The sequence below is a fragment of the Oscarella lobularis genome, chromosome 6, assembly GCF_947507565.1.
Source record: "Oscarella lobularis chromosome 6, ooOscLobu1.1, whole genome shotgun sequence".
Lineage (NCBI taxonomy): Eukaryota > Metazoa > Porifera > Homoscleromorpha > Homosclerophorida > Oscarellidae > Oscarella > Oscarella lobularis.
In genome coordinates, this window is record NC_089180.1 from 2932091 (window position 1) to 3002771 (window position 70681).

General features: G+C 45.3%; 4 protein-coding genes, 2 long non-coding RNA genes and 2 pseudogenes across 9 annotated transcripts; 5 read left to right on the forward strand and 3 right to left on the reverse strand.

Moving 5' to 3' along the window:
* Nucleotides 1-5239: 5239 nt before the first annotated feature.
* On the forward strand, nt 5240-6841 carry LOC136188192 (uncharacterized). The gene is given in 3 exon segments (XM_065975920.1): nt 5240-5675; nt 6151-6540; nt 6543-6841. Coding segments are annotated over 3 exon segments (1125 nt in total).
* Nucleotides 6842-12696: 5855 nt separating this feature from the next.
* On the reverse strand, nt 12697-13332 carry LOC136188194 (major centromere autoantigen B-like; annotated as a pseudogene).
* A 28792-nt stretch (nt 13333-42124) lies between these two features.
* LOC136188195 (piggyBac transposable element-derived protein 4-like) lies at nt 42125-43018 on the forward strand (annotated as a pseudogene).
* A 639-nt stretch (nt 43019-43657) lies between these two features.
* On the reverse strand, nt 43658-44938 carry LOC136188196 (piggyBac transposable element-derived protein 4-like). Its single transcript, XM_065975921.1, has 2 exons — nt 44813-44938; nt 43658-44761 (listed from the first exon to the last, which is right to left on the reverse strand). The coding sequence occupies exons 1-2, from the start codon at nt 44936-44938 to the stop codon at nt 43658-43660; spliced, it is 1230 nt and encodes a 409-aa protein (XP_065831993.1).
* A 10648-nt stretch (nt 44939-55586) lies between these two features.
* LOC136188156 (uncharacterized) lies at nt 55587-56302 on the forward strand. 3 transcript variants are annotated; one of them, XR_010670151.1, is made up of 3 exons: nt 55587-55830; nt 56057-56126; nt 56188-56302. It is a non-coding gene; the product is annotated as an uncharacterized lncRNA (long non-coding RNA). The 3 variants fall into 3 exon arrangements; XR_010670152.1 differs by having other exon boundaries at nt 55587-55825; XR_010670153.1 differs by lacking the exon at nt 55587-55830 and adding an exon at nt 55838-55959.
* Nucleotides 56303-57783: 1481 nt separating this feature from the next.
* Nucleotides 57784-60054, forward strand: LOC136188197 (zinc finger protein 862-like). Its single transcript, XM_065975923.1, has one exon. It carries the CDS (start codon nt 57784-57786, stop codon nt 60052-60054), a length of 2271 nt encoding a protein of 756 aa, XP_065831995.1.
* An 832-nt stretch (nt 60055-60886) lies between these two features.
* On the reverse strand, nt 60887-61378 carry LOC136188273 (uncharacterized). Of its 2 annotated transcripts, none has more exons than XR_010670185.1 (3): nt 61263-61378; nt 61093-61210; nt 60887-61023 (listed from the first exon to the last, which is right to left on the reverse strand). It is a non-coding gene; the product is annotated as an uncharacterized lncRNA (long non-coding RNA). The 2 variants fall into 2 exon arrangements; XR_010670186.1 differs by having other exon boundaries at nt 60887-61030.
* A 1862-nt stretch (nt 61379-63240) lies between these two features.
* On the forward strand, nt 63241-64682 carry LOC136188232 (uncharacterized). The gene is made up of 4 exons (XM_065975952.1): nt 63241-63464; nt 63514-63993; nt 64048-64252; nt 64305-64682. The coding sequence occupies exons 1-4, from the start codon at nt 63243-63245 to the stop codon at nt 64604-64606; spliced, it is 1209 nt and encodes a 402-aa protein (XP_065832024.1). The 5' UTR covers nt 63241-63242; the 3' UTR covers nt 64607-64682.
* The last annotated feature ends 5999 nt before the right edge of the window (nt 64683-70681 follow it).

Here is a 70681-nt window from a genome sequence, read left to right on the forward strand (position 1 = left end):
TGGATGATAAGGTGGTGACGTGTGCTTTTAGAAATGTGTCTTATCTCAGATTGTTACATACGTACCCCATGACACAGCCAAAGTTGTTCGTGAGCACCGTCCAGCTACGCCCTCATTGTCGTCTCCTTTACTGAAACGGCGTAAAGTACGAATGGAGGACAAGCCGAAGACGGAGAAGACTCCAGAGAACGTGACTTCATCTTACAAGTAAAAAGAGCTTTGCAGTTTCTGACGTCGTTTATAACATATGAACCAGATTGTACACATCGTGCGCTGTTATTTCTATTTCTTCGTCTGATTCTGAGGGCGAGGGCGGAACAATGGGGAAAAGATCGCTGATGCTATTGATAAAAGCCCGGCAGCGGCTGACATCGAGTATGATGGACTAGTAAGGTCCACGCAAGCGAACGTTGTTGTAATTGCGTGTGTAGAATCAATGAGGAGCTGAACATATTTCGCAAGTTTGGGGCTATGTAATAATTCGATCACAAGGACTTCGAAAGGTTTGATGTACGCCGCCAACACTTAGTTTCCGACTCAATGCGAGCCTTCAAACAACATAGAATTACCTGGAAATCTCTTTTTAAAGTTCGATTCGTGGGTCAGTGTGGTGTCGATGACGGGGGGCCACGACGCGACTTCCTAACAAGAGTTCTTCAGAAACTCCTTGACGGTCCATTGGTTTGTGGCAAAGCCGGTCATCTACTTCCCGCGAAAAGTCCCAAAGATCTCATTGAAGAAAAATAGTATTTCCTTAGAATGATGGTGGAATTGTCCATTTTGCAGGAAGTTCCATGCCCCTCTGTGTTTGCCACGTATGTGTCCTAGACATACGGTACTACATTGTTCCATTTCCCAACTAGGTCTTTCGTGTGTTACATTATCTACGGCCTTTGCAGCCCTTCCGTAGAAGAAGTCTGCGATTCTACGATGTTCGATTGCCTGACGGCGGTACGTACAAGATCTGATAATAATTGTATTTTTTTCATTTCGTTTACGACAGTTGAACAATGGAAAAATGTGACGACAACGTGAGATGTGTTGTTGGTGACGAACAATTCGACTTTCGTTTCGAATTGGGCTTTGAGAAGCCAGCCCAGACATTTACGCTCAGAGACAGAGATGCCCCCGTTTCAGCTGCTGCCAAGAACAACGTCAGTTATACGTCTCTAATACGTTACATCATAGAAAATAGAGAGGAATTGGAAACTTGCCTAGTCACACGTAGTTACAGTGTATTCTTGAGGGTCCTATGTGTGTCTCGCAAATGGCTTTCAAATCCCCGGATAACGCTCGCTGCTCCCAACAATTTCTCCCAGACACCGTTCGAAGTCTTAGTCCATATAGCTTTTCACGCTTCTTCCAAAGGTAGGTGTATTGGCAGGTACGTATAGTTTGTTTAACCAAGGCCGGAATCACGTTCCATTCGCGGTCACTCCTACATGGGAAACGGGGGGCCGTCCCACATCTGAACAATAAAAGCCAGACGTATCAAAATCGGATAGATGTAGTCAACGCGCTGTCTCTGGATTAGCCGCAGGGCCGGCGCGACGGGTCTGGCAGGTACGGCAGCTGCCGGACCAACATTTTGTAAAGCCAAAAAAATATATTGACGTTAGGCAGTCTGGCCGTAGCTATATCACGTGTAGCGGATTAGTGTACATATACAGGCCGATCTTCACAAAGAAGAGCTTTCAGCACAGCTAGAAATACTACAATGTGACTTTGCAGTTGAGGGCAAATCCTTTGATGAAGTTAAGATTAACAATATATTGACATGTCTACGCAATCTTTCGCCAAACTAGAAGAGCTTTTTATGCCAAATGGGCACTGTATCTTCTTTACCTTTTGTTCTACCTGCCACAAATGCTACAAGCGAAAGATCCTTCTCTACTCTGAGAAGAATTAAATCCTATCTTCGGAATTGAACGGGGCAGGAGCGACTAAATCCGTTAATGACTCTGAGCTCATACAAAGAAGAACTAGACAAACTAAATCTTTTAGAAGTATCAAACAAATTTGTTACGGATAATGAAAGTAGGCTAAGATTTTTCGGAAAATTTAAACTCTGAGTGAGTTAATTAAAAACCTTGTCTTGAATGGGCGTGTTCAAAAAAATTTCGAAGCGCGCAAAAAGTGCCTGGTCAACTTCAAAAACGCTCCGCCGGCTCTGTAGCCTATCGCATTTGTTTAGCCAAAAACGCCCCATTTAGGCCAGGAACGGGCGTTCCCTACATGCCAAACGGGGAATCGGCTTGAGATCAACGTAGGCGTTTTCCGCATGGCCACCGTTACAAACGAAATTGCTAATTCTCTTTGAATCTAACTGTCGCATCCGCTCTGGCGATAGGATACTCTAAACCCTGATTTTGACAAGTTTTTCAAACAGTTTTTGAAAATTGTTTTCCGGACATTATGGGCCGATTTCGATTTACGCGAATAAAAAGAAAAAAAAATAGCAAAGGAAAGTGCTGCAAAAACCGCAGAAGTCGTTACAAAAAGGTACATTTTAAAAAGCTGTGAATCTTTTTGGAATATGACAAACTTCCATCTCTATTTCATTAGCTATTGGCATTGTGTGGCAACAGATGATATTGTGCTTCTAAGCAGAATAGAAGTGCTCCCTGCCTGTGACCGTCCTTCGACAACCTTGTCTCACAGCGTGCGACTAAAGTTTGAGAAAGCAGATGTGTTCATTTTTGGAAACCCAGTTCCACGCAACATATGCGCCATGCTGCCCACAAAATATAAAGAGGAGAAACTTATTTAAACTATCGATTCTCTGCTTGTTTGTCCGAGTATTGTTTTTTTGGCCGTGCAACGTAAAATCAATTCATTAATTACGTCATAGATAGATGGATAGGCAACTGCGCATCACGTGACCGTTTGCAGTGAAGCTAGAGTTGTTATAGCTTTCGTGAGGCAGTCGACTCGGCCGTGCACGAGAAGATCACGACGGTGGATAACGACCGCACAAGACGCATAGCCGAAAAAGTAAGAGTCGTTCTCGCCGCCTCCGACGACATTCTCCGAGAAACGGCTGTGCGAATCGTTTCTGCCATCAACGAATGCATCGACAAGACGTCGTCCGTCCGTTCTCATCTCAGACGACGCGAACATGCAATGCAGGCCTTCCGGAGCATCCGCTGCGCATCTCTAATGACGGCTTGGGAGCGATTGTACAAGGTCATCTAGAGAAAGCTTTGTTGAAACAATGCCTCGGTTATTCAGGGATCATTTTCGCAATTGCGTCGCCATCATTGATTGCTTTGAAGTATTTTGCGAGCGATCAAGCGATATGAAAGCAAAAGTGCAATCTTTTTCTAATTACAAACATCATAATACGTCGAAGTTCCTGATTGCTGCATCTCCTCAAGGTGTCATATCGTTCATTTCCAAGGGGTGGGGTGGGCGCGTCTCGGATAAATATCTAACGGAAATTTGCGGGATTCTACAACATCTTCTACCTGGCGATCTTGTCTTAGCGAATCGAGGCTTCACATTGCAGAAGCTGTTGGTTTGCAAGGAGCAACTTTAAAGCTACCTCCTTTCACTAGGGGAAAAAGCAGCTCTCGCGAAAAAAGGTCGATGACGCGCGCCAAATGTCCAACGTTCGCATACATGTGGAGAGAATCGTCGGGCAGCTAAGGCAAAAATATACATTACTTGCATCCACTGTTCCAGTCAATTTAATGCGTTGCCAAGACGAATCTGGATTCACTATGCTTGATAAAATTGCTGTTATTTGCTGAGCTTTGTGCAACTGCTGTGACTCGGTCATACCATTTTGCTAAAATAAACATGTAGCAGCAGTTGACGATAGTCACTCACTATTTTTTACATGCAGGGCAAATCCAATTTTCAACTGGAACTTTCCTTAGCTTAAGACACGAAATGTGATACCACTGTATCAAACACGAGGTATTGTTGCAGCCAATCATTTCTCCGTCTTTATCTTCCTTGCAGATGCATAGTGCGGAGTTTTCCGAGGTCTCATTCTCACTTGGAAGGGCATCGTCAGCACTTGCTGGATGGGAACCGCGACACGCCCAGGGGCCGGATCGTCACCTAGAATCGACGATCGCTAGCCTACACAAACCGCACTGCTTGCGAGAAACACCGACCTGATCAAAGTCGTCTAATTGCTCTAATAGTAGCGACGGCGGGGCTTTTCGATAGCGCAGGCAAGAGCAAGAAGATCGCGGGATTGGCCACCGAATATACTCATCCGCCTCTTGCAGCGCGTGCAAACGCTTTTGACATCATTGGGTATGTCAGGACAGGTTCGATAAAGGGAAAAACACTCGCGTCGAATTCGAATGCGTCTGAGCGATAGTGATTTACAGCATTTCTCGTTTTCTTTAGAAGGTATAAGGAACGTCGCAAACAAAGTACGAAAAGACAAATTTTGCTGTAAGGATTGTTGGTTTATAGACAGATTTGGACTGTGTTTTCCCTTGTAGCCGAAAACTCGGAGCTCTACCTGCGGAAGAATTTTCGATTTGCAGAAGGTCTTTGCACGAGAGTAACGGGACTATATTAGCAAGGCAACGCCCAATGATGTAAGGTGCTTGCGCAGTAGCAAACTAGGTTAACAATTCCTAACCACCCCTGACAACGGCCTCGTAACTTAATTAGCGTTTTTTACACCCTTTATGAATAACGTCATTGTTTCCCTCATAAATACTTTAGTACAGACTAGCTGTCTAATACCCGGCTACGCCGGGTCAGAGCCGTATATAAAGTCAGAGCCGTATATAAAGAGAGCTGCGCCAACTTAATTGGTCACGTGATTTCATGGACGCCATATTGGGTCCAGCGCGAAGTACGAATTGCTGGATGTTTTCTTGCTTTTCTCAACCGCCAACCGCGACATGCCTTCTTGTGCTGCTCCAGGATTCTCAAATCGTACCGAAGAGGGGTACAAATTGTACAGGTTTCCTCGAGATCGTGAAAGGAGGCGAAAATGGCAAACGCAAGTAAAGAGAGATAAGTGGCTTCCCAACGATATAGGGTCGAAATTGTGCGGGGTGCGTTCGCGAGCAGTTTGGAACGGCAATTTGGCCACTATGCCCACTTTACTCAATTGTAGATTCACTTCAAGCAGTCGCAATTTGAAATTCGTCGCGACGGTCGAAAAAGGCTGAAATGGGATGCGATACCTACGATCTTTTCTTACCGATCCATTCGGCCAGCGAGAAAGCCTCCGAAACCGCGCTGTGATGACTCGAAAGATAGCATGTCGAGTTTCCATCTGGCTGATCACACGTACAGTCGTGTTGGTGCTGATCTTTCTGAGCTGCAATCGAGTTCCTTATCAAGCGACCCCACGGATTCAGGCAGCCCTGATAAAGGCGACCGTTATAGTACCAGCAGCGATGTCGCGCTCGCTTCGAATACTGCTGAATCAAGAATTGCCGACTTAGAGGCCAAACTGGAAGCAATGTCAAAGGAAAATGCCGTTCTTGTGTCCGAGAACAGAGAGCTTAAAGGAAATTTTGGACTATTATTTACGGAAGATCAAGTACATGCCATTCAACGAGGAGGAGAGATGATTTCCTGGTTGACCGAAACCATCAAGAAAGGTCTTCAAATTCGCTTCGCCTGTGGCACAACTGGGTACAATCTTTTACGCAGTCATCATCAGCCATTGCCGGGAATTCGCACTCTACAACGTAGGATGGCAAAATTCAATTTTGAGCCAGGTGTCCTCCATCAAATCGTCGAAGCGCTTTCAGCGAAAAATTCGCTTTGGAGCTTGAGAATCGATGTCGTGGTCATAATAACTCCTGTTTGAACAGGTTTCCAATGACCAAGTTTCCCTATCTTCATTTCAGTAAGTAATTTCACAACAAAATTCAAAAACGTTATTGCAGCAGTGTACTTCTCGGGGTTTGCTCCGCTAAGAGCCATGACCGGGTGACGGCTACACATCAGGTCAAACCATTTGTTGCATACTTCCAAAAACCAAACTGTCGCTGAATGTTACACAATTTGTTTCCACCTTGACGATATACCGGTAGCATAAAAACTAAGCCGTGAGTGGCTTGGCCGGCATGGTGAGATAAATTTACGTTGCCTATAATTTGACCGATGCTGCTGTCGTATTCGATCGCCGATGAAATAGACATTTCGTCCAATGTGATGCAGCAGAACTTTTCTTCTTCTTTCATACACGTAACTTTTGCTTGACCTCTCGTCTGACGCAGGACTGTTTAGAAAATCTGTTTAGCGTAGTACGAACAAAGAACCCAACTCCAACACCACTCGCTTTTAAGAGCGCTTTAAAAAGTATATGCGTCAGTCAATTCCTGAAAGTACCCAACCGTAATGAAAGCTACTTTAATGACGACCGCGAATTCTTGGCGGATCTTTTTCGAGACCTACCTGGAGAGGAACTAAGGCAACCTGAGCCTGACCTTGATGAAATACCTGTAACTCTTGCTGATGAAGTCAGTAAAGGTGAACAAAACGGACTGTTTTATATTTTGGGTTATTGTGTAAATAGTCTTAGAAAGAGTTCCAAGTTGTGCGACACATGCATAACTGCGATTGAGGAAAAAACGAAAGCTGTGGTGGGTCTTTGCTGACTGACTTGAAAGAGTATCGAACTGGATGTTTGACAAAAATCACAAATTCTCTATTTCAAAAGATGCTTCACGTTGAACGCATGTTTCGTGGATTAGAAGACACAGTTTTGCTGTCAATAATTAATGCCAAAGAAACACTAATTAATGAAGCAGAAATTCTGCTGAACGACGTAGCACTTCCATCGTGCCACAACGTCAAGAGGGAACTTCTCTCTAAATATTTAAATGTAAGGACTGTCTATTTTTTGTAAGGTGGCTAATGGTAAACGTTTTGTCACAACCCTTCAAGACGTTTTGAGAAGAAACGTCGAGACTTCTGATACAATCCAGAAGCAGGCTGCCGGAAACGTCGTTAAGCGAATAATGAGTTCCTCCTGCCCTGATGCAGACGATATTATGATTCTTTTGCCTACCACAGGCTATGGGGCGCAGGTGAGCAAGTAACCTTGATTTGTCTTAGTTTATTGTTAAACGGCGTGTTTGTATGTGTGTAGAATTTAAGACTTGCAAGAATACCAGACGCACGAGTTCCCTCTGATCACGCATCAACACAAACAGTTCGAGGTAGAACAGCGATTTTAGAAAAGCTTTGAGCGGTGATCAGCAGAAGTACTAATTCGAGCGACTCGAGCTCTCGTGCACAACTTCTTTATGAAGTCGGCCGAACCAGCAAGGAAGACCGGTGACTCTTGTTGAAAGACGCTGGCTTTGTCATTCCTGCAGACCACTGCATTGAACCAGGAACGGGTCTCGTCCTGAAGGCCGATCTTGGTTTGCCATGGACGAAACTAAAAATCCTCAGGCGGTAAGTTGGTTTGAATAAGACAACTAGCCCGTGTTTCTACCAAGTGACTCTCTGATTTTTATGATTTAGATGACTATCAAAATGGGGCTTAAGAATTCCAGGAGAACGGAGGAACAGGGAATTGATGTCAGAACTGGTCCCTTAAGATACCATCTTGGAAATGGCAGTCTTCACATTTAAATTGGCTTCATCACTTATGCTGAATTCGCGCCTCGTGTCTACGTCGACAACCTTTGGAATACATTATCATTCAATTTGAACATGTTGAATGCGTGAGTTCACTTGGGCTATATTTATTCGACGACTCTAAAAAGACTCTACCTGTAGTTCCGGCAGATTAACATGGCACGACGGTTGCATTCCCGAGGATGAAATATGGGTTAAACTAGGAGGGAATCATGGTGGCGGTTCCTTTATGTTCTCGCTGCAACTCGGAAATGCTCCTTGAGTTAATTCAGTTTAAAACACCTTTCCCGTCTGCTGCTTTTAGGCAGCAGACTCAAAGACAAATTGAAAGTAGCTTTAGGTCATTACAAAAATCAGATTTTGCAAATACTGTCGTCAAAGTGGAAGTAGGTGTTACAATACTTTTTGCAGTGTTTAGAAGAAGTGCAACACTACTGTTTTAGAGACAAGAGTGTCGATATATTTGTCTTTGGAGATTACGAGTTTTTGTCCGAACTATACGGCATTTTGGGGGCTTGCGGTAAGACTGCAGCTAGAAACAAGCGTTACTAAATCTGTTGTTTAAGGCTTTCGACTGTGTCTTTGGTGCCTTTGTACAAAGAAAAACGCACAAGATCTCATGAAAAAAGAAGCAGAAGCGAAGTTCGGTCCCTAGAGGCATTCTTGGAAAGTGGAGCAAATCTGAAAAGGGCAAAGCTTTTCACCAACGTAATCACCATACCCATGTTTGATATTAAAATCGACCACGTAAAGAGACGCAGATAGCTTGAAGTACAGTCAAACCTTTTTATCTTGACTCATTAAAAAGCGAACACCGCTGTTAAACCGGACAGTCTGCCTGGTCCAAAAGTTTATTAACCATTTTTTTTCTAGTTCTCTCTCTTATAGCGGACACTCTATATTGCCGAAGCGGACGCTAAGTTTAGACCCCACATACTTAATAAGTGCAAGTTTTATACAGACTTAGTCTACTTGCTCTACTCTTTTTATTCATTCTGTAGTTAGTTAAAGCCTCTTTTCATTTTATTCGTTTGCTGTCGACCTTTCTAAAAGTTCTAAGATACGATCTAAATATTGCGACGCTCCTAACAGCTTGCTTTCTGATATCACTGCAAAATTGCAAGCCTTAAATCGTTTTGTTTTTCTTCTAAAGGATAATGCTAGATGTCATCTCGCTGATTTAGCTGCAAATGTTTCAAACATCGAGGTGGTTGTTCTGCCTGCAAACACTACGTTAGGTTTGCAACTTCTAGATTTTGGAATAATTAGAAACTATAAGAATTATTATCGCAGCCTACTTTTAAAGTATGTCATTGCTAAGATTGACAAGGCAACGTGCGTATCGAATATAGCAAAATCGCTTACAATTCCATACGCTATCTAGTGGGTTGCAGCAGCAATGAAACGCGTATCTGCAGGAACAATCAAAAAGTGCTTTCAAAAGGCTAGCGTAGCAAACGTCGACTTTGAAATAGTGTCTGCTAAAAATTAAAAAGAAGATCCTTTTGCGGATTAGGAATAAGATTAATAAAAGTGATAGTGAACTGAACTTTCTGATTCGCCAACTGACAAATAAAGAGAATGTGCTTGACGCGAACAAATCAAAATTTATTTTCCAATTTGTAAAGAAATCTCAAATGTAACGTAAGAAAAAGTGTTGTTTTGCGAGGATGCAATCGGAGGATGAAATGGCTGACATCACGATGATGATGGCTTGAGCAAAGTAGTGAGAGAACCAAAACTTGAGCGTTTCAAAGTTGCTGTTAAATGCTTGCTAGTGAGCCAAGATGCTCGTAAAAAATTCTGGAATTGTCGTTACATCCGCTCCGGTGTCAATCGTGAATGACAGGGGCGTGTCACTGACACGGACTTTCTACGGCGGCGTTATGGAAGACAACCAAACTGTCGTTCTTTTGCTTTCGAGCTATTTGACGCATTTCGGTATTCAGCACTAGTAAGGTATGCAAGGAACTGGGGGTGCCGGTGGCACAAAAGAAGATTGGCGGCCCCAGTACAACGCTGACATTCTTGGGCATTGAGTTGGATACGGTGGCGGAGATCATGCGTTTGCCAGCGGCAAAGCTCCTACGCCTGCGAGAGGAGCTCCGGAGTTGGCGGTCACGATCGGCGGGAACGAAAAGCAGCCTGCTTTCTCTTATAGGTTCTCTACAACACGCAGCGTCGGTAGTACCAGCGGGAAAAGAGTTTTTGCGCCGGTCGATCGACGCATCTAAGGGCCGCCGACAGCTCTCAGAGATCGTGCGCCTCAACGCAGAGGCAAAAGCAGATTTGCGATGGTGGAATTCATTCTTAGAGGGCTGGAATGGCAAGAGTTTCTTTTCTATGGCAGCAGCGTCGCCTCGGTTTGACGTGGAGAGCGACGCGTCCGGCTCGTGGGGTTGCGGGGCAGTTTAGGAATCTCATTGGTTCCGCTGGGCCTGGTCGGCAGCATGGGCGCCACAATCGATCGCCCCGAAAGAATTGCTCCCCGTGATGCTGGCGGCAGTGCTGTGGTGCCACTGGGAAGGAACGCCCGTGTTGCTCGAACTCGACAACACTGTGGTGGCGGCGGCGGTGTGTTCGGGTTTGAGCGAAGACGTGTTAATTATGCCGCTCCTTCGCACACTCCAGTTCTTCGCGGGGCACTTCGGTTGCAACATTCCGACTCGGAGGCATTCAAAGAACCCTACGCAGTCTGCCGTCGCCAAAGACGCGCCTGTGCCTGATCTTCGTGCTCGTCCCCAACGCACCGCAAACGTTCCAACAGAGGTATCGTCGGCGGCAGCGAGAGCTCGTCTGACGCCGCACCGCGTTTGCCTGCACGCGTTCAAAGCCCTGAATCCGGCGGTCCAAGACCTGCGGCCGCGGTCAAAATGGTTGAGCGGCTCCTAACGTGTTGTGAAGACTGCGCACTTCGGAAAGATACTAACGCACGGTCTACGCCGCGCCGAGAAAGGTTACAACAGTTGGAATGAGTATACTAAAAAGTTTTTCATTTGCTGCCCTCGCACTGCCGTTTAAGTCATGACGATGCAGTTCTTACAGATCTTGAAAGGGCAGTTAAAATGTACGACTCTGAAATGCCTAGCGCGGCAATATTCCCGACTAAGTATAAAATGTGGGTCGCAAAGTGGAAAACACATGAATCGGAATGCCCAAATCGTGACATTAGAAAAAAGATTTTACGTTCAACCGACGAAATGGAAAAACTAGTTCGCATATTTGTGAAAATGCATCAAAGGAGAATGAAATTAAGGTTTTTTTTAGAGACCAATGACATTTGAATAATGAGTTTGTGTAGCTGTTATATTGAAATAAAATGCACTAGTGTGGGCGTGGTCGAGCAAAAAAATTTCGCCACTGCGTACTGGTTGCATCACCAGTGCCGTGATTTAGATGAAATAAGTGAGGTGCTGCTGATCTAAGCTCGTCAACGTATCCACTAAAACTGAAGTGCGACAAAAATCGCCGGACGTTGTAAGGCATTTCAGACAATTCAGAGCCTCCGATTCGCCAACCAAGTGAGCATTGACACTCATTTAGTCAATGCATGTACAATGCATGCAAATTAGTTTAACGAATGCAATGTTGCAGCAATTTTCTGGCGGAAATTGTCCAACGTGAAATGATGATGTTTACTTGGTGATTTATTTTCATCACTTTTGACAGATTGAATAACGTCCATAAACGACGGTATAAAAACTTCAGGAAGACCTTGCACCGACTTCAGGTCAGTCACTGGCTGCGTTGCAAGCAATTCGATCCATAACTTCATTGCTTACTTGCTACATCCATTGCGCGAGTAAGAGAGTGCGTCACGCAATGTCAGTACCGATGCTATTTATTTTAGTTCCTGTCTGTGGAGACAGGATATTAGGGCGGTACCCGCCTCGACCCTTTCTCGCTTGAGAGGAGCATCCGGGAATACGAGAAAGGGTCTGAGACGAGACTATTTGTTGATCAAGGCACGGAAGAAATTCTGAAGGTTGATCTTCAGCCTGGAAATCAACCTCAGGAGCTTCCTAACTAGTCGTGTGCGTTCATATGGTAGATGCCGAAGACACAATCTAAAAAGAACGAAAGATAAGACGTTGACGCTGAGAAAGCAGCACTGTCGTGTTAGCGTGAGAGCAAGCGTGAGAAGTAAGTACGAAGGAAATGCGTCTAAGGTCGTACATACGGCTGTAACAGCAAAACGAAATGTTTACCTAAACTTATCTTTCGGAATAGAAACCAGAAGCAATACGTATTACCTCACTTTTTGCTGCAATATGGTAAAAGTGAAGCTTTCTGCTCCCAAAGTTTTCACTGGTTGACTACTAAAACGGCATGCCGGTCTAATGCGGGGAACGCCGTTATCGTTAGAGGTGGTGTTGAATGCGAATCGCGCGATCCAACAGGTTTAGCTGACGAAGGAACAGATGACCCTCTTACAAACGAGGAATAAGCTAGCAGATTAGACGTTGCTATTTCAGTTGTAGTGTTTTCAGCTCGTTTGCCTTGTAACCTATGTTCATGCTTTACGTATGTTTTCCCACTGATACAAGTTTGCCAAAAACAAACAAGAGCACCTCGCTTTATCCGGCATGCCGATGTCCCTGGGGTACACCCTGGTAATCCTAACTTTAAACCGGCATGCAGCAAAAATTGAGGTAATACGGAATTTATTTCTTGACTCCGACGTTGTACAATTTTCCACTCTAGATATAGCTCTATTATAGTTGTGATGCCTTGAAAGCTTTGCTTATATCTTCGCAAGTAGCAGAGACATATTGATGATAAAAAATAAACGAAAAGCGAAGATCGATGGGATCATAAGGTGAATCTCTGCATATAACGGGCGCGCCTTCCGTGGTTTTATGCATCGTTACACGTAGGGCTGAATAGGGTTTCTCTACCGACGCTGGTGTCTAGGCTTTTGAAGTCCGTAGCTCTCAGAGAAACAGTACAAATAGCAGCCTTTGTTACGAGCACATCCGGGGAAAAACGGTAAAAGCAGCCACAGAAGCAAGATGCAAATCGCGCGTTTTTCATTGATCAAGAGCTTATTTTAGTTATCCGGAACATCCGATCGTTTTGTTGGCCTTCTGATGCTTTGTACAACTCGCGAGCAATCTACGTTTCATTTAAGGGTTCCAGGTACTGTTTGATGCATTGCTGCTTTTGGGTTTTGAAGTATTGGTCTGCCATGTAGTCACCGATTTTCGCCAATTTCAGGCACTCTGCCTCAGACCCTTGAAATGTTCGAAGATAGTCCAATGCAGATCCAATGCTTGCCATAGCCTCCTTGAACGATGGAGGAGGAGTAGTATCAATTATTTCGTCATCATCGTCGTCAGAGCTAGAGCTTTTATCGACTGATTGTCTTGTTTCTGGTAGAACTGTGTCCAAAATATCATCAATGGAGTGTCCCTCACTGCTAGGCCCCACAGCAACGCATTCGTCGACATCAACAAATTCAGCCTAGTCAATCCCTTGTGTGAGACCAGCTTCCTCCGCGTTTCTCCAAAGAGGAAAGAAATCTGGAAGACGTGGTTCTTCGGCTTCTTCACCCACGCTGCGAAATCCTGCGTGACAATAGCAATTGCGTATGACTTGCGCATCAACCGATTCCAACGCTATTTTTAGCCACTGTAAAACGTGAATAACGTTAACCGCGAACGGCGTTTCCATTTCGTAGCAGAGCAATCGCTTCTTAACCAACAATTGTCTATAGTGAAACTTCAAGTTCTTTATAATGCCTGCATCCATTGGCTGAATTATAGACGTTGTGTTTGGAGGGAGGAAGAATAATTTGACCTCTGACAAGGCTACCTATAGATGGCCGGAAAAATTGTCGAGGATCAACGCAATTTTTCTACTTAGGCCAAGCATTTTAGCGTTTAACTTTCTCAGCCACCGCTCAAATAACTGCTTCGTCATCCAAGCAATCTGGTTAGCATCGTAAGCTACGGGAATGTTGGCCACACCACGAAAGCAGTGCGGCTTCTTGCTTTTGCCAATAACAAATAAAGGCAATTTTTCACCCGTAGCGCTGGCGGCGACAAGAGCAGTTAGGCGTTCCTTCAAATGCTTTCCACCTCGGCACTTCTCACCTTTGAATGCGAGGGTTCTATCAGGCAAGAGTTTCCAAAATATTCCAGTTTCATTTGCATTGAAGATGTTCTCATCCGAGAATTTTTGTCGAATCAACTCCAGTTGATTTTGAACCCAGTCATCTGCAGGTTGTTGATCAGCTGATTGACTTTCGCCATGCATTTTCTTCGATACTATTTCATTCATCTTCTTCCAGCGATCCACCCAATTGAGATCAAGACAATTTTCGTCAAACGACTCATAAGCAGCAACATCTATCTTTTTCAGCTCTTCACCTATTGCGGTTGCCTTAGCTAGAATCTCCATGCCAATTATCGGATTTTCTGGATAACTGGTACTAATTCGACGAAACCACTCGAGCAGAGCAGCGTTGATCAGAGAATATTTCGATAACTGGAACTTTTAGCACCTAAGCCCGTTCCGCTGGCGACCGCTTCTTCTATTCGACGCCTATCTTTGATTATGCCCGCTAACGTACCGTGAGGTACGTCGAACTTCCTTTCCAACGCATTCCGTGTCACACCGGAATCGAGCTCGTTCAAAATTGCGTATTTTGCGGTAAATGACAGCCGTTTTCGTTTTCTGGAAGCCATGCTCGAGGCACGTGATTGGCGCATGCGTGACAAAATTGACGCTTGTCGGTAAAAACGAGGGAATAAGTACTCACTAGACACTTTAGACACGTCGGTATATGCGATTTGTCGCTAAATCCGCCGTCGCCAAATCCGAGGTAGTTTTAATTTTCTGGGAGGAAAAACGTTTCGGTCGTTATTACCGATGTGTCGCTAAATCCAATGTCGCTAAATGTGAGGTTGACTGTATTGCTAAATATTCCTCCATCGCTTTGGCGTTCGTAATTTCCAATCTCCACCTATATAAATCTATAGTCAACATCCACGACGGCCTTTAATACGATAGAATGAGTTCCTTTATAGTTGTAATACGAAGAACCAGCATGGGACGGGGCCTGTATTATGACGTGCTTTCCGTCGATGGCTCCCAGACAGCGTGGAAAATTCCAACGACTTTCAAATCGTCTGGCGATTCCTCTCCATTCCTCCTCGTTAGCTGGGAATTTTACGAACTCTGACTTGAGAGTCTCCCATAGCGCTGCGCACGTCTCCCCGACAATTCCGTTTACGGTAGATTTGCCCATATGGAGTTCAAATGCTAACGAGGTTTGCGAGTTGCTTGTAACCAAATAGCGCAATGTCAGGGCAAGACGTTCTTGAGGAGAATTTCAGGCCGACGTGCTGAAGACGTGCGGTAGGCTCTCGGATGGGCGATACGCGGCCCCACAATTTGGAGAAGACTTCCAAACGTTTTCGGAGTCATTCGTAAGTAAGAAAAAAGCCTTGCTTGTCAGACACGCAAAGCTGACGAACGAGGCAGTGATACGCACCGTGCGCACGTCAGCATTGATTTCGTGCTCGGACCCAGCATCGACGCCTATTTTTCAACTGGAGGAAATTATACCGTAAGTTTGTCGTCTTCGGCAGTTGTGTAAGCACGACGATTGGCTTTTTTCCCCACAATGTGCGAACGTTCAGCAAATCGAAAGCTTTGTCGAATATGCGAAAAAATTTGATTGTTTCCTCCGTGCCACTGAATCTGTAGTGTTCCAGGGCGTTTGCAACAGACTCGCTGAGCACCTGTACGAGGTATTGTCAGCGGTCAATGACAGAAAAATCATAGGGACTCCAGTTCCTTGTCTGAGCCGCGAGATCAACTCGCATACGTGAATAGGTAGTAAGTTGCACGTGTTCCATAGACAGAAGGCTTCGGAAGGAGTGTCAACCCATCTGAGACAAACGTCTTTTGGCACTCCTAGTACAGATCAGTTATATGCTTCCATGTTATCGATTGTCCGTTAAGCTACTGGAACCAGTGAGACATGATTGGCTGCAGTTCTGCATGCAGTGACTTACCGTCATGTGCCTGACTTTGCCATATGGGTATGAGTGGGATAGGCAATTTCTCGTCGTTTTCACGGAGTGTGGAACGTTGGAAAAAATATATGTAGCTGCCCTTGAAGCTGTACGGATAGCGCCTTGTAGCCGTCAAAAAAATTTCAAAATTTTTTTTGTTTGGTGACGCGCCGTCTGCTGTCATTCCAATGACATGCAGACCTACCATCTCGATCTGGCGAACCGCTTCCCAAATCAGTGACGAAAGTATTTCGGCAGTCACTCCGGAAGTGGCGAAGTGAGCGTACGGAAAGCAAAGAGATGTCGTAAGTCCGCGAACCATAACGACCAAGATGTAGGTGGCAACTTCTTGTACGCCTTTTCCGCCAGCCGCCAGCTTCTCCAAGGCCTGGAAACGGTCGTCAAATACTAGGACAACATGCTTCCGGACGTCGTCTAGGCCGCTCAGTTGCGCCTCTGCCGCAAGCAAGTCGTTTACCTCAAAATGGAAGCCCACTTTATTTTCAAAAAAGTGCGTGTAGTCCCTCAGTGTCCGCTCCGATGGGAGTGTAATGAAACCGGCCGTTCTCATAGCATGATACGCTCCTTAAGATCTCATCCGCAAATTCAGCGCCCACCGTATAAGCAGAGGGTGCCAGGGAATTCCTTCCCTTCAGTTTGGCCGATTTGAGCTGCTGGTCCCAGAAAACGGGTCGGAATGACCCTTCAGGAAAGCTTTCATCGACTGATGCGCCATTACTCTTGAAAATGTCAACAAAATCTTTGTGCTGGTCCGGAGGCACGTCCACCCCGTTCGTGTCGGTGAAGTGGACTATTTTTTGAGCCATACGTCGAATGCGCTGTAATGACACTTTCCTCTCGTTGGCTAGACGACGCAATTTCTGGCGCATTTATGGCGTGCGCTGAAGAAAATTGCCAACTAATTTACTTGACGATTGGTCAGCCCTCCTTGGACGCCACCCCATGAGCCTTAGAGCCGACCTGAAACACGTGCAAGATCTGCACCGTCCTTCGGCGTCGTTGACAAGTAGGGAGCAGGACGTACTTCTCACTGTTTGGCGGACATACCTCCCTTTATAAAGGAATGCACTGTGCGTTTCGAGAAACGCGATGACTGCCACGTTTGTTGCCAAACTTTGATTTCCTTGACAGGCATATCAGAACAAACTCGATATCATGATCGCCGGGACAAATGTGCCGCCTCTAGGCCTGCTATCATTTCATCAGCACTGGCGATTGTAACGTTAGCGAAAGGACCGACAGAACGATGATTGGGCACTTTGATCCCACAAACAAAAAGACTGTAGAGACCATTGTCGTCATTTGCTGAGCTTTGTGCAACTGCTGTGACTCGGTCATACCATTTTGCTAAAATAAACATGCAGCAGCAGTTGACGATAGTCACTCACTATTTTTTACATGCAGGGCAAATCCATTTTCCGACTGGAACTTTCCTTAGCTTAAGACACGAAATGTGATACCACTGTATCAAGCACGAGGTATTGTCGCAGCCAATCATTTCTCCGCCTTTATCTTCCTTGCAGATGCATAGTGCGGAGTTTTCCGAGGTCTCATTCTCACTTGGAAGGGCATCATCAGCACTTGCTGAAATTGACTGACTTTCTCTGGTAAACCATTTGGCCAACAGCTCTGGCAAAACAGCTATTTTAAATAATTTTGTAGATTTGTTAATGATATCTTCGATCAGACACGGATCACGGTCAATTCCGACGCTGACATACAGCAGAGGATTCCACACCCCTGTCCATCAGCATTTGCGTCTGTATCTGGTAATTGTACTCGTGCGTTGGCCTCAAAGAGAAGGCGTCGTTTTCGTCGATGGCTAAAAATTTTTGTTTTGGTGTGCTACTGCATTGAGCGAAATGTCTCTAGCCGAATAGGGACACTTGATCTCAACAACGCCTCTGCCGCAGCAGTCGCACTTAATCATTGCGTCAGGAAAAGAACCGAGGTGAGGATAATTTTCATTCAGTATCAATCCGCAATTGCTGACATTATCGTGATGTCGTTCTGCCCAAGATTTTCGACCAAGATGGCGCGTATGCTTTTAGTGGTAGATGGTTACCCGGTTTCGCCCGGGTGCTTTCTCCAAGTTTTTTTTCAAAACTGCTATCGTTTGTACACACGCAGGGGCGCAACTGTAGGCTCTAAATTAAAGACAACAATTTCGCTGATTCCAAACGATATCCCGAAAGTTGCATGTCCTCAGTACCTTGAACAATCAGCGCTGCAACTTGAAGAAGCTTTGAAGCGTCTTAGGAGTTTTACGGTAGGCGTTTTGACTCGGCGAATAACCCTTTTGTGAAATTGGACCACGTCTTCCGCTAGAGCGGTTTTAACTTAATCTTCCACTTAATTTTGAAGATACGAAATGTCTGTGCTGGCTTGCGGGACTGAAAAACTGTAACAAACCGGGTGAACAAGTGTCTGACCGGACTGTTGTTTTGGGAAAAGGGTTAGTGGGAAGGGTTAGCGGGTAGGGTTATGGTTAGCATATAAACCTCATTACTTTCTTATGTTCCTCAATTGACAAATATAATCTCAGTCATCCGCTCAGTGCTTGCATTAATCATTTCTGGATCCATCGCAAACGATATCGCGTCGACTTCCGCGTCTGATTTTCTTGAGCGGCACGACGATTGAGAAATCCGTCGTGGCCACCTATTACGCTCGATATAATTGGTCAAGGCCCTTTTGTGCTCAAAGCTCGACTTTACTGCTCGTCTGCAGTTTGCGTTTTTTCTCTCCCCGTCGTCAACTTTTCCGCATCTTTTTAACTTTTGTCAGGCAGTTTTTAATGTTGTAAACCGATCTTCAAAAATCCGGTTGTTCTCGTAACATACTGTACCGGTACCTTTCATTTCAAGCAGAAGTTTTTGTGCTGGTCCCTTTATGTTAATGAAAGGTAGAACAACTAGCAGAAGTGCCATCGTAACTTTACTCCCTCCTTCTGTATCTGTTTATGACAAATCTTGGCGAATTTTTGGTTTAGTCGTTTCTCATTGAAGATGACGTGAAAGCGGAAACGTATTTGGTGAAATTTAAAGTTATATCTGATCACGACACCCCTGATAACGACGTTATGGAATGATACTTTAATTAATATAGCAATAAATGCCTTTCGGCTTGAAATTAATGTATGCGACTTGGAGAGAGAACACCAATTTGACAACAGTAATAGGCGGCCGGACAGTGGTGTCTTCAATTTTAACGACGTTAAGAAGCTGCTTCTTGACGTAAGCATCGCGCACCCTCAAGCGTCAACCGTCTTGCCGCAGAGTGCAAAGAATGCCGGCCAAGCAGCATCCCAGCGAGATAACTATAAGATCAAGAAGTTTCGGGAAGAGGCAAACAAGTTAGGCTACCTCTTTGAGCCGCTCGTGATGGAAGTCTTTGTTCGCTGGAGTCCGAATGCGCTACGCATCCTCCAGCAAGTAGCAGAACGCCCATCGATCGACTTTTTTAATGACAAAAATAGTTTTCTCGCGTACTGGCGACGTTATATGGCGGTTTGTCTCCAGCGCGAGAATGCTCGTATTCTTCTTCGTAAAGTTAAGTGTATTGTTCTCCATTCCTCTGTTTGTGTATCTGTTAGCTCTGTTGACACCTCAGTCAGGTGCTAAATTAAACAGGGATTGACCTGTTTTTTTTGTCTGTTTGTGTGTGTTTCTTTTTGTTTCCTTTTTTTCTTGTGTTTAGTGTTTCTTGGATATTAAAGCGCGGAGTTTTATACGCTTCGTAGCCCAAGGCAGCCACCGCAAAAGCAATGGCCACTCGTTCCAAAAAGTGTCGGGCGAGCCACGACGTCATCAGCCACCCCACCGGTACCCTCCTGGAAGAGAGACGGCCTCTAATACCGTAGTCTCCCGGCGCGGTGGTACCAAAAGATTGATCGATCCGTACTCGGGGAGGGCCTGTTCAAACTAGCATTGAGCCACTCTTGCTTGGCTCAATGTCTGTTTATCAAAAGCACGGGGTGCTTGATGTCATTTTGAGGAAGGGCGGGACGCAGACCCAAACGCCCTCATGCTCTAATTAAATACCCATTAAGTCTGCTAATCACAAACTCGCTCATAATTGAACGCCCTTTTGACAACACGCGAACGAGACTCATAGAAATGTCTCTGCGATCAATTGCTCGGAACAATAAATTGTCCGCAATGATATTTTTGGCGGCTCGACGGTATCTCCACCGTTGCTGACATCAATACAGCGATGCCAGTTAGCGTCAGATTTTGTAAATAACAAATCCGTGCTTCGTATTTCATTTCCGTTGTGTCTCTTACAAAATTTTTCACGATACCAGGCAGCATTATGACGACGTCTAGAATTGATATTTCCTGATGTCTTTAGCAAATTCTTTAATATTTCCAGCTTAGGAGAAAACTGGTAAACCAGAAAAAGAGCAAGCTCTAAACCATGCAGAAAATACAGTATAAGTTTATATAATGGCAACCTTTATAAGTTATATTTATATATATGATTTGTTTAAAAAGTGCCCGTTTTAATTCAAGTTTTCTCTCTAAGCTGCACCTATAGTACGTATAAGCTTTTGCGTCTAAAATCCATGCTCGTGAATACGAACTTGTCATTTTAAAAAAAGAATATACTGGGCAGCCTAACAGCAGTAATCTTTTCGATTTTAGCGCGCGCAAGAGAGTGAGAATCTCTTGAAATCGTCTGCTTGGACATAGCCCGTATAATCAAACACAGGAATACACGTCTAACCAGCTATGATAGCGACGTCTGTGCTGTTTAAACTGCTAGTGTTGCTCACTTTGATGCCGTTTTGCGCTAGTTCCTAAGAGCGATTGCGTAATGAGACCCTTTTATTGAGAGGCCATCATGCCCTTACGGAGCGTCGTTGTGCTTCAGACCAAGTTATTGAATTCTTTGGCTATTTTCTGTGCCCCAAGACTAGAACGCACAGAATGAAGCGTTTGTATGTCGTTGGGAAAGTGCCAGGAAGCCAAAACTTGGTTTCTTGACAGCGGGGCCCCTTTTTATGCTCCCTTATTGACATATGCACTCGAACATTTTGTTATATGGACTGTCTAGTGTATGACAACCATTATGCAATTAAAAGGTACATTTTGCCGTTGCTTTGGTAAAGCACCAGTCAAAACCGATTTTTTTACGCGTTCTTTACTAAAGTAAACCAATACTTTACTAGTAAATTACGATAGTGCTGCCATAAGTGAGTCTAATTTTTGTTGATCTAGGCACTGGGGAAATTCTGAAGGTATTACTGCAGCCTGGAAATCGAACTGAGCGTCCCTATCAGGAAGGAGACATTCTTAAATTCACAGTCGACCTCAGCAGTTTCACAACTGCTAAAGATGACAAAAGCTTAGAAGTGGCTAAGCCTGCCCAAAGTCCGGATCTCAATCCAATTGAACATCTGTGGTACATCATGAAGCAACGGAAAAGTGTGGTTACTGTTGAAGAATTGACCTATTTAGAAATCTTCACACATCGTTCAAGTGTGTTATTAAAGTTTGGAGAGTATATCGAACGGGAGTTTGAAATCTCTACCAGGTAAAGGCAGTATCTTTCGACTTCGAAACAAAAAGGCTATCTAGACATTAGACAAATTCCGACAAGACATTCAAACCAATTAATTAACGACGCGCACTCGTGGGAGGTTTGCCTCTAATACTCACGAGAGGCGTTAGACAATGGCTACCAAAAGAAACCAATACCAACGAGGTGGCCAAAGGGAGTGCGAGTATATTAAGCAGGCGGCCAAAAGTTCGAATTTTACGTTTCACAGCAAACATGAGAATGCTTCGTTACGTAGACCGCGAGTCCGGTTCATGCGCGAGTTACTGCGTATGTTGCACATGCGCCAGTAAACTAAGCAAATTAATTTAGGATCTAAAGTCTATATATAGTCGGTCTATTATCATATTATACAAGATAATGATGGCTTGGATAGCCATCATGAGGAGCCTCCTACCGCTGTTACCGTTTTAAATCAATAAATAAAACACGTGCCTAAACTTTTTATTGATACGTCACGTATAGATGTCTATTGTCATAGCGCGCAAAAATGTCCTCACCTGCAAAAGCGACCGAAGGAACGGGCGGCGCTGGGCGCGGCCGCGGGGGCGGCGAAGACGACAACGTCAACCGCGGTCGCGGCCGTGATCCCGTGATTTAGTGATCCCGCCATGGCGATTCCTTCGCCCAAGCGGCGGAGCTGTAGAAATTCTGGCCTCCGTCATCGACGACATTCAGGGCGGTGGCCAGCGTCGCCAGCAAAAGCTAATGATGCAAAAGGAGTAAGAGAAGGAAGAGAAGACTAAGGAGGAAAAGAAGCATAAGGAGGAAAAGAAGCATAAGGAGGAAGAGGAAGACGTACAAAAGTAGGAAAAGGAAAAGAAAAAAAAGAGGAAGGAAGAGAAAAAAAGAGAAAGAAGAGAAGATAGTGGAGGTACGCGTGAAACGGAAGAAGGAAGAGGAAAAGAAAGGAAATGAAGAAGAAACGGGTGGAAGAAAAGATAGAAGAAGGAGAGAAGGAGGAGGAGGAGAAGATGGACGAAGTGGGACTTTTACATGGGAAGGACTAATTATGTGTATGTTATTAGCAAGTATATCTATATATATGTTGCTCATTTGTATTTTAATTTTTATGTCTGTAATAATATATCTTGAATAATATGCTGTAATCGGCTCACGTGGCTCACTTTGCTAATCTTTTCCCGTAGAAGGTAGCTTGCTGTTAACATGTCTTAAGCATTTATTAATTGATTTTTAGACTGATTGATTGATTGATTGATTTTTTGACTGAATGATTAATTGTTTTATTTTTTGACTGTAAAAAGCATGTCTCATATTACTACCTATTTTATATATTTTCCTAACCTTGATTTGCACTTCTAAAAAAGCTTTCGATCATCTTTTTGTCTGACTTTCTTCCTCCGCGAAGGTTATTTGATCGCTTTTGTATGCTTCGCAAACGAAAACTGACTTTATGATGGCTCCAAATCAATAAAACGGAGGTGTCAGCGTGAGAATTTGCCATTCATTAGGAGGCGGAACAAATTTTCTTCCGTCCTTTTTTGTTTTCAGCCGACTGTGCGTTTCCATCTGTCTCTTCAAATGCGCCGGAGTTCCTGCATACCGCTGCTTTTTTGTTTCCACGATTGTAAAAAGAGCAGCGTCAAACACAACCACCTGAATCATTTGTCCGGGCCAAAGTTGCAAAACCATTTGAGAAACTTAAGGAAAAGAGTTGCTTTTTCTTCTAGAAGCTTCGTTTTACTGCTCTTTTTGTGAAAGTACGACATGCACTTTCATAAAATTAAAGTAAAAAGGCGAGTAAAAATTCCAAACCTAACGTGGAGAGCAGGAATAGCAACCTGCACATAAAAGTAAATTCTAGTTAACTTCTTTTCCGCGCCATTTTACGTGATCCACATCTATGTTGAGAAAAGGAGGTGATATAACGTTGTTGAACCTTTTAGCGTCTTTGATTTTAGGTCCGGCGGCACAAAACCGTGTGTCGTCTTCGCGCAACGGTCTGAGAGACCAACTGTCGCTCCTTAGAGCGCTGCATTCCTTCCTTAGGGCTGTAATACCATGCAAAGACATGGCCGACGTCCTTAATTTACATTCTTTGCTAAATTGCCAAGTAAAAGTTTTACTAAGTTGTTTCTAGCCGACGCTTTAAATAATCCGTACAAGAGAGAAAGAAATTCATATTCTCCGAAACCCGACCCGACCAACCCTTTGCTGACTCAGCTCTCAGAGCCCGATTCTTTTTGCGCAGGTCATCAATTTGCTTCTGGGCAGCGGCTAGCTGTGACTTCGTTGCTGTCAGCTCGTCGACTGCTGCAAAAATTGAAAAGAGATCTTCAATTTTTGCAGCAGTCGAAGAGCCACTTGCCAGATGACCAGTTACAGTGTAACGTTCTACCGTCGCGACGAGATTGAACCAGTGCAGAGTCTTATCTGCTCTTCCAATTGTGACGTACTTTCTTTTGATCGTAAAATCGAGATTGTCACCGGTAATCTGATACGTGTATTTCCCTGAATCATATTCTCTTGTGCACGCAGAAGTCGCGTCGATCTCGTCCATGCTGGTTATGTCGTTACCGCCGCTGCCGTCACGTGAATTGTCGCTTTCGCCAACGCCGCTGTCATCTTCGTCGTCGTGGTCGTCGTCAGCAAATAAATCGCTGGCTTGAAGACAATCCGAAAACCGGCTCTTCGCATGATATGCTTTTGATAGCCGGAGAGGCCAGTCCAAGTTTGCAGTCATCTGTAGGAGCTTTCGCCGTACGCTATTTGGCGACATTGACACTCTTAGTCGGTTTAGGCGAATTGTCGTAGGTTTTTTTATTCCAGATTTCCACAACAGGATACCGATTACGTATTGGACGGCAGACATTCGATTGTGGCAAAATAGCAGCAGCCATGCAGAGAGGCTCTTTGGAGTAGGCCACGTCGTCATGGCCTTCAGCCGCAACGAGAAGTCGATGGAACATTAGCGTCTTTTCAGCTCGTTCGTCGTTAATTTCGTTAAAGAAAAACGTCTTTAAGTCGTTGCATGACGTAAGCTTCAAATTGAATTTTTTGTCACACTGTTTCTTAATTGATTTTGATAAGGAAATGGCAAATTCTTGTGTGAGCTGGACCGATTGCTGCAGCCAACAAACGCACACAAGTGCACCATTTCGGCGAGAAAGTAACAAAGAGTTTTCCGGATGTCCACTGGCACTTGAACTAATTATCTAGGCTTCGCCTACTGAAAACCCTCTCTATGTAACTCCGTTATTTGGCTTTGGGCACCTGATGCAACTTCTCATGCCTTTGTAGAGTTATCAGTGTAAAATTGTTTGCAAATGTGCTCAGGCTCTTTTTCGCCGACAGCCGCCTGTCCTACTTCATTAGCAAGGTGCAAGGAATAACGTCACACTCCGAGCATCGTGTGGCTAATATTAGAACGACATCTGACCGGCTATAAAACTGATCGTGGCCGTTGGCAAGACGTCGTTTACATTGAAAGGAAAAAAAGCATTGTCAAATTCGATATTTCCACCTGTTGTCGATATCGTTTTAGCGCATATTTGTCGTAAAAGGCCGTCAAAATTGCAAGGGTAGAGACAAAGTCAATCCACGAAAATGATAAGCGGTACGTAATTTTCTGACGTTACTCTCCTCGCATAGCTTTGCATCTGTCTAAGAGAGAAGTTGATTGAAGTCGCTCAAAGAAAGGGGAAAGAAAAAATTGTTGGAGAGAAATTCGAACCGTTTGCACCTGCAAGCTAGCTATCGCACTTGCCAATAGAATAAAACAATTTCATACTTTTCTGTCTAAGGAGAATACAATGTGGCAGCTGTAGTCAGCCATCATGATCGGATCCTCTATAGGCATCTTAATTCGAGTGAGAAGAGCTAAACATAGAAAGATCAAACATTTTCACAATGAATGCTACATTATAAAAGACCTCAATGATGGAAAATCAAAACTGCTTTGCTGGCATATCTGGACAGTAGGAATGGGCATGTGAAAAGTCGCTCCGTTCGTGAAAAGGGCGAACAATGATATGACGCGAATTCTGATTGCGAGTACTGTACGGGAGCAGCACTAGCAAATTTACGAGGCCGTGCTTTCTACCGTTCGTGCAAAAATGCTAAAATGCGGACAGTCCACCATCTATCTGAGGTCTTTAAGTTTTGCCTAATTGCAAATAATTATACGATAAGTATTATTACACGGTTATTTACAGTGCCAATCGCCAATAACTTTCAAAGTCTACAAGAAGCTATATCGTTTTAAATTTCGCGAGAAAGCCTCTCGAATGCATCGCCAGATTCAGGAAAGCTTAAACTATCTTTGGGGTCGGTCCAAGAATCATAAAACGTTGTTAGTTCTTATGCCAATAAAAAGGAGCTTTTTGATCACGTGCATTGACGCCAAAAAAGGAAAAGTCATGGCAACGCCAAAACGCGGTATCCGTTAAAAAAATAGTTAGAAGCGGTTTTTTTGATCTCGACAATTCTTTGATTTTGTCCTGTTTCTTTCACTAGGCCAGTACGTTCTGACATACAGAAACTTAGGCGCAGTTGAAGCTTAAAAACTCAGATACGCAGATTTTGAAGATGTTTCTTTGTCGCTAACGCGCGCGCATCTTCTCCTCGCATTCTCTTGCCTTTTCTCGCTTTATTTGTCGTTATTGCTGTAAAATGGGCAGAAAATCTAAATCCAAACGTGCTGGCTTCCGTGAAACTCAGTTCCAGACGATCGTCGCGTCTCGAAGTACAACGAGGGAAGAACCGGAAGCGTCTACATCATCCGGAATAGCGTTGACAAAGTTTCGGAGCATTCCGCGGAGGGACAGTCGGGGAAAAAGCTCAGCAACGCGGATGGTTTCGGTGTACAATCTGACTAAGATTAACCATTACGTCGGTCCCGCCCGGCGTACACACTCCAAACTGATATGGTGACATTCCGAAGGAATCTTGTTCTCCAGAACCGACACTGCTGCTTTAGCGACGAGACGCCAAAAAATATTTCCAACTGCTATCGGCCCGACATCCGAAATACTCTTCTTGAGTGCGATCAGCCTTGTACCAGCCAAAAGCGGGGCGACGGCAGCAGGGACTTCTCACTCTTGAAAAGGCCGTAATCAATATAGAGCAGCGAGATTTTGCACCGGGAATTACGTACGTTGCGTTATCTCGAGTGCGTAATTTAGATGACTGCCTAATTCAAAGCTTTGACTTTGAGCGTATTGCTCATTTAAACAAGTCAAAAGTTATAAACTACGTTCAAGAGAAAATCGACGCTTGGCGAAACTAGCCAAACAGTCTATATCTTTTCAGCAAACGTCACATTTGTTTACGATTTTTTCACCAAGTCAGAAGAAGAGCAGAAGCAGCTGCCAGAGCTGTTGGATAGTGATGATACCACAGACGCTTCTGACTTGGATGAAAACACTAGCCCTATTACATTCAAAGGAAACAAACGTACCGGTAGTGATAAACAAAGTAATATTGCCAACGGCAGTTTAAAACCGCCAACTAGAGTACACATGCAGGGTACTGCGTCGCCTCCTCTGCCTCCTGTTCGAAAACCTTCTCGAAAGAGCAGAAAAATATTCAAAACGCAGTACAGGAACCCACGTCTTTGATGCCTCTTTTTCACAAACAAGGCCTGGAAGAGACCGACATGGTAGAATTCAATCGGATCCCTACCCAGTTTGCTGTCTTGGAAAGTGACGCGTACAATACGTATTGCAACACAGCAATTTAGGTGTCTTGAACCACAGATGTAACTATTTGTAACGATATGCGTGGATGTATTGGTGAACCCTCCTTGAGCCACTTCGGCTGACGAAGAGGACGTCCGTACGAGCTGACTTTCACTGGAGTCGAGGCAGGTGTTGGATTGGTTGACTCACTAGACGAACGTTGAGTCGAGACTGGCGACGACGGTTGGGACGACGGTTGAGACGACGGTTGAGTTGTCGGCGGTGATTCTGATCGCTGACTTTCCGGCTGCTGCGGTTCCGGTTTCTGAGATTCCGGTTGCGTGTTCGGGTGCTGTGGCATTATCGATTTTGCTTGAGCGGCCTGTGACTGCACTACCGGCGGAGTTAGCTCGAGTTGCTTCTCCATTTCATCACTCGGGTTTTCTTCCGACGTGAGACGCAGCTGACGACGGTTTCGACGGTAGACGTAATCTCCACAGCTAACTCTGAATGAACGATTGCTGAGCTTCTTTAGGCATCGAGCTGTGGAGTTGGACTATAGTAGTAAGGACCCTACGGTAGGGATGCATGTTACGTCACACGATAGTATATAAGGAGAGGGACTTTCCTTAGAGAGGTCTTCCACCTGTAGACGAATAAAGAGGGCACACCCCCAACCGCTACAGAGCAGGCCATTACATGGTGTCAGGAGTACGATGGCGGAATTCCATCTAAAGACCCCGAACAAATTCGACTTCAAACGTACGGAATCGTGGCCGGACTGGATCGAGCGGTTTGATCGCTACCGGGAGGCGTCCGGTCTCAGCGCAAAAGGCGGTCCCCAACAAGTCGCAACGCTCGTCTACACAATGGGAGGCGACGCGGAAAAGATCCTGAAGTCGTTCTCACTCACAGCAGACGAAAAGAAGGATTACGACACCGTGAGAGAAAAATTCGACGGACATTTCGTGCTAAGAAGGAACGTCATCTACGAAACCTGCGTCTTTCGCATGCGACAGCAGCGCGCGGACGAACCAGCAGAAGAATTTTTCACGGCGCTTTACTCTCTATCGGAGTACTGCGGTTTCGGTGATCGGCGGGAAAAAGAGATCATGTATCAACTAATTATCGGTACGCGCCACGCCCGTCTATCGAAGAAAATGCAGCTCGAAGACGGAATGAAGGCCGATGCACACTAGCGACGTAACGTAACGTAACGTAACGTAATGTGACGTCACAATTACGCAACGTAACGCAACGTAACGCAACGTAAGGGGCATTCACACTTGCTAATTGAACAATTGACAATGGGGCGTGTGAATCGCAGGCGGCGTTTGCTTTTGCTTCTTCTCCTACGCCGAAGGCAGCGTCGCGAGCGTCAAAAAAGGGAGTGGGTACGAAAAATTAATCAATCAAGGGAAGAAAAGGGAGAGTATCATAGCCTTATCAGCGAAATGCGAATATCGGACAATGAAAGTTTTTACAAATATTTTCGGATGACGCCTTCTCGATTTGATCATCTTTTAAGTTTAATTGGGCCATCTATTTCAAAACCATCAACAACATTTCGAAAGTCTATCTCTGCGGGGGAAAGGCTAGCTATTACTTTACGCTATTTAGTAACAGGGGATTCTATGCAAACTATCGCCTTTAGCTATCGCGTCGGACATTCTACCGTCTGTAAAATTATTTCTATTACTTGCGCAGCTCTTTGGGATATTCTACGGCCTCTATATATTCGCACGCCAAAAAGCGCTACTGACTGGAAAGAAATTAGTTACGAATATGAATCACTATGGAACTTTCCTCGTTGTATTGGCAGCATCGACGGCAAGCATATTGTTATTCAAGCTCCCAAAGGAGGAGGGTCGATGTATTTTAACTATAAACATACTCACAGTATAGTACTCCTTGCGACTTGCGACGCCAAATATTGCTTTACCTTACTCAACATAGGCGATTATGGAAGCCACAGCGACGGTGGTGTGCTGCGCAATTCGGCTTTTGGCAAGGCATTAGAGCGCGGCCAACTTCAGCTTCCGCCTCCTGAGCCAATAGCCGGAAGCGGGTCGGAGACACCTATGCCCTACGTTTTCATTGGCGACGCCGCATTTCCCCTACGACAAAATATTCTTCGTCCTTATCCTAGCGCGCATTTAACAGAAGCGCAAAAAATATTTAACTACAGATTGTCACGCGCACGACGAGTTATCGAGAACGCATTTTGAATAATGGCTTCAAGGTTTCGCATTTTTAGAAGAGTGATTATAGTTGATCCAGAAAAAGTCACAAAAATTACTCAGGCAACATGCGTGCTTCATAATTACCTTATAATATCAGAACAGAAATCATCTCAGCAAGATCATCTTTACTGCCCATCCAATTACGTTGATCAAGAAGATGATTCAGGACATTTTATACCTGGACAGTGGCGAGAAGAAGATAGGTCCTCTGCTCTAGCAGACAATATTCGGCTTGCAGGCAATCGAGCGTCTTCTTCAGCTATAACTGTTCGTGAACAATTTTGCACCTATTTTTTTGTTTTGCTGTTGTCTGGGGCATGGCGTTTCTGCTTTTGTGGCCCTGGCTGACTTGTTCGTGTCTGCTGTTGTGTGTTACAAGTGCTGGATCGAGGGAGAAAAAGAGTACGCTATGGCGGAATTGTTCTTCGGCATCATTTCAGCGGTGTTATCATCCTTGATGCAGTCACAGTAGACCTACTAGCTGTTCGCGTACGAGAACCTTTCAACCAAGGTGCGGTTGACTTGCTATAGCTAGAGGCTGCGAGTGTTTTGCAGCTGCACCACCTCCTTCTTTCTGCCGCGGGTCTATACAGTCAGTAGTAGGAATGACTATTTTGTGTTCATGAGTGCGTACAGAAGGTTTTCCTGTTCATGCGGGAAAAGAAAATGAGATGCGTAGTTTCGCTTTCTTCGAGCGAAGGGGTTCGGCCTTTACCTATGCATGCACGTTGTGCATGCTTTCTCATCTAATTAATTAATAAAGGGACTTGGAAGCAATTAGAATATCAGACGACGTGGCAGGGAAATTTTCTTTTCCAATCCGAACTTTCCCTATAAAAGGAAGAACGTTGCTACGAGAACCAGTATCCAGAAAAACCGCGTCCCCCGTTATGAGCGCCCGCCTTGCCTTTCTTAGCGCAGTCCTCCTCGCCGTCACTGGTGTTATTGAGCACTACATCGCTGGCGACATCGATTCGAGACTGGCGCGCAAAGAGTACCTATCTGATCTGAAGTCTGTTCTCGAAGCAGGAGCTAAATGGGCCTTCGGTGGAGCGGTTGCCCACGCATGCATGTGTGCGGGAATGTGCCTTTGCTGCTGTTGTGAAAAACACGAAGATGCGAAAGCCGCTTCTGCTTTCGACTTTGGTCAACTTTGTTGTGCAAAGCATTTGGTCTGAAGGCTGAGACATACCGTTTTTAACGTTTGTCCTTGCGATTTGTTAATTGACATCGCAAACGACAGCTTTACTGCAGCCTCTTGAAGGGAATGGTGCAATCGGAGGGAATTAGAGAAATGCGAGGAATAAAAACGCTATCGCCTGCGTACTGCCCTGTGCAAATTTTGGCCTCTACAACATTGGGGCACAATCGCACGACAGTCAACTTTGTTCCGTTGCAGAGTTTCGGAGCATCGATGTTGCGCAAGAGCATTATTGGCGCGCCCATTTTGAGTGCCAAAGTGTATGAAGGAAGTCCGGAAGGATTAAGTGAATTTAGAATTACGGTTGGATAGTTCACGGCTTCGTCGGGTTCAAGAGTCGTATCAACGGAAAGATAAACTTTTGTTTTCAGGTAAGAGCTGAAGCATGGCGTCGTTTATTTGGTTGACAGGGTTCAAACCTTTTGAAGCTTGTCGTATCTAGGATGTCCGTTTGGCAGTTCGCTTGCCGGATCACAAACACGAAAAAACTTTGCCAAAATCTACGGAATATATTGTATTGAAAAATTGTCTGTTCCAAGAAAATTTACCTCGTAAGTGTCATCACATCTGACAAATTGCAACTAAGTATTGTAATAGCCCTTTGCCAATGTAGTCTTGAATGCGAAGAAATCGCATGTACCCCATTAGAATAATCAAGCCAAAAATGCCTTCATAAAATAATTGCTGATAAATAACCTTTGATATCTGACCTCATTACCTCAACGATGACTGGACTCCATGATCGACTTTGTCCTGGAACATATTTTTCCGCCGCATTGAGATTGGTATTGACAACTATCATTTGGCAAAACTCTTTAGTAATTAAAAAAAGTAACTAATAATCAATATTTCATAAAATTGTTGTCAAAAAGGATTACTTTATGGCGCCAATTTGGCCGCCTAAAATCCTTTGGACCCGATCTTGAGAAAAATTCTTCTCTTTCGACGTCTTCCAAGTCTTCTGTCCACTCGTCGCTATCGTCAAAGTCTTCCTGCTGAAATTGGCGTGTTGTCCCTCGCCCTCGACGTCTGCGTGTTTAATGCCTGGAATTAATTTTTTCGAAAGACTGTTGCTTCCTCTTGCTTTGCAACAAGCAGAAACTGTGTTGCGTGGTTTTTCAAATATAGTGCTAAGCACACGGTAGACGTTTTCAAGACGTTGCCACCACATTAGAAAAAGCGTTGTTAGGGAGTGGTCATAAACACCAATATGTCTTTGTCTTCTTGCTCGTCGAGCGTACCTTATTGAACCGCGCTGGATTTTTGTGAGTCTGTGTGTCTTTTGTGACACTCCGTATAGCGACGTCACCTGAAAACCGTTTTTGGACAGCTCATGCGGGCCGCTAGCGAAATTAGGCACCAAAATTACAAACAGATTTTCTCAGTTTGTCTCAAAAATCCTGACAATAAGTTTCCGCAGACTTCAGGTTCCACTGTAACGCGATTCGGAAGGAGAGGAAGCACCCAGCATCAGCAAACAAAAGAGAACAGCCTACCTAGCCGCCTCGAGGCAACTTCCAAAACCACCGACTGAGCGATAGTGGGACCGCGCCGGCTATCTTCTGTCTAAGTCCATCGGTTAGACCTCCGGGGTTGCATTGACTATGCACCGAACGCGGACGCGGACGCTTGCATGGAAAAGGCTGCCGATGACCCGACGTGTGACGTGAATGAAGTCGCCGCGGGAAGACTGTCGCGTGCTTGGCTGAGGGTTTGCATATACAATGACTGCTGCTGCTGAGACACGACAATAAAGCACGACTGTGCCGCTCGCAGGTCTCAGGCCGAATGACTTCTGTTCCGCAATGCGCGCGGGCGCAGCCGCGCGCGCGCGCCAAAATCTCCCACTCCGTCACGGATATCAACCGACACCATGAAGTCGTTCGTTTGGACGACTTTACTGTCATGTAACTGCTTCTTTTCTGCCTAACTGTCCTCTCACATTATTTCTTAAGCTGTTCTCTTTCTACATTCTTATCGATGCGATGGAGCGACAATCAGTCCATTTGAAAGTATAAAGGGCTTTGATGGCGAGACACACGCAGTTAATTGCAGCTTTCCAGATGCTTCCGGAGCAGCGAGTATTTGCCACAACCAACACCTAAGCGCAGCCGTTTTTGTTTCGTCTGGACGCGTCACGTCGATCTCTGTTCCTCTCTTCAAAGGAACAGCCGTAGGACTTGGGCTGTAGACCGTTCAAGGTGTTCAAATTATGTCGTTCTGATCGGCGGCGGGCGGCGGCGGCGAAAGACGGCGATTACCGTGACAGCGACAGACGGGAAACATCCGGCTAGGAAAACGACGGTGGACCTCGTAATTTCCGTCGTAGACGTCAGCGATCACAGCTGAGCGTTTGCGCGTTCAAAGTATAGCGACAGGGTGCTGGAGAACGTAACTCAAAAGCGTCGTGCACGTCTCGACGTTGGATAAAGAGTCAGGTTAAAATGGCGACTTTTTCTACACGCTGAGTCCGTCCAGACTTCAATTTGATGTTCGATCCGACGGCTAGATCGTCGCCACGTGTAAAAAAAGAGACTATCGTTTCGAGTATAGTTACGGAAGCAGAATACAGTACGAGGGTCGCCTCTTCGAATCAACATCTTACGCCATGCTATTCTGTATTGGAATGTGAGAATGTTATTACCACGAATCCAAAATCACGCGAGTGTTAGCAATGTTGAAATGCTGTTGCATGACGGCAATTGATGTCACCTGCGAGAAGTACGTTTTCAACACATGGAACCAGAGGGAAAATGAAGCGAACGCTCACAGGGTACATCACTGAGGTTGTCAAATTAGCGAGCACCTGCGACTTCAAAGAAAAGAGCGACGCACGTGTATAAGAGAAATTCGTTTAGGGAATGTTAGGGTTGTTCCTTTTAAAGCATTCGACATTTTCTGATCGCATTCATACATTTGTTTGTAGTGTATGACAAATGGCAACGACACTACTTTGAATACGTACAGCGGAATTCTCAAAAGTTTTTAAGTTTTTACCTATGTTGCGTCAACGCCTGCTTCGTTTTCGATTCTTTGAGAAAGAGGCTGCACATCTTTTGGCCATCTTCAGTAAAAAATCCCACAGTAGAACCTGCGCACTGCTATACTAAACACAATAAAAACTAAGAATTTTACTAATCGCGGAAGTAATTTATTGTATCTGCATTTGCCATCTTCAATTTAACAAAATTAGCAACCTTTATTTCTTGTTTTTTGCCTCGCACCTTGCTGAAGTCGTTAATCAAGCTTCAAACGCAGATTAGGCATTCTTTCTTTGCTGCTACGTCAGGAACGTTTCATAATGTTGTTTGAATCCAATACCGTATTACCTCGCTTAGAAGCACATGCGCTTCTACGCGAAAAACGGCCGTAACGACTTTTACTTTTTTTCTTCTACTTATAAGCGCATGTGCCTGTAAGTGAATTTTTTATTTTTGAAGATATCGTATGCTTTTACATTGATATGCATATTGTATAGTATTTTTATCGACGGTCTTTTCCAGTCTAGTGGTAATTTTCTTCATTTTCATCTGCACTGCTAACTTCGTCATCTTTTTCCTCCGTTTCTTTGTCTTCCTCATCAGTTCCTTCAACGTCCGTTCCTTCATCATCCGTTGTCGTCTCCCTCTCTTCTTCACCGGAACTTTCTTCGGCGTCAGACGTGCCGCCTAACACAAGAATTTTTCGTTTACTCATTCTTGACGAGTACCGTCCACACCAATCGAAAGAGAGCCGGCAGATCATAATCAAAGAATGCAATTTCGATGTAATCTTAATTCCAGGAGGCTGTACTTCATTTGTTCAGCCAATGGATCGTAGCCTCAATAAGCCTTTCAAAGGACATATTCGAGACTCGTGGAGCTCCTGGATGAAAAGCAGTGAAGGTGAATAGACTTCACATGGCAACTTAAAACAGCCTTCTAGGCAAAACGTCATTGATTGGGGCAAGCTTATCCTCTTCGACGTCGGCTGCATCGGCAGCATTCCTCTTTGCTTGTACGCTCGCTTTTACTCCGCGACTTTCCACGTCGTCTCTGTCTTGCTCATCTATGCTTTTTACGCTGTCAAGCTCACCCAACGACTCTTACCTACCGTATTAACTCACTTTTTGCTGCATGCCGGTAAAAGTGAAGTTTTCTGCTCCCAAAGTTTTCACTGGTTGACTACTAAAACGGCATGCCGGTATAATGCGGGGAATGCCGTTATCGGTAGAGGTGGTGTTGAATGCGAATCGCGCGATCCAACAGGTTTAGCTGACGACGAAAAAACAGATGACCTTCTTACCGACGAGGAATAAGCTAGCAGATTAGACGTTGCTATTTCAGTTGTAGTGTTTTCAGCTCGTTTGCCTTGTATACTACCGGTAACCCTAACCTATGTTCATGCTTTACGTATGTTTTCCCACTGATACAAGTTTGCCAAAAACAAACAAAAGCACATCGCTTTATCCGGCATGCCGATGTCCCCGAGGTACAACGGCACCCTGGTAATCCTCACTTTAAACCGGCATGCAGCAAAAAGTGAGGTAATACGGTACCTACGTCGACGTCGTCGGCATCCCCATCTTCCTGTTTCGCCGCTCCGAATTCGCCGCGCGTCATCGTGCAGCTGACCAGCGTCCCTCCGCCGGCGACGTTCAAAGGACGCGGGGCTGATACGATCGTGGACCCCTTGCAACCGTGGCGCAAAGCGTGAGACGCGTACACGCTCGGTACGCGTCTTTCAGACGATTTTTTCATGGAACTACAGTCCATCGTGCGTCGCTGCCTGAACGGCCCGATAAACAATTCACTACTTCGCAGCTTTTGTGTTGTCAGTGTAGTCTTCATTTATTTGTGGTTTTGTTGATGAAGGGGGGATGTGACGGTGTTGCGCGAACCCTAGCTGATTGGGTGTGAAGATCGTTTTCTTCTCACGTTACACACGGCAGTCTGTAAGACCCTACGCGGGCAAAGGTGGTTTGTCTGCCAGTGAAGAATACTGTGATATAACTTACTAATTGTAATGTTCCTCCAGTTGGTCAATTGGCTTGCCATGACCTGGCTTGCCAATAGTGTTCACAGTTCTGAAAAACGTGTGAAATTTTGCACTTTGTTTTGGCCAATCATCAGTGAGATTTATGCATAGATGGATATGAAAACGAACCTGATTACCGTATGAGAGAACTTTCGGGGTGTCTGTCATATTTCTGCAAGTTCAGCACTTTCTGAGAAAGCCTTCGGACCAATAGAAACCATTGCAGATACTCCAGTTCGTTTATTACCTTTGTATAGGGTTGTATACTCTGGTAAATGTAATAAGAGAGCAGCTACATGGTTTGGCTTGCTGTTGGCCCTTACAGCAGCGGCTTAAATAGGATATTTTTTTCTGTGAATAACCTTTAGAACATTTGAAGTAGAACGGCTGGTAGATATTTGTGTGAGTGATACAGTCGAAGCCGGTTAATGTCAACCGAAATGCATCAGCGAAATAGTTGACATTAACCGAAAGTTGACATAAGACGAATAAGACTTTTAAGCGGATTTAGCAATTTACTAGTAACTGACATCAACTTTTAATTTTTTTCCAATTCAGAAGGAAAGAAATCTGTCAAAAGAGAAAGCCAACCGTCACTTGGAGTGAAATCTTTACCCATTTTGGCCGCTAATGACAGAACAAGACCCGAGACGTTCGCTCCTTGAAGAACTTTCTGCTCTAGCCATAAGGCAAGAGCCTCTTGAACGTCGGGTTCCTTCCCATCTCGTTGTCGTTTCTGAGAGGGTCTGCAGCCTCTGCCAGTTGTGTACATTGCTAGTAGATCCTCTCTTCTTTTCATGATCTTGGACACTGTCGATTTGCTGACACTGAATTGCTGAGCAACAGCGACCTGTATTTAGAATCTTGGTAATGCTCGTCTCATTTAGCTACCCAACGCGTGATCGTAGCCAGCGAGGATCAACAGAATCCCCGAAGTGATGTGAAGAGATCGGACGCCACGAGCGCACGCAGCGGAGGCGGAGCCAGTGGTAAATCGGGGTAGCAAAGGCGTCATTGCTCCCGGATTATCGCTTGGTTTTGGAACGGGTGGATAAATTGAAGCGAGAAAACCTGAAGTTGACGACGACGCCTTCCAGCAGTAGTCCATGTCTGGATTAAACGGGCAGCGACCTGCTTTACCTATTCTTTTTCTCATTTTTTTAATTTTTAGAATATACAGTGGAACCTCGTTATTGCGGCCACCCTCGGACCAAATTTTTCTGGCCTCAATAAGGAGGTGGCCGTATAATCGAAAAGAAAATAGACTAGAATGACCTCTGCGGGGAATTTAAGTTTGGCCGTAATACATAGAGGGAACTAACGAAACGGAGGAAGGGAAGATGTCAAGATGTTGTACTCCGCCAAAGCACCGAAAGTGTTGCCGGGGTACGATGAGAAGCGGTTTGTCAAAGATCTAGCCTGCGCCAGTAGTTGACAAACGCAGCGCCGTCATTGATGAAATTGATGGAAGAGCGAGCAGCAGCTTTGCAAAAAAAGTAAGAGCGAAAGGGCTTCAACGGCCGTACTGTACACCTCCATGACCAACGGATCAAAGAGACAGCCGAGAGAACTAGCTATCGCACACTTTTGGATCTTCTTCTAATTTTTCCGGTTTGCAGCTGAATTAACCAAAGGCTTTTGCTGCTGTAGTTACAGTATTTGTCGCCGTAATACTGACGTCAAAAAGGATCATTGTTCTTTCTTTGATCGTAGTTGCAGACGCTAACCGCAATTTTTTTCCGGCAAAATTGTCAAGCGAGATTTTGCGTAGTGCAGCACGGAGAACCCCTTTTTTATTGAATAAACGGCATGAAATTTCAGCAACCTGTGACGAAATCTCATTTCTTCTTGAAGTTCTCTAGTAAACGACAAGACATTTACTGCCACAAGTACAACAATTACTTTCTCTTCCCATTTGACTGCTGAAATTGTAATTATAGCACAAACGTCAGCACATCCTCGTCTAAGGAGTAGATAAGTCTTTTTTTCGTGTCATGCGCGCAGGACTTCAACAAAAACGATTTCACAGTGACACCTAGTCATTGCCTAAAACGATATTCCATATTCGACAAAACAAAATGCAGTCGGCAGAAAAAAATTATCAATATATTCTTATGACAATGGTAACTTTTACCGTATTTCCAGAAGCACATGCGCTTCTACGTGAATTTGTTAGGCGCATGCGCTTATACCTCGAGGTAAAAGCGCATGCGCTTTTAAGCGAGGATCCACATTTCGGCGGTTGTTCTGCTCTTTCGTCGTCTCGTCGATGTCTTCTCGAAAGTCGTACACATACGAGGCGAGTTCTACTCTTCCATTTTCACGCCTACTACGTACTGTATGACTATGGGACAAAACAGGCTACCGATCTAACAGTCCACGCGATGCAAAGGACACTCGCAATGCAAACACCGCTATCATTCCGCCCGTTTTAATTTTTTCGGGATCTCTTTTGGTAAGACATCTTTTAATTATTTTATTTATTTTTACTGGAAGTTTTGACACGTAACTTTGACTTTTTTGTGCAATCCGTTAGTGATACCTGTTTCACAGGAAATGCCAAGGACGCGAGGATGATGACAATGATTAGGACGTAGTGTTTTCGCGTGATCGGCGATTGGGATCGCAGGTGCCGTGTCGACGGGTTGCTACAGTTCGACGTGGTGGAAAAGGGTTGGGCGCGCCTCGATGAAGTCGATTTGATTTGATGACGAGGAAAGCCCATCTTTCAACATAGAAAGGGGCACGGTTTCACTTCATTTTGGATCTTATGTGATAATGATTCCAGTTGTTTCTACTTTTCTTCTTCTTTTTGCAAAAAAAAGAGATAATGAAGAGCGTCAGATGAGTTCAGGTTAAAATGGTTGTTCACATACAAGCGCATGCGCCTATATCGGAATGAACACGTTAATTTCTCGTGAAAGCCTGTTGTCACATATCCGTAGTTTCACAAATTTTCGTCTTGAACTATTTAGTTTTCTAATATTTTGTACAGCTTTATTTTTGTACACTGCTTTGATACGACATATATTACTATACGATTTTAGCTTTTAGTACAGCTTTATTTTCGTACACTGCACGTTGTACGTGAAATAATCGCTTCTAGCATTGCAGTGCTTGGTGTTATTCAGAGAGAAGAACGTCGACGGTCTTTTACAATGTCTTCAAAAGCGTCTCGAAGAAACAGCTTAGGTATTTAAACGAAATTCGCAATGAAGACGATGCAATAGGGTGCATACCGAAAAGGTGTTAACTATCACGCAAAATAGGTATCAAAAACACACACGAGCATTGATACCGAAATAAACTTTCTCTCTGTGACGTCTGGAATGGCTCCGTTCAGCGAATGGTGCTAGACGATGGGCGTGCGAAAGGCCTTCGAATTGTTCTGCAGGAGAGAGGAGTCGCTGTTGATGGCAAGAACAGACCAGAACTTGAGGCAATTTTGAAGGAGCACGATGACTTTAAAAATGAAAAGTCAATGGTAGAGAGATTTATTTCAAGCAGAGGCCACGAGTGTTTGTTCTTACCCAAATATCACTGTGAACTAAACCCTATTCAGAGGGTCTGGGGCAGAGCTAAAGATCACACGAGAAAAAGCTGCAGGTAAAACAACGCCTCTCTTCGAAATCACATTGACCCTGCTCTTGCCACAGTGTCAGTTGACCTTATCCGAAAATTCTATCAAAAAACGCGGGAGCTGGTACAGGCGTACGCAGATGGACACAATTGTTATACTGTAGATGGTGCTGCTAAAGTGTATAAGTCTCATAGACGTGTATTTGGCAAACTATGACTGACATAAATATACTTGTCTCTCTTTCAGTCTCACATTACATAACATCGTAAAGACTGGTGCCACAATTCCAGCAGTAATTCATCACTTTTGGGCGCTTTGCTGCAGGTTTGCCATTTCCAGCGGCCACTGTGGAACAGTGGCAGACCATATCATCGAGCTGTGACTGGCTAGATTCTTCGCTGGCCTCTGCTTGTGAAACGGCGTTCTTAACTGAGCCAATTACAATTTGTGACTCCTCCCATGTGTTTTCAGACGCGTCATTCTTCGGCTCTACTGGAATTGGAACTGAGTCTTCCACGCCGTCTTCTACGCCGCTTGATAATGTTACTGCACACGTGGAAAGTAGCAGAATCGCCAACTGTAGGCATTCTTTTGGAGTGGTTTCATAGGGTTGGTGTAAACAGACACGACATCAAAATTAAATACGCCAAATGGTTTGGAAGTAAGATACAAGCAAAAATTAGGATGATAGCAGCAGCAACGGTAAAATGATTGCAGCACAGTTTTTTTTAGGCTAAGCCACAAAAACACGAGAAGAAAATGACCTCTGCTTACTTCTAAACCATTTGGCGTATTTATTTTTGATGTCGTGTCTGTTTACACCAACCCTCTGAAACCACTCCAAAAGACTGCCTACAGTTGGTGATTCTTCTACTTTCCACGTGTGCAGTAACATTATCATTAGCAAAAGATTGCCTTTACATTAACAACGTTTATCAAGATTTTTTGGGCTGAGAAGAAAAAAACCAATATCTTGCCATTTCGATGGTTCAACGGCAGCAACGGGATCGGCGATGACGGGGTTGACGATTAGGGCAACGATGAAGATGGGAGAGGGACGATCAGTGGGTGGGAAAATCCCAACGGTAATCGTAATTGACGATGCGAGACAAACAGATTAATGTCGTTTTGGGCGATAAAATATGCACCGAGGATCGGATTAGTAGCGATCGGCGCGACACGAAAATAGTGTTTCGTTCCCCATTCCCTGATTGTCAGTGGATCAATCAGTCAACAAGGCAAACACCGTCTTCTTTGAATTCATAACATTTGACAATTAGTACGTTGCCAACTTTTCTCTCATACCGGTACGGAAAAAGTCTTAAAGAAGCCGTTTGGCTCTTCCTGCCTCTGGCAAGTAGTATGTTGAAGCAGTTTGGACACTTAGCCTCATTACAATTCAAAGGTACCACTTGGATAAATTTGGATATCACCGACGAGTTTCTTGAAAAAGTGATTGGGCGCTCTCTACATCAGTGAAAAAACCAAGCAGAACCTTAAGAATGTCAGCCGTTATTCCTGGGAGATGTACATTCAAGCACCAGATGTGTGTTGGAATATGACATTCAAGGCAAACGTTTGAAAATTCTATGACAAATGGTTGGGTGCAGGAAAAGAAACGTACAACGCTAGCGGTAATCCACGACCGCCTGCTATTGCTGTCGTCGTCTCTTGTGCTGTTAAAGCTTGGGAGGCACTGAGCTGTGCAATGATACGAGAATCGTTTTAAGCTCGTGGAGTTACAAACGCTGCTGACGTTAGTGAAGACGACAAAATCGTTTGTATGCATCCTAGACGAGACTGCGCAGCGGGACAAACTTTTCGCAGCAGTTCTTTTAAACGACCAAAACCGATCAATTCTCTCGGACTAAACCTGGCTTATCATGAGTTTTTCAAGTGCTCTGACAATTTTGTATGCATTAAAGCTTTTTCGCGCATCATATGTAGAACTGCTTGCGGCAGTCGAGAGTGTCCGCATTGACGTTAAAGGAAAAATGCTTTGCGGTGAAAGAGAATACTCGAGATTACGCATTGACGTGTCAAGGAAAAATGCTTTGCCGTAGAAGAGATACTCGAGATTAACCCTTTAACCACCGATTGCACCTCTATGTACGGTAGCGCACGTTAGGAAATTCGTCTATCTGTGTCCTTGTACAGCAGTGTAGCTAAATAAAGAACTAAGGAATGCATACGGGGGTTCTTTGCGTATCTATTCGCGTTGAATGCACATGGATTGCGCGATCGTTACTATGGAGTAAACAAACATGAACGTGGTGACGTAATCGACATCAAAGATGGCGACCCGACGATCCTGCCGTGCCAGAACACTCGAACGAATGCGTGATTTCCTTACTTTTGATGCGTTAGACGAAGACGAAGACCTAGACAACCTGTTCGAAGAAGAAATTAGTAGGGTTCTTCATAAAACTTTCGAAGAAACGTCGATAACGGTTATCCTCCGTTTAGACTTTCCTGAAAGCGATTTCGAGAGCGCGAGCGACGGTGAAGTTTCCGAAGACAGACGAGCATCGTTCGTCGTCACCGATGGACGTAGAACGTGCGGAAGAGAGAATCGAAGCCGGAGAAGAGACAGCGACTTTTTCCGGTAACACCCCCCTTTGTTGTTTCTTTTCCGCGTTTGTTTTATCGATATTTTTCCATAGACGAAATGGATTTTGAGACTGCGTTTGATTCGGAATGGAAAAAAGAGTTCGTTCCTTATCCGATTATGCAGTATGAAGGGGAAACAGGACCTACAATCGACGTTCCGCCAAATCCAAATGCTCTAACGTTTTTTGAGTTTTTTTGGGGCGACGACATTATTGAATTGATTGTCCAGAACACCAATAAGTACGCTGTGAAAACCATTTCCGCACAGGCAAATTCAACACAAGAATGGGACCCTGTTTCCAAACCGGAAATGAAAGCTTATTTGGGACAATCGCTTTTGATGGGAATTTGCCGCTTCCCAAGGCAAGAAGATTACTGGCAGACGTCGTGCGGCTACCTCAAAACGGGTCTCGCAACAATTTTCCCCAAAACTCGTTTTGAACAAATCACCAGATTTTTGCACGTAGCTGATCCTGATGCTGAGTTGCAAAGAGGAATGGCTGGCTATGACAAACTTCAAAAGGTTGGTACAATTACGTCCTTTTCAAAAATGAAATAATTTCCATTTGTAGGTTCGTCCGCTTATTGACATCTGCAAAAAAAAATTCAAGTCCAGGTTTTGTCTTTCGAGAGATATTACAGTAGACGAAGCGATGATCCCATTCAAAGGACGTTGGGGCATCAAGCAGTACATGAAAGATAAACCACACAAATGGGGAATAAAATCGTACGTACCTGCTGATGCTCCAACGGGCTACGTCTACAACTTTTTCATCTACACGGGAAAAAGCGCCGACGACGTTCATGAGGAAGGCCTTTGCACCCGAGCAGTTCTGGATCTCGTTGCAGACTGTCACCACAAATGTCACGTTTTATACGTTGACAATTAGTACACGAGTCCTCATCTTTTTGAGACGCTATACTTCAATGATATATACGCGACTGGAACTGCCCGGGTGTCCCGCACCGGATACCCAAAAGAATTGAAAAAGAACAAGCATCCCTCTGTTCGAAGAGTTGCCAGAGGTTATTACGAGCATTTATCGAAAGGTCCTATGACAGCTGCAATATGGTTTGACAAGCGCTATGTCAACTTTTTGTCAACCGCTTCAACACCAATGCTTGACCCGTCAGAACCAACGACAGTAGAGAGAAGACATGGAGCAAGGAAAGTGCCAGTACCTTGTCCACCTTATCTACCGGACTAAATGAAATACATGCGAGGCGTTGATCGAGGCGATCAATTGGTGGCATTATACTCGTCAGGAAGAAAATCAAGAAAAGCCTGGAAAAGAATTTTTTATTACCTGCTAGAGTGTTCAATATTGAATGCATACGTGCTCGAATCGTTCTCTGATCCCCGGCACAAAGAACTAGGCCGAAAAAAGAGAGATATGAAGGAGTTCAAAACGGAACTTGCCACAAAGCTGATCGATGGTTTTTGTGCAAGAGGAAAAAGAGTTGATCCTGTAAGGCCCGAACTGAGACTCAGCAAAGCTTCGATGGTTTTTGTGCAAGAGGAAAAAGAGTTGATCCTGTAAGGCCCGAACTGAGACTCAGCAAAGCTGTCCAACATTTGCCGATTCAACATCCGGAGGGCAAACGAGGAGATTGCAAGGTGTGCGCAAGAGGCCCAGATCGACACACAAGCACCATGATTTGCGAAGCCTGCAATGTTCATCTCTGCACGTCCGGCGGCAGGAGAAGTTGCTATTATGATTACCATACAAAGGTAGATTATTAGGCAGTCGCTAGCTGTCTCGCGCTGCCGCGATAAAGTAAATGTGGTGTCGTTCTATGCATGTCCCTAATTATTCGTTGCTATGGCAACAACGGACACACATTCTTGTCATTTAGTCTATAAGGATTTCAAAAATATATGGTTGCTAAGAGGTTTGTATAGCTGGTCGCATGCAAATTCGAATTGCGCGGGCCTCGCTTCTGCGCAGAAAGTATTGATGACGGTTAACCGTTATCAATAACTTTCTGCGCAGAAGCTTAGGGCGGGGAAATTGAAATTAGGCTTTCGCAGTTGCTCAAACCCCTTAGCAACCATACATTTTTAGATTCCTAATTAAAGAAATAATTCGACACAAGCATTCTGGTTGCCATAGCGACAAAATTTTAATTAGTCATTTTTACAGAAACTTTACGACTGCCAATAATCGCTTTCTCCTTGTTCACAAATCTTCGACTGTGTAAAACAAATAGAAGCACTTCCGCTGCGCAGTTGCTGTGCAAAGATGAACTTTGCAGACATCGCAAAATACGATGCTCTCCGATCTTCCGCCTTTGATTGCGCAGACTTTGCACCTTCTTGATTTCCCGTCAGGAGATGGCACGGGAAAGTGGGGGAGAGTGCTCTTCTGCATTAGGTGGCTTGCGTCGAGATCTAGACGGCGGCCTCTTCCCACAAATCCGTCAATCAACATTGACGCCAGCTCGGTTTCGAAATCTTTTAGATCTCTTTTTCCGCGTCCGCTTGTTTCGTGATTCGGATCGCTAAACGATTCAATGATGTAGGCGTTTAGAATTGCGCATTCAAGAAGATAGTAGAAGATTCTCTTCCACGGCTTTCTAGATTTTCTTCCGACGCCGTATAGAGCAATTAGTTGATCGCCTCGATCAACACCGCGCATATAGCTTACATAGTCCGACAAATAGGGTGGACAAAGAATGTCAACTTTTCTAGCGCCATCTCTTCGTTCCGTTGTTGGCTGGGCTTCGCCAGGCTGAACGGCTGGGGTGCTTGCGGTGAAGAGAAAATTGACATATCGTCGATCGAACCAGATTCCCGCTGTCATTGGTCCTCGCGACAGATGACGGTAGTAGCCTCTTTCGGCCCTTCGAGGAACAGGATGCTTGCTTTTCTTCATTTCGACAGGATAGTTGGCTCGGTTTGCTCTTGCTGTTCCTGTAGCGTAAATGTCGTTGTAGTAGAGTATCTCAAAAAGACGCGGGCTGGTGTAATAGTTGTCGACATACAAAATTTGCCCTTTGTTGTAGCAAGAGCCAACCAGATCAAGAACGGCCTTTGTACAAAGACCTTCTGTTGCATCGCCATCTAGGCTCTTTCCGCTGTAAATGAAGAAGTTTGAAACATACCCTGTTGAGGCATCAGCAAGGACATAGGACTTTATGTCCCACTTGTGCGGTTTGTCCTTCATATACTGCTTGATTCCCCAACGGCCTTTGAAAGGAATCATAGCATCGTCCACTGTTATATATTTAGAAAGTTTGTAGCATTCTTGGAATTTTTTTGAATAATCAATAAGTGGACGAACCTGCAATATACATTAGCATGAAAAAGATAAGACGTGTGGACTATTCAGTACCTTTTGAAGCTTATCGTAGCCAGGAGTACCTCGAACAACTTCCAAAGCTGGATCGCTGACGTGCAGGAAACGACTGATTTGTTGAAACCTTGTCGACGTAAAGACGGACGCAAGGTTCGTTCTCATGTAATAGCACGACGTTTACCAGTAGTCTTTGAGTCTTGGGAAGCGTAAAATGCCCATAAAAAGCGATACTCCCAGAAATGCCTTCATTACCGGTACAGTGACAGGCTTCCTGGCTTCCAATTTCGATGACTAGAAGCGGCTAGTACGCGTTCTGCATACTTTTTGGTGTCTACAAGTAGCGAGAAAAGCTCATCGGTCCAAAAGAACTGGAAAAACACCAGAGCGTTGGTTTCGCGTGGAAGATCGACGGCCGTAATACTAAGGTGACCGCTTTAAGAAGGTGGCCGCTAACCGAGGTTCTATGGTCGACGACTTCGAACGTTACTTCCGATGAAGGAGTCTCTACTCACTCCAACGACACCACAACCGGCAGCGGTTCAAAAGAGAATAGTCGAAGCTAAAGAACAACAGAAAGAAAGATACGACAAGAAATCCAAAGATCTCCAACCACTCACTCCAGGGGAAAATGTCAGAATGAAACTGCCGGGAGAAAAGATCTGGTCACCCGCCGTGTGCACCAAGAAGCTAAGCAATCGATCATACGTCGTTCAAGCCGGAAGTCAAACGTATCGTCGCAATCGTAGACAGATTCGCCGTACAGCTGAGCCAAGCTTTCCAGAAGCTACAGCAGAAGAACCTGAAACAGAACAACCAGCACCAACAGAAGGAACACCGAAACCGACCCAGGATTTGGCTCCAACGCCCGTCGCTCCGACAACGCCGCCGGTACAGACACCGCAGCAACCTGTTCCGTCACAGTCACCTGTCAAGTCGCAAACGCCGACTAAAGCACCGTCTTCATCACCGTCGGTGGCTTTACCCCTCGCCAGTGCTCCAGAAGCAGCTCCAGAAGCAGAAACGCCAAGGTACTTATCCAGAGGACGCCGTCTGAAGACTCCAAAGCACCTGGCCGACTATCACACAAAGTTTTGATCCTCTCATCTTAAACAGGGGAAGATGTGACAAACCTATAGTTAATATCTATATGTTGGGTGTGTTTGTGTTCTGTCTACTTCCTGTTTGCTAGTTACTTAAGGCTGTAACTATGTCTAGCACAATAGATTACTCTGCACGTAACAAAAACGTACGAAAATGGACGGAAAGGGAAGGCCAGCAGCAGAAATAAGTCGATCAAGAGCCCCGACGAATCCAAGATGGCGCGGGCAAATCGAGATGACGTCAACGACAAAAACAGGGCTACGAAAGCAATTTTGGACACCAGAGAGCGAAGAAAAAGCTTCGCTGCATCGATAAATCGAGAGCGAAGAAAAAGCTTCGCTGCATCGATAAATCGCCTTCGAACGTGGGACCGACTCGCGAAAGCCAGCGCCTTCGAAGAAAAGAGACGAATTCCCGAAAAGGGACCTCGAGCGGCAATTGTAAGTGGAGGTCGTTAAGGAAGACGCGAAAAAGCGACCCTGTCGTCGAGAATGTCGTTCGAACGCCTTTCGAAATCGATCGATCGCGAGAATCGCCGAGTACGGGGCTTCGCGGGCGTTTTCGGCGCAATTCGACGATCGAAAACGCTTGGCGGCGTCGAATAGTCACCGTCGGAACTTCGCAGGAAGCGAAACGACGCCCGAATCGCTCGAAAAACGACGAATTGCGAAAGGGGCCCCGACGCGAAAGGAGCGCGGTACATCCAGGAGACCCTTTCGAAAAGTTCGCTCGCGACGTGCACGGCGCCGAGCGACGAAAATCGAAGGAGGAGTTGGGACACAACGACTCGATGACGTCATCGTCCAAGATGGCGCGTACGCTCAGAGTGGTGGAGTCTAGCTGACTACCCGGCTTCGCTCGGGTTTGTCGTTCAAATTTTCCGTTCCTGTGCGGTTATTTGCACGCGTAGGCAGGGGCGTAAGTTGGTGCTGCATTTCGGGTTTTAAATTAGTGATTTACTTACGGACGTATGTGTCAGCGTTTACCCAGGCCACACCACGGGGAGGTCCGTACGCATCGTGGCCCAAAAAATTTGGCCTCTTTCGAGGCGTACAGTGCGTCCAGCGCTGAACCGGAAATTCTTCTTACGTGCGCGATGGATGTTTTCGTATCTAAAAATGCAGTACACGCCTTCAATTAAGACTCGCTTACTTACGCACATGTGTCTCCTTGCAAGTCCGGCTGTCAGCGCAAATGGAGACTGTCTCTTCGCGTGGAGAGGTCCTATTTCTCATGTCTCGTCCGCTTGGTACGTTAGGCTATTTTCCTGCCGTTTGAAGGTTCCAGCTACCCTTTTAGCCAGCGTACTTAGCTTTTATATGTCCCAGAAGTATAATAACGCTAAATGGCGGGCTGGACAGCCTTTAGAGAGACCATACCAGCGACTATTCTAAGAGGCTGAGCGTGTTTACGTTAGGCTATTTTTGGACTTCAGTGGTGCATCCTCGGGTTGGCTTCCAGCGGAAATGTCTTCGGCGTTTACGTATCTTTGTCTTCTCTATTGGACCCAAATGCATTCGACGTCGTTTTAAGCAACATGTGCTCATCCACGTGTAGTTGTCGTAGCGCACGCAATCACGTTGCAATGGCTCCCTTCCAGGTTTTTTCCTTCTGCACGCCACTGAAGGGAATTCGCCTATCTACGCGCTACGGGCAAATGAGCGGAGGAGATTTTGTCAGTTTTCGCCGCGAGCCGGACAGTGTCCACGACCGGAATGCAATCGCGGCGACGAATCGCGGTGAAACTGTTGGCCACATTGAGCGATCCCTAGCTGCTGCTCTCGCTGATCCATTGGACGACAGACAAATTCGATTGGAAGGGTACGGCGCTTTTTTGATGACGTGCATAACGGTGCGAATTAGGGTGCTTTTGTTATCCCAAGATGAAGGAATTGTCGGACCAGATATGCGGCGAACATCATGCGATTCGTTCCGGCGAGATCCCGCATCCAATCGTCGACACGCTCGCTTACAACTTCCATTTGTTGAGCCCACTTGTGCGTACTGGGCTCTTCAGAAGGCGTGACGGGAAGGTCCGTGTCATGGGGCCGTTTTCTTCCTCTTCCACCGGCGCGGCCACCCTTTGCAGCATCTCCCCGGGGTTGGAGCTTGTGCATCCTGTTGACATTGGAGATCAACGCGAGGGCACGCCTCTGGCTGGCACGCCTTGGTCGCGTGATTGACGAAACGTCTTCAAGTGCTTCCGAAGAACCGGAAGAAGCACCGCTGGCGTTTACAAACACCGGTTGTGATGTGATGGTGTTTAGAAACATCGGTTCCGACGCAAGCGATACGCGAGAAGCCATGAAAACAGTTCGAATTACGCACAACAAAAGTTAGAAAGTCCCGGTCATACCCCGGAAGTTCGCATTCACCTCGAAAGGGGACTCTCTGTTTTGGTTGACGTTTTTATTGCGTTAAATCTTCGTTTAGAGCACACACATGCCGTACAAACAGGTTTGAAGTTCAGAAAGCAAGATTACAGTACCGTACGCACGGCGTACATTTTTCTGGTTTAGCGCTGGACGCACTGTAGGTTATGGTTCGAAAGGTAAGGGTCTTTCTGCCGCTGGCCACGGGATGGGGATAGGATATGGTGGTGGTCCAACGGGGTGCTAAAGAACTTCGCGGTAAACTACGTTTGCTGTTTTGGGGGTTTCAGTGAGAACGAAAATGTTTCTTGGAGAACTTACACGCAAGCAGGCGACGTAGAACTGTTCGTGTGCAAAACATTTGGTCTGAAGGCTGAGACCTACCGTCTTTAACGTTTGTCCTTGCGATTTGTTAATTGTCATCGCAAACGACAGCTTTACGGGAAACTGCAGTCTCTTGAAGGGAATGTTGCAATCGGAGGGAATTAGGGAAATGCGTGGAATAAAAACGATTTCACCTGCGTATTGCCCTGTGCAAATTGTGGCCTCTATAACATTGTGGCACAGTCGTACGACGGTCAACTTTGTTCCGTTGCAGAGTTTCGGAGCGTCGATGTTGCGCAAGAGCATAATTGGCGCGCCTACATTTAGAGCCAAAGTGTATGAAGGTAGTCTGGGGGGATGAAGGGAATTTAAAATTTCGGTTGGATAGTTTACGGCGTCGTCTGGTTCGTATCGACGGAAAGATAATTTTTTTCGTTTTCACGTATAAGCTGAAGCATGGCGTCGTTTATTTGGTTGACAGTGTCATTTCGTGGCGCAAGAATTGCGCGTTCGCCAAGCCACGCAATGTTTTTGTATCGTTCGTTGAGTTGAGGAAAAACGGCCTGTATGAGTTCGGCAGAGGACTGGACGACGGTGCCGTAAGGAACATTAATGAGACCGTCTTGAGGGTCGGTCGCTATCGTGCCGTTGCCGATTTCCAAGAGTAACTGTGCGTAAGAGCCCGACTCGCTGTCTTCGTACAGATGCACTCTCATGTTGGTCGTCAAACGCAAAGTTCGGACTTTGTGCCAAATGGAGCGCGAGTATTTCAAGCATGCATGCGGCGATCTCGTCGGCCTTGGTGCCCTTTGGTATCACCATAGATGCTGGAGAAAGGAAGGATTGGTAACGCACGCATCTGCTGTAGGTTTCATCCGCGACATGGTCACGTGATAGTAATGCATTCAGGACATGTCCAATCGGCTCTTCTGTCTGTTTCGCCAGCACAGGCGTTCACGTTTCGATCTCCTCGAAGTGAGAAAGCGAAGAAAGAAGTGGATCGACTTCTTGGAGTGGCGGCAGATTCGAGATTCACTCGCCATTGGGAAATTTTTTCTGAGCAGCTTGTTTCGTCCATTGCCGCTATTTGCAACCAGGATTCACAGTCGGCAGAGCCTTTGCCATTGAAAAGAGCGGCGCTGTGGAGTAAATTTCATCGACTTCGCGTTGAAATGTTGCCTCGAGTTTGGCGGGAATTCCTCTGCAACGTCGACGAGTCGTTAGACGTGTTGATACAGCAGTACGTGAATCAGAAAGTTTTTGAAGACATCATTACTGCCAGATTTGGCTGTGTTTCGTCGATCAAGTCTCGAACAGCCACCCTCACCTCTGATGAAGAGAACATAATACGTTACGCAGCTGGGTATGTGCCCTTCAGTCTACTAAAAAAGCATAAAAAATCATCTTCAGCATTATCTTCTGCATACATCGATTGCCTTATTGGCTTGTCAGTTTGCTCGGCAGACGATGATGACAGTGACGGCACTGGTGTAGTATCCCTCATGAACTACACGTTAGAATGGATGAAAAGGGTCAACAGAGGGGGACTATTTGAAGTGAGCGATAAAGCTTTTCTGCTCTTCAGAGAGATCGAGTTGACGACACGTGATGCATTGATGTCGTCTCTTCAAAGCCGTCATTCTGACGGAAAGAATGACATCAGTAGTCTTGCCTGTGCGGATGCGTACGTCGTGTCATATTGGGAGCAGATTGCCTGTGATCTCAATAATGCACAGTCTATGTCACTCTTGAAGGAAATAGTTGATCTCTGGATTACCATTCGAGGGCATTCCATAGCAGGCCAGTGGATGGAAATGTATAAAGAGATGAAAGGCAAAAGTACGTCGAAATCAAAGCCGCTGCGACGCTCTTTGATGATGGACTGCGACTGAGTTAGTGATCTCTGAACCGAATGATATAGTTTAATGTCAAGATACACGTTTACTTCTTTTAGCTCTGCGTTTAGGCAATGGTTCATCTCTAACGGAGGGATCGGCATCTCTGAATCGTTTCACATTTCCTCTTACTGGGTGTAGGGCTTCGGAGCGCTGCATTCTCAAGGACACGGTGTTGTCCATAAATTCCTTTGCCGAAGGGTTATCGCACCTTCCTCCTTTAGCCCTGAATTAATGTTGTTTAGATATCAATGTTACTAGTAATGCCACATCAAATTTACCGCTGCTGCCCGAAAAATGATTCTAAACGGTCCTGGCAAAACCTTTCGCTAAGTAGACCTTTTACTCCTTTGATTTGTAACAGCAATGGAGTCAGTTCGACAAATGAATAAACTGTCAAAAACTGAACTGACAGGGTTTATTATAAAGTGAGAGCACATTCTTACCGGTTATTCGGAGACCTTCTATAGTTTCTCTCGATAGCTGCATCATGCGTTGCTGGCTCGCACTGAAACCCTCTCTTGACTTGACGGACGCTTCCCATTCATCAAAGTACTGCAAAAAGTCGTTCTTGAGCCACTACAATAAGTCCAGTTTCATATAGACACATTGCTTTTGGTAAAGTGTTGTTATTTACTTTTAATCTATCGTCATCCGGCTGTCGATAAGGCCTCAAATTCGGCTTCAGCCGATGAATACTTTCGTTGAAAGAGCGAACATTCAGACAATCAAAAAATTTGTCTATCATTCGGATAAATAACTCCGTCTCCTTTGTTTCCTCGAGGCCAAAGTAGTCGAACGCGTCAGCTACAGACTTGCTAAGGACCTAACAGTTACGGGTTGCACTCTTTCTTCTAAAAAGGTAAGTACCAAACCTGTGCAGCTAGATTCACACGCATTCGAGCGTACGACGTCAGGTATACATGCTCCCTTTTTATTTTTGGCAGAAGGCTGAGACCACTTGCGATTCTCGTTTTCTTGTATAAGTCGGACATGTGAGTCCAACTTATGTGCTTTCCGTCCTTCTACAATTTCAGTGTAAAATTGCACTAGGACATGGTAATTTTTTCCTTACCCATAAAGCACGTGATTTGCTGTGACCGAATGAATTTGCCCAGCAGTTACGAGCCGTTTTTATTAAGTGAGGCACGTCGGAGAAGAAGTATATTGGCAGACCTTCAGCAGAGAATGGATTTTCCGTTTTGTAGATGACCTTTTCTTTGTCATCGGATGTTTTGTGCATCTTATAAAACTTGCGGTTACAAGCAGCGCCGTCGCACGTAAGAGAAATGGCTATGAGCCCGCATTCCTCTACATTACGAATGACATCCCATACAATGGGATACAGTTGCTCAGCGGTCGCGCCATTTGTTGGAAAGTGGGCGTAAGCAAATTCCAATTTGGTGAAGATTCCTCGTACCATGAACATTAACATGTGAGTAGCAACTTTTGGAGTAGACGAATTGCTATCTTCTTCGATATTTTTCTCCAGCCTTTCGAGATAGTTGTTAAATGATCCCAAATCTACAAAGCCTTTCAATTCCAAAGTTGCTTTGTCGAATACTAAGTTCTCCCTGATTTTCATTTCGTCAAAAGAAATAGCGACATACTTGTCGCTCTCGGCCGTGACGTTCGCCTCGTGAATCAACTGCAAATTGACATCTTTGTGAAATCCTGGTCCACTTTTGGTCCAATGGGAGTAATCAAAAAGAGTTCTTTCCGATGGCAGGACAAGAAGTCCGGAATTTCTAAGCGAACTGTAGGCAGCGCTAGATTTGTATTTGAGGTGAAGGCACCACAAAATAATGGCAGGATGCCAACGCATTTGTTTGGGATTAGTGTGCAAGGCACGCAACTGCTGCTCCCAAAAGATTCGCTTAAGACTGCCTTCAGGGTTGGTTTTCGTTACCTCGTCGGTCATGGAAGTCATAATATCACTTATGTCGTTTTGATCAGTCTCCTGCAAATCAATGCCTTCCTCTTCAGTGAGCCTGGCCAATGTGCGTTGAATTTTTCGTTCAGCTGCTATCATCCTTGATTTGACCGACTTGAATTTCTGGAATCTCTCTGGCGTGTCCATATATCTCAGATTCATATGACTTGTAGATGAAGCCGAAAGGGAAGCGGGCGCTTCTTTTCTCTTAGCCCAGCGCTGGGCTGATTTTCGTAAAGTATTCCTGTGCTTGATGCAGTGATAACATCGCTGTCCTACTTTAGTAACAATCTGGCATGATTTTGATCGAACAGTTTCTCGCAATTCGCCATCTGCTCCAGGCACAGTGGCATCTAATGTAGCGGTCACATCTTTGCCATTCGTCGAAAGCAGTTTTCCTTTCTTGCTTTTTACAAAAGAAACGAACTCTTCGTCAGGATTACCCGGGCAGAACTCGGTGTTCTCAGCCTCTACCAAAATGGTATTCAGCGCTCTTCCCGACATAGTTCCTGGCGAAGATGCAAGAACGTGGCACTCTTTTTGCAACAGATGCCCAAATGCAGACGCCATCCAAGACAAGTCGTCGTTAATAGTAATGCCAAATGGCACTGAATGACTTTCACCAATTTTGGTAATCATTGCTTTTTTTAATTCTGGGTCTTCCGTTTTAGCCCATTTTGCGCTGGGCAATCGAATTTGGTCGATTACGTCTCTGAAAGTCTCCTTTTCTTTCTGGGGCGGCCGTCCAACTTTTCTTCGGGAGCGCTCCTGCTCCTTTCTTTCATAATTTTTTTCTCGGCGACCGATGTATGCCTTTCGCCTACCCATAACACGAATGCACCTTCAATGCACCAAAGCATCAGGAAATATTTTCATTAGTTGACATTTTGTTGCACTTACAGCGAGAAAATCACACAAAGTTACGCCTCTTCCGGCAACGAATCCGATCCTAAACGCAGCTTATGGTGAGCAACACTCATAAAAAGCACGCTACTGCATAAGGATACATATAACAGGCTGAAAAAAAAAGAAAAACAACTGGAGGGAGCCTTACGAGCTGAGAAAAAATCACACAATCATAAAAATCGCCAAACGCCGCGAAGCAAGACATCGATGAAAGAGAGTTGGACTAAAATCCTATTTCGCGGTGTTTTCTAACCTATTGTCACTCCCACGGCGCTTTGCACACGTCGGAAAAGGTTTCTCCAGTACACGAGGTTGTGTGGGCGTAAGTGGGCGTACCCATGTCGCGGATGAGCAACGTCATGTACAGTGGAGGACGTGCGTTACCAATCCTTCCTTTCTCCAGCATCTATGGTATCACGGGTAGCGTTTCTCGGAAATCTCCTGCGAGAATCAGAGGCACACCTCCCATGTGTGCGTCGTTGTTTCGAATGTCTCGCAGGGATCTGTCTAATGCTTCGAGAGCCTATTTGTTTGCCATGGTGCATTCGTCCCACACTACGACTTTGGCGAGGGAGAGAGGTCGCGCTTGTGCAGTGTTTTTCTGAATGGTGCAAGTTGGACGCTCGTAACGACTGATGTCGAGAGGTAGCTTAAACCTAACAAAAAGACAAAAGCTTGATAAGTTTATCGACAGTCTTGAAAACAACTCTGTTGATGAACAGGTGGAAGAGAAAGGAGATAGCTCCAGGAAAAATAGTGACTAGCAGGGCCATATGAGCTGGCCCACCTACAATTTCGAACGCTGCTTCTCCAATTTATTCTCTTCCGCTGCCGACAATTTCTTTCGTCCTGAGAATTATACAAGATTAATCACAAAAGTCACGTTTATGAATCCGCTCACCTAGCTCTTTAGCGACGTATTCCTGTCCTTTGGTCTCTCGCAGTATCGTCACAAATTGATCGTAAGACGTCGGTCTCTTCTGCGGAAAACTATCGCTGAGTAGCGCACATCTTTTTAAATTTCTACACGGCATCGAGCGAAGACGGGAATTTTCTTTTTTGGTGACGATTTTCTTGCTGGTCTCTTCCGTACAGGTTCTTTTAGCGGCGCTGTTGCTGGAAGCGTTTGAGAGAGACCAAACGAAACACTGAAGACGCGACTGCATGTTCTGGGAAATGCGGCAAACCCCGTACCAGCAGTACTGCACATGTATACAGTAGTAAAGATTTTATGTAACTCTATTCCAAATAAAGTAGAGATTCGGAAAAGTTAATTGAAAAATGTCGAAAAGGCTCAGCTGAGGGGGCTTTCGCCCCTAGCCCCCCTCCCTCCCCCCTCTCCCCCCCCCCCCTCCCCCCCTCTCCCCCCCCCCATGTTCTGCCGCCTATGGCCGCTAGTGCCGGAATCGCGCGGCAACCAATAGAACGGTCATTCAGGCATGCAACTGCGTGGTTTGCAACGATCGTTTCTTCTTCCGCTTTCCAATAGGGCCATTTTCTCGCGTAAGGTCGCCATACTTTGTCGAATTTTCACAGATTTCAGCAGTAGACAACAATAATATTCTGTATCAATATGCAAACCTTATACATTGTAATGTGCAACTGGGCCAAAATAACTATGTCTTGTGAAAGAACAACCTTTCACGACGGCCCAAATGCCACAAACGATTTCGGCGGATAGCCCACAACAGGCGCTTGGGAAGACCCTTGAAAAATACAGTGAGACGTTACATTTACAATAAGAATTGCTAAACACAGTTTTTTCGGATAAAAAAATTTCTACAAGACGTAATTAAATAAAAGTTTGTCTGGATATCCTCTAGAAGCACTCGAGTCATTGAAGAAATTGATACCCTTTCTCAGCGCCAAACGGTTGATTGGTGACAACAAGGATTCAGCCACGGAAAAAGACATCAGGAGGCGATTCGGTAGCAACGATAGCAGACGTATCCGGGTATCAAGAAACACGTGACCGCGGCACGCATCCAACTCGCGTTTCCAATACCCTTCTTCTAGTATCCGTGGTTGCACAGACGGGCACATAAACTTTTTGTAGAATAAACTTGGCACAACAACGATTGCTGGAAAGATAGATGAAAAAAGAAAAAAGTTTATTACTATAGTCCGTGGATGCTGCCGGGTGCCAATCCTTCTTCTAACTTAATAAGGCGTCGTTAATCCGAATGTGCAGCAGAACAGGTTACTTTCAAATATTGCTAGAGTAAACGCACTTTGCTACTTGCATTAGGGATTGAGCGCTATGCATGGAGAGTCAGTGGACAGAACGGCCAACCTAAAACCCTATTCTAACAATAAAAACGCGCTGCACATATATGCACGCATATGTATATAAATAGTAGGCCCAGCATGCACACGTTTACATGTTTGGAACGTTAGAATAGGCTTTCCTCTTCATTTCGCGTGCGCTATACAGAAGGATTCTGGGAGGTCAGGGAGGTTGACGAAGCGAAGTCGACCGCTCGCCCAACGGCGATCGAATCGAACGCTTCCTCCGACCGTAAGGCGAGTTTTGGGAGCGATTGGCCGAGTTCGAGAGAGGCGAGCTGCGCGGGAGTTTCCCTTCGGCTCGTCGCTGGCCTCCGAAAGTGGTTAGAATCGCTCTAGATCGTGTTTTTGGCTTCTCAATAGCGCGTAGGTTAAGTTTCGGGGCCCAATCTCTCGCGATCCGAACCGGAAGTAGAAACTCGGGCGATTCTGTCTCTCTGACAGATATTTTCTGACTTCGTAGGCGGATAAGGCAATGCAAAAGACATCGAAGGAGCGTCTCAGCAGCCGTCTCTCGGCTGCGAAGAAAATCAGTAAGCTGTAGAGACCTTTTGAATTTATTTGTCTCAATCTCTTCTCTGTTATTTTTCTTAGGGTCCTAGGATGAAGAAGAGTAGTTGTAGAAATTTTTAATTTTTTTGGAATTTTTTTGTATTTTTTAAAAATTATTTTTCAGAATAAACTTTTTGAAACCGAATAAATTTGCTCTTGAAAAGCGTACAAATATCCTCCAACACATCTGCAAAAAAAAAGATCTCGAAATGTAATAAAGTTTTCGAAATATTCAAAATTATATGTAAAATGCTGCTGTTATTGATTTCCGAAATAACATTCTCAAAAATTTTGAATTTTTGATCACAAAAAGAACCTACATAATGAATTTGTTTGAGTGTAAGTTTAATTTGAGAAAGTATGTATTAAAGAAGATATCAAATTTTGAAATTTACATCCGGGACTTCTGTTTTTTTGATTGCTAATAACTCTCGAACGGATTGTCAGATTCAAAAAATTTTTGCGCAGATCGTTTCTTCTACTAATTCTACATTAGATACATCAAAAGAAGTAAAAATGAGCGTTATTGCCTTGATTGGCGACTAACGGCGAAAGCCGTGTAGTGTTATATAAAGGTAGCTAAAGCCTTTAGAAAATGTGACCGAGCCGAACTCGAATTGCGAAAGCGCAATCGCAGCCAGTGCAAACTAGCATGGTTTGATGTCAACCTAGGCAAGTAGTATAATCGTAGATTTGCATTTGAATCCGTTCCTTCACGGCTAAGATATCGACACTTTTCGTCTCAGGACGACAAAACGCGACCAATTTTACTGCAATTTACGCAACTCATTGACTAGGTAGTTTTAAATCTATTTTCAAAGCGACCTAAACAAAAAACCTTTTATGGAAGTCGCAATTAGCGTTCAAATGTAGGAAAAAAGCTGTAGCGCACGCTATCACAAGACGTTTTCGATCGATTTTTATTGAGAAGAAGCTGTTCGGAAGAAAAGCCACCGTTCGAGCATCATTTTGGAACTTTGCGAAAGACGACTGTGCCGGTAAGAGCGAGATTACCAGTAGGCAAGTCACAGCAGAGCAGAACTCGCGAATTCCTACGCGATTCTTATTCAGCAGCGCAGACGCTGCTTTAATAGCCAATCTATGGTCGCTGTTCTTCTCTAGACTTCTATACGTCGTACGAACGCTTAACCCAAGCCCTTAGCCCAACCCTAATTAGGGTTGCAAAGTGCCCTGAAATCCTGTCTTTTAGATCGTCAGCGCTTCCACTCATCATCTCGTTTGCTGAAGTCTTCGACACAGCGAAGCTCTTTTGTCAGATAAGTCAATTTTCACCCAAAATAAATGAACTTGATACTTTTAACTGTCATTTTTATATAGAAAAAATTCATGATTGAAATGCAGGAGAAGGGAGAAAAATTCATAAATGGACTACCCATTCTAAAGTACAACGAACAGGGTTCTCGCTACGTGGGTCGGCGCGGGTCGGGCAAGCCCACAGTTGCCTCTTGCCGACCCACCGGCGGCCTCACCCGACCCACGCTACGCAGAATTAAGTTAAATAAATCTTTACTGGTTGTTAAAGTAGTCGTTCTCAGCTTCTGCTTAACGAGTCGTTCTGTTAACGTAGCAGCTTTTGCAGTATCCGGGTATCGTTGCTTTCCCGACTGTAACTGAGTCATGTCCATTCATCGCTTCTTTAAGCCGGCTGATGATGCTTTTCCGTCGTCAAAACGACCAAAACCTCTTAACGATTCGTCCAGCGAGTCGTCCAGCGAATCGGACGTCGACATCTCAGCGGTCGATTTGGTAGAGGCAATGTCCAGCGATGAAGGCGATGTCGAGCTGCTATCGACAGCTGGCAAGAGTTCGTCTTCAAAGAAATCTCGAAAATCGTCGTCGTCAACGTCATCGAAGCAATCGGGAGGATTTCGTTCGGAGTGGCGTGTCGGTCGAATGGAATGGCTTCGTTACGATAGCCAAAGCAAAGGCATGCTTTGCGTTTTGTGTCAAAAGCATGACAAGACCGCCGATCGCGCACCGTGGACGAGCATTCCATGCACGAGGTTACGGCTCGAGAGCGTCAAGCGGCATGAAAAATCTGCGATCCATCGACAGTGCGTCAAGATGGAAAACGAAAGCCAACGCTCAAACGTAACAGCGATGGTCAACCCTCAGATCGCTTCGAGTGGAATCGAGGATGCATTTGCCTGTCTTTACTTTCTTTGCAAGAGAAAAATAGCGCATACAACAAATTTTGAGCCTCTCATGAATTTTGCGGAATACCTAGGCGTCAAAATCAAGGAAAAGATTGGCACTGGAAGGAATGCGTTATATACCAGCGAGCAGTCAATTCACGAAATGATCGTCGTCCTCGCTGAAGTAATTGAAAATGACATTCTTTCAAAAGTGAGAAAAAGCAAATTCTACTCGATCATGTTGGATGAGACGACAGACTGTACTGTCACAGAACAACTCTCTGTTCACGCTCGTTTTATCGATGAAGAAGGCAAACTCTGCTCCTCATTCTTAAAGATAATTGACCTGCTCCAACCTGAAATTGAAAGCTTGGATTCAGCGGAAGAAGACACAAGGATTAGTGCTGGAGCGGAAACGGTAACAAAAAGAGTTCTCGACTTCCTCGATGTTCACTCTCTGGACGGAAGTAAAATTGTCGGAATTGGAACGGACGGGGCATCTGTAATGATAGGCTGCCGCAATGGTGTCGTCAAACGTATGCAAAACGTATGCAAAGCCGCTGTTGGAATTCATTGCGCAGCCCACCGTTTGAATTTGGCGTCGACGCAAGCTGCCAACTCCGTGCCGTACGTGAAAAAGTTCAACTCCGTGCTGCGACAACTCTTCGATTACTACGACAACAGCGCCGTGCGATCGGCAGGTCTCGAGGCTATTCGAAAGCTTCTTCAAGAAAAAGGCAAGCTCGTTGCACCTTCTCAGACACGGTGGCTTAGCGTGGAGAAGTGTGCGAGCCAAATTAAGTCGGCATTTACTTCCCTTGCCGTTAGCCTTCAAAGAGAAGGAATCGAAAGATCTGACGCAAAAGCGCTTGGGCTAAATGCGCTTATAACAGACATACGATTTGTCAAGACTCTCTTACTGATGTGCGACGCATTGCCTATAGTGTCCCATCTTTCGAAATGCTTCCAATCGTCAAGCGTCGACTTCAGCATGATACAACCAATGATATCTTCTTCTCTTGAGGCAATAACAGAGCTGAAATTGCAGGATGGAAGGAACATGCAAGAGCTGCCCGACTTTCTTTTACGTGTTGAAGGAGCAGGGATTGACATCAAGCATGCAGCAAACTTCACCGACGCACAGTTCAAAGAGCAAATCAAGATGCCATTTCTGACTAATCTAATTGATAATATCAATCGCAGATTTGCCGAAAGCAATATCCTTGCAGCTTTTTCAATCTTTAATGCGAGCCTGTTGCCATATACCCAAAGACCAAGTCCAAATGAAGAAGAACGCCGATTGTCGATGCAGTATGGCAATAACAACGTCAGCGTCTTGGCAGAGCAGTTTCTTCCCTCTGGAGCCATAGAAGGCGTAGATGAGTGCCTTCAGGAATGGTTCACCCTGAAAGCATACATGAGGAAGAATTGGGTGTCATCGGATTCCTCTATGAGTCAAAAGGAAGTGATAGAAAAGCTTTGCAAAGACTTCACGCTCATTCAAATCTTTCCGAATCTTTCTCAACTAGCCAGGATATGCCGCACGTTGCCAATCCATACTGCTGACGTAGAACGATCGTTTTCTCAGCTCAAGCTCGTCAAAACCCGAATTCGTAATCGACTGAAGGAAGACACGTTGGATGCATTACTACGGATTGCAGTTGAAGGTCCAGATGTTGACCAGTATCCTTTTCACTCGGCTGTGTTACTGTGGGCCAAGAAAAAAAAGCGGAGGATCTTCCGCGATAGATGAACACTGAAATGCTTCGTCAGTAGGACTCACTGATCTCGTTCAAGTCGATTAAAACATTATATACAAAAATAACGACGCCCATCAAAAAAAGCCACGCCCCCTAAAAAATTTTTCGGCGCCAAAGGCGCCGACCCCCACCCATATTCCCCTAGCGAGAACCCTGAACGAAGCACAACTCCTAAAAGAATTCAGCTCACCCTAATTGTTATTCTTGCAGGCGCAGGCAGTGCCACTTGAAGCTTTTTCAACTTTTCTGTGTAAGGTAAGCAAAAACGTCGGACCCACTGTGTAATGTGTTTTTTTAATTTTTTTTATTCGACAACAGAAGGGCACCGGTGAGGTGAGGGTCTGAAGACTTTTATCAGGCATTGCTGTCTATTCGCCAGGCATGAACGGCGAGTCTCTTCTTTAGTACATATCGTATAAATTCTCATAGGAAATTATCAGGATGGAACATCTGTTGACGACATAGGATTTCATATGATATTTGCTATAAGTCAGGTAGCCAAACGGCTAGCGTTTACTTTTATTTATTTTTTGACATATAGTGAAAAGGTTTGAAGAAGAGCAGGCAGGAATGGTCAAAAAGACAATTCATGGCAGCTGGCTGGAGGACAGGCACAAGAGACATATGGTTTTACACGTAACTACCTAAATAATTGTCATTAGGTTCTTGGGTCCTGAGGAAGACCTCCTTCGCAAGACTTTATGATGAAAACTTCTCTTCGGGGGTCCTGAACAAGACCTCGTAATGAAAAACTGCTCGTCGGGGTTCTCGGCGTGGCCGTGTTATAAAACTTCCGCGCATGAAACCAGAAATACCAGGTAGAATTTTTCATGTTATTATTATTATCATTATTATTATTTAAAAACGCCCCTCCTCTTAAAACCACAGCAGCATAATCGTTTTGTTGCCCTCCTACTTGACCCATTACTTCATTCATTTTCTCATTCTGAAAATTCACAGACCTGTAAACTAAATGTGAATAAAAAGACGGAGTTTTCCTATTCAATGCGCCATTGTAAGCGAGAGTCTACCTTCGAGTTATCCACCCACTTCCGAAAACGCAAAACTAGTAGCCAATGAAATGGTACGACCAGTATAATTCGTGTTGACAAGTATTTTTAAATTAGGGGCGTGTCTCAAACGCTTCCTCTAAATTAGGGGCGTGAATTGTCTCCCAAAGAAGTACTTATGTAGGCGTCACCTGCTCTGTTATGCGGCGGGCAAAAGAGCATTCCGCAGCCCGAGGCGTCGCCGGTGGCGTCGCCTGAGGCCCCCCTCTAAGCTGAGCGCTCTAAGGACCAAGTGACCTTCAGCTAGATCAAGTGCGCTATATAGATGTTATCGCCGAATCGCCGATCGCCTCGCAACGACGGAATCGGCGAAAGAGGGCACATCGAACAAAGCTTGAGCCGTACACAAGCGGCGTTTTTTATTTTTTACTCAACTCTAGTCATGCAAGACTCAACTCTAGTCATGCAAAACTCAACTCTAGTCATGCCAGGCAACTCAACTCAACTCAACTCTTAGTCTCTTCGCGGAAGGCGATCGCGTCAAGCCTCGGATCGCGGAAGGCGATCGAGGCTCTGCTGAGCGTCGGCCTTCACTTCCTTGGCCTTCTTCACGATTTCGTCCAGGCACGGAAAGATCGTGAAGTAGTTGCAGTCGCGGCCTCCCGTGGGATCGACGACGAAGACCGAATCGGCCCTCTTTCGGCAGAGATGGCACCTTGCGTCCATGTCATCAAGGAGCGCTCGCTCGACGCATCGCTTGCATCCCGCAACCTGCCCGCAGCAGGAGCTCATCACGATGCCCGTTTCTAACTTCGTCAAGCACATCGGGCATTTGAATGCGTCCAAGATCTCCTTGGCCCGTGCGACGACCTGTCGAAGGAGTCCTTGTTCTTCTTCTCTGCGATCGGTAGCCATGTCGAGGAGTTTGTCCACTTTCTGATGAAGAAGTAAATCGCCCTGAGCTGCGGTCCACGCACGTCTTGCGCTCTGTGGTGTCACAGGCGGGGTGACGAATCCAACGGCCTGAGCGGCTTGAGTAGCTGCAACGGACGCTACTTTGTATGCGTATTCTAGCTCGTCCTTGAGAACGGCTAAAACGATTCGGTTAGGTGCCTTCCAGAACAATAGGTCTACAAAAAGGAATCAGTCATGAGTATTCGTCTTGTGAGGAAATATTCCGTACTTCTAGTGCCTTCGTCGTCGCCAATTTCGGCAAGGTCTTTGCTAACCAAGACAATTTCGTCGGTTGGTTGTATTACGTTTTTCTCCGTGAGGCGAGCTGTAAGCGCTGCGATCACTACAGGAACGCTCATGGTCGCTTCGTCAAGGATCAGGAACTCCGATCTACGAAGGGCCCCGCGGCGAACCCCCCCGTCGTTTCCCACGTCGACCGTCACGAAATCAATTTTTCTTTGAAGGAATTTCTGCTGGGCTGAAGCAGCTGACTCGAAAGTCAGCTTACGCTTGCGGCCTGACCCTTTCATAAATTTGCTGGCGCCTCGCATGGGAAAAGGGTGAAGGAGGCGGGGTTGTCCTTCCGACGGCGCCCATGCGGCGGCTGGCAGAGGGGGTCCTGGCTGCGTCGCGGGTCCTGGCTGCGCCGCGGGTCCTGGCTGCGCCGCGGGTCCTGGGGCAGATAAAGGTTGCTCGTCGTGCCGCGGCGCAGATCGTTGAACGATGTGATATTCGTTTCTGGGTTCTAAACCCACAAATCTTCCCGTGCTGAAGGTGGGGAAGATCGGCCTCTCCACCTCTTCTCCGGCTATGCAGAGGTACATCTCTCCGGCAGGCAACTGAGAGAAAAGGATCGAGGAGACTAGTATCAATCCAGAGTGCAGCATACCTCAAAAATCTGGATGATTTTTTGGACAGTAACGTCCACTTGTCGTAGCTGGACCTGTCGGTCTCCCTTTGCGAGTCGTATGTATTCGTCCCGTTCCCCGCCGGCGGCGGGGCTTGATTCGCGTGGTGAATTCATCGCTCGTCTTGATCGAAGTGCTGGCACGTGGCACGTGAAACGCTACTTGCCCGTGAGAGCGGATCTTATCTTCCCAAAAAGGAATGTAATCTACGCGTCGCTTTTGACCGGAAATGAACTCCGGCCGGAAAGGTCTCTAGGTATATCTAATTAGTCCGTCGTCCAGAGTTGGGCATCCGGGAGTAAATTAGCGATGGACCTCGAGCAGCTTGTGAACGAAGAGGACATGGAAGAGTTGGTGGCCAGCGGGCTCTCGCACAGAGGTATAAGTGAAATTTTATGCGACCGATTTCCGGGCCACCGAGGTCTAAGCGAGCGGAGCGTCAGACGCTACTGTGAAAAGTACGACATACACTGGACATCTTCAGTAGAAACGTCTGAACTTGATCGAGCAGTCTCACAAGCCGTGGACAAGGCAAGGTGGCGAGAATAAGACGTTGGTAGTGTGAACTCTGTTTCTATAGCTTGGCCCTACCTATGGACGAAAGACCATGAAAGGCTATTTGTCCTCTCATCATGGGTGGACTGGAATAGGCGAGAAGCGTGTGGGAAGAGCTCTTCAACGAGTGGCTCCCGAGTATCACGAAGAACGGCAGCAAACTGCTGCAAGACGAGCCAATCCTGTCCCGTACAGTGCTGAATACTTTGGCCACAAGCTTCACGTGGATCAAAACGAGAAGCTTACTATGTATGGTGTCACCCATGTGGCAGCCATTGACGGATTCAGCGGTTGCATAGTGCAAACTGCCACGATGCCCATGAAGAACAATTATGTTATTTACGACCAGCTATTGAAGCCAATTTTGCTTCAATACGGCGTGTGGGATCAACTCAGGGTTGATCATGGGCTGGAATTTGTACTCATGCTTTATGTTCAAGAGCAGTTGGAGGTTTTTCGATCAAATAGACAACGACAGTGCTTTGTCCAGTCTGATTCGAAGCATGTATGTCCAGTATAATGCATTTCTTGTGCTAACCCTGATTTGATCGTTTTGCAGAATCACCCTATTGAAAGAATTTGGGGTGAAGTTAACCAAAGAGTTAACTTTCCCATAAAAGCTGGCTTGAACGATTTAGTCGATAAGGAAATTCTCGACCTTAACGACGAAATTTCAAAGTTTTCAGTGTCTGCCGTGGCCATTGAAATCAGCAGGGTGGGTATGACGTCATTTGTCGAAGCTTGGAATGCCCATCCTATTTCAGGTAACTTGCTTGATAATGTTATTAATAATTTAATTGACCATATTTCTCTCAGGCAAAGGAATTCCCAATATTTTAAAGACGCACAGCAACGTGGGAGAAATCAATCCAACGAACGTACCAAGCTTGCAGGACGCGGTGCAAGGATACGAAGCCGGTGGTGGGCGGTTGACAGGCCCTCATTCCTTTGGAACCGACATTCTTCGCGACAGTCCTCTGAAAGCGTCGGAGCGAAATATCGAATTCCACCAGCGGTATGACGCGGAGGACATTTTTTCAAAGGTCGTGAATGGCCAATACGACTTAATGCAACAGGCAGTGGTTTTTTATGACAGACTCACTAGGAGTTTACTGTAACTAATCGAAGTTTATTTTTAGTTAATTAGATTAGAGGTTGGGCGTAGAGTCACGGATTAAAATTCAGAACATACCACTACACTATCGCACGCTAGCCAAAGGGTTTGAAACCATGGAAATTAATGATCTAACCGAATTAAACCATTAGAACGGAGTCAAGCTAGCGCGCTAGCCACCAAATATACGCGTCCTCCCTTTTACGTCTCCATTCGAGCTCGATCGGATCATCGCGCGAGCGCGTTCGATGACTTCATGCGACTGACGCTCGCAGCTTCGATCTCGGCGCGGCAAACCAGCGACGCAGAGATAGAGCGAGTCGGGGGTCACCTCGATCGCCGTGATCGCCGCGATCGCCGTGATCGCCGCGATCGCCGCGTGAGTTCCGCAGGGAAGAGTGTCCGTGGCCGATGGCAAGGCTCAAGCTGAAGCGACTTGATCTCGATCGGGGGAGGAGCGAAAAGACGAACTGATACAGTAGACTCTTTGCTCCTTCAAGAATGCGACCACGACGCGCTATACCGCTCTCATTCGTCCCATGCTTTTTTCTCCTCCTCCAAGTCCCATCAACGATCAGCGCCGCGGGCTCGTCGAAGCTTTGTCTAAATCCGGTACAGTACCATGTGTCGATTGACAATTAATTAAAATTCGCAGAGTGTCTCTTATCAGTCTGTCGCTTTTTTCGACGAGAGCAATCTGTATGAGAAACGAGCTTGGTGCTCAACGGCAGTCAAAGCAAAGGCTATATCTTATTGGTTTTGAATTTTATCTGATTGCCATAGCGACGGAAGATGATGACAATCGAAGAACTATCAAAGAATGTCAGAAAAGTCATCACGTCTGAGGAAGAAATAAGAACACCAATTTCGAAGGACAATTCTCGGCACCTTCTGGAGGACAGGTACGTAAAACATATGGTTGTGTCCTAACTACCGTGCCACTGCATTAGGTCATGGGGTCCTGAGCAAGACCTCGTGATAAAAAACTGCTCGTCGGGGTCCTGAGCATGACCTCGTGATGAAAAACTGCTCGTTGGGGTCCTGGGCATGACCCTGTCAAAAAACTGCCCGCGCATGAAACCAGAAACACTGTGCAATTTTTTTTATTTTATTAAATAAAGCACTTGTCCCTTCCCTTACAAACTGGAGCAGTTTTTGATCACGGGGTCATGCTCAGGACCCCGACAAGCAGTTTTTGATTACAGGGTCGTGCTCAGGACCCCGACAAGCAGTTTTTTACTGACAGGGTCATGCTCAGGACGCCAAAACCTAAGAAACTTCATTACCAATATATTAACTAGTCATTCTATTAACTATTGCCTACCAAAAGCCATCACGAAGAATAAGGATACCATGCAGTGCCATTATGGATCGTTTTCTTGTTCCGACGCCCCCTCTTGACCTCTTCCTCCATTTATTTCTCATTCTGAAATTCAGACTTCAACTCAATGTGTGTGGGTGGGTGGGTAGTCTTCACTCTTACTTTGCTTCATACATAAGTCCTTTTCTATGAATGAGAACGTTCATGCGGATGCGGAGTCCAATGTCGTAAACTGCAACGAAAAAAGAGACTGAATCACGAGAGTCATCGATTAGAGACAGTTCAGTCTGGCGTCGATGACGAAAGAGGGCCGAGATTCCGACACAAGGAAGGTGTTCAAGCAAAAATGGACGATGAATCGAGGCCGTCCTTCACTAGGAAATCGCATTGCCTCGCAGCCTAGAGAAAAAGACAATTCTTTGAGCCTACCCCAACGCCGCCGTATCTGGGCCTCCAGTGCGTTGCAGAAGACCCCGTTTCCTTTCGACAGTAGCCAAAATACACGAGCGAAGCCGACCAACGACGAAACTAGAACGGCTCGCTAAAGCGCGTTAGACGGAAGCACTAGGTACCAACCAAACTTCTAAACTTCTAACCTATGCGGCATAGCACTTGTCTTTCTTATTTGTACACAGGTTTTTTAGGTTGGCCGGAAAATCCACGGACCATGGAGGCATCTTTCCAAATCTATCTTGTGAACAGAAGGAGACGAGTTAACCGTGATATCTATGCTACGTTTTAGCGGTTTTACGTTTTGATGACGTCTGCAAATGTTTTTTCAAGGACAATTGTCCTTTAAGCGGTGAGCACGAGGCATGGAGAATCGTTGGCCCAGTCGCGCCTCAGTGGATGGATACTTTGATACAATGATACTTTGGTCGACACGGCATACCTGAGACTGTGATTAGCGACAACGGACCTCAGTTCGACAGCCGTGAGTTCAGGAGTTTTGCAAAGGAATGGGGGAAAACCGAGAGCGATCGAATCTGGCCTGAAGACAAGCTCCTCACGGTGGCATCATTTCCTTTCTTTATTCATGCATCGATAGCGCTTTCGACATAAACGATGCCATTTACTCAGACAAGGCAACGCTCGTCGCGCTTTTGTCTCGCGTGCGTTCATAAGGAAAGGAGGGCCGAAAGCTTCTTCCGCTGTCCTGAAAAGCTTTTTCTTGAGCGTTCATCAAATAGAACCCTGGAGGAAGTTTTCTGGGTAAAATGTCCTTTCCTACACGCACGCGACATAAAAGCGCGCGACGAGCGTTGCCTTGCCTGAGAAAACGTTTATGTCGAAAACGCAAACGTTCGTTGTGATTGGAAAGAGCGGTTTGTTTAGGATGTGTGTCACTATTGTTTTGCAGTGAGAGTTAGGTAATTCGTTTCGTATTGAGCTAGAAAAAGCGCCGAAAGAGATCGAAGCTATTGTCGCGAATACGGCGAATTTCGGTATCGGAGAAAGCGCGATAGTTGATCACAGAGTAAAACATTTACTTGAAGTTCTATAGCCTTATTCTAAAGACAAACGTCTTCATTTGAGTTATTGTCGTATTCGAACGAACAACTAGGACTGGGCAGAATTTCTCTAGCAAGGAACGTCTCCTTCTTCTAACACGACTTCATTAAGGATGTTTCATTTACAAACGATTTCGCATCAAGAAAGCAATAGAGAACGACATGAATAATTGCCGTACAAGAAAAAGCAAAATAAAGAATGGTGGCACGCTTTTGAGTCGCTTAATTTCTCCAGTCCCTATTTGGCTAATGCTTTTGCTCAGAAAAACACCTTTTTTATTGGAACATGCAGAACAAATCGAAACGGAGTGCCAGATGAGGTTACAGGAGTCTTTCGGAGATAAGAAACATTAAGAGGAGAATCATTTGGAGCAGATGAAAGAGGTCAGGCAATTATACCTAAAATCCACTGCATGACGTCTTTACCACTGTTGAGCGCCGCCAACCCGAAGGCACACGTAAAGATATCACCTGTCCTGTAGCCATAAAGCTTTACAACAGTTTCATGGGGGAGTTTTGGAAAAACGTCACACTCAGATCATGTGGCTCATTTTAGAACGACATCTGACAGGCTACAGAACTGATCGTGGCCTTTGGCAAGACGTCGTTTACATTGAAAGAAAAGGAAGCATTGTCAAATTTGATATTTCCGCCTGTTGTCGATATCTTTTCAGCGCATATTTGCAGAAAATAGCCGTCAAGATTGCTAGGGTAGAGATAAAGTCAATCTACGAAAGTGATAAGCGGTACGTAATTTTCTGATGTTACTCGCTTCAGGATCGCAGCCATGGCTATGCATCTGTCTAAAAGAGAAGTTAATCGAAGTCGCTCTAAGAAAAGGAAAAAAAATTGTGGGAGAGAAAGTCGAACCGCTCGCACCTGCAAGCTATCGCACTTTCAGATAGAATAAGACGATTTCATCCTATTCTGTCCAAACAATTAGGCAGCTGTAGTCAGCCGTCATGATCAGATGCTCTATCTGCATCTTGATCCGAGTGAGAAGAAGGGCTAGACATAGAAAAATTACAAATATTTTTTGCAACGAATGCTACGTTATAAAAGATCTCAATGATGGAAAATCAAAACTGTATTGCTGGCATATCTACAAATTCGACTTCTGACCAAATTGCCACAAGAGCACCAGCTACATGCAAGGTAAGTGTTCATAGTAGAGGAAGAAATGGATAAGGGCAGCTGCTAAAGAAGAGTATCCTGTTAGAACGTCAACAGCGTATTGTCGAAAACGATGCCAGACATGCCAACTGGCCAAAAATGGTGCTCACCGGCAATCTTAGACAATTACCTGTACGTTGGAGTAGGCGTGATGCACAATAAAAGGACCAAGTGCATTGGTCCAACGCTTAACTTTTGGCACTGGCAAAGACTCTAAATGGAAAACTCTTTCATGGACAATGGCAAATAACTGCCAACTTTCTTCATTGTGCGGAAAATAGTGGCAGCCGGCGGGCAGGATAGAAGGACTTTTGCCTAAGTATACACTGTTCATGCATGACAAAAAGGACAACATGGATAAAGACTCCAGCTCTCGGCTTTTCTTCATGGGCAACAGCGTTTTGGTAACGCCGTAAACGCTTGCTCTCCCAACCTCTTTCGGAAGATTCGAGACACTAGAAAATTGGCGAGCTTCACAATCTTAGACATTCAGCCGCACGAAATAAAGCGAAAACAGGGAACGTCAGCCAACGCGTTATTTTACACATTATGGCCAACTACTGTTAGCAGGATAAAAGTCGTGTAAGCACGTACGACTTTACAGGATTGAATGATCCGTCGCACCAGAAGAACTGCTGATCGTCGTTTAAGTGGAAGATGCACTCGTCGTTTGAGTGGAAGATGCACTCGTCGTGATAGACTCTGACAAGATTTCGACTGTCAAAGTTTTCCATCCGATCTATGTATTCTTTACGGTATTGGACAACGTCAGCCCTTTCATGTCCATCAATGCAAACCCACTTTTTGTACTTGGTCACGGAGAAGCCCAGACGAGTCATCCATCGGTGGATGTCCCACTGCCACGTTTCCATTCCCAAGAAGAGGGAGGACCTGAGAATTGACGTACGCCTGCACGTCGGCTGCGGTGAGGTTGGGTTGACCTTTCCGGACACTGTGACTACGAATGTACTCTGACAGCATTATTTGAAGCTCCGCCTCCAGAAGTCAAAGGGGCCGTTCCGCTTCTCAGGAACGTCGTCACATTCGGAGTCGTCTTCAGCGGCTATAGCTTTGACCCAACGGCGAACTGTTTGGCCATTAAAGCCGACGACAGATGCATCCCTTTCACAGGCTTTGATGAGGCCGAGGTGGTCGTTCTTGCTCGCTAAGTAAGCCGCCAGCATTTGACGATTGCTGAGATCGAGATCAGTGATCCACTGAGCAACGCGACCACGAACGATCTCCATCTCTTCGCGCCATCCTCGAGACTCGTCCGACTCTGGAGGAAAACTGACGTCTGTGCGTTTCCGACCACGTCCGGCTGTGCGACCGCCTTTCGCTGCGTCTCCACGAGGCTTGAACTTGTACTTCCTGTTTACTCGGTTAATGAATGCAGATGGGCGAGTAAGTGAAGCACGCTTCGGATGCCTGTCGTTGCGAATCGGAGATTTTGGTTCGCTGCGCGTCGAAGATGACGTGTTGGTGTTTAAAAACACCGGTTGGAGAGGTGTCGAAGACGACGAAAGCATAAAGGCCATTCAAACGAGACGCGACAAAACAAACGTACCCGTACGAAACCCGGATGACTGGCTCGAGACTCCGAAGGTGCCTCAACTAAACCGTCAAATTTTTTACATCGTAAACTGTAAATTTGGTTTACGCTAACACTGATAAAACCAAATGCGGCTGCAAAATACGTTCGGAAATGGACATAATCAACCGGGACTTTTTTGCGTTTGGACGTGGGATGCACTGTATGGACAGCTCTTTCATCAAATTCTGCAGTCTCTTGTTGTCTCTCTCAAGTGCTCTTGTAAAGTCAAAATCTACATTTCCTCCTCCGTCAGTTCCACACCAACCAACAGCTGGCCGTCGCCCCTAAACGCGAAAATGAATTAATGGTTCAATTAATTTGTCATAAATGAAATACCGAATACAAGTTTAAATTATTTCTATTTGCAATGACGCCAAATTGTCTTCTCTATAGAATATCACGTCTTCCTTGCGCGTTCCCTGCGTCCCCTTTCATAATACGTGTCAGTCGGCATCTTTCGCCGATTGGAAAGAATCGATT

Excerpts from the sequence above, each read along its gene's own strand:
- LOC136188196 (XM_065975921.1), bottom strand. The coding sequence starts at position 44,938 with ATGAGAACGAACCTTGCGTCCGTCTTTACGTCGACAAGGTTTCAACAA. Across the intron at positions 44,762-44,812 it reads GCTACGATAAGCTTCAAAAG|GTTCGTCCACTTATTGATTA; the intron begins GTACTGAATAGT and ends TGTATATTGCAG.
- LOC136188197 (XM_065975923.1), top strand. The coding sequence starts at position 57,784 with ATGTCCATTCATCGCTTCTTTAAGCCGGCTGATGATGCTTTTCCGTCG.
- LOC136188232 (XM_065975952.1), top strand. The coding sequence starts at position 63,243 with ATGGACCTCGAGCAGCTTGTGAACGAAGAGGACATGGAAGAGTTGGTG. Across the intron at positions 63,994-64,047 it reads TCCAGTCTGATTCGAAGCAT|AATCACCCTATTGAAAGAAT; the intron begins GTATGTCCAGTA and ends ATCGTTTTGCAG. Across the intron at positions 64,253-64,304 it reads GAATGCCCATCCTATTTCAG|GCAAAGGAATTCCCAATATT; the intron begins GTAACTTGCTTG and ends TATTTCTCTCAG.